The following is a 62,986-nucleotide window of genomic DNA, read 5'->3' on the forward strand; positions in this document are numbered from 1 at the left end:
ATTCTAACACGTATTCACTAACTCTACACTATGTTTTAAACTCATATAGAATGTATACAGCCACATTGGAAAGAGAACTGGAAAAGTGCAACACTTGTTAATGGATGATCTATATTCAGGTCATATTACCCCTACAAAAATGATGCCACATGTTCTCAAGTTTTAGATATGTTTTTTAACAAAGCCTCTCTCAGTGCTATAGTATCTAATAAGGCAACTCCATAAACTACATCTCTTCCTCCCCTCATTTGCTAGAGTAAAAGCTTCTATTCTTCTAGGCACGTTTATATGAGGATGAAATACCATTCAGCCATGAGAATATTAGTGAGCCCAGGTACTCACCACTCCAACTCTTCCCAGAGATACTGAATGAATCACCATCACTCCAAAGAACGCACTTCTAATTCTCAGCTTTTTGGTGCTCTAGCCAACACTTGGTATTAAGCATGGTGACCTGAAGCTCATGTACCTCTACTCCAGCGCGCCCCTTTTCACTTCATGCACACACATAATGGGACCCTGACCGATGATTGGGTGTCATCTGTACCTCACACTCATCTGTTGTGTTCTGAGGTCCTCCAGTGGCCACATGCTGCAGTACAGTCGAGCACTACACAGTGCAAGTGAACAATATAAACACAGCACATATGACAATATATATATTAGAAGCTAAGAATATTTCAATACATTAAATAGATCAATGTTTATAAACCCGTGCTGTTAACTGACAGAACAGTAAATCAGACTGATCAAATAATCAGCCCAATAAGACAAACAGTTAAACACTACTGTATTTTTCACACAGGTCACATAGCTATTTGAATAAACCAAATGAAACACTCTTAGCCTGTACAGACTTCAAAAAGACCACAAGAAAATATATTTTAAATCTAATTTACTCCAATTAAAAACAAATGTACATCACATTATGATTTTACAATAGACACCATTCAATTCCAAACCAGAAATGTGGTTCTAATATTACAGCATTGTACTGAACAGAAACTGTTTTGTCCTTTGTCTTCATACACAGGTGACACGAGTAATAATAATAATAATAATAATAATAATAATAATACAAATTCACATTTCAAATATAAATGTCACCTTTAGCTTCAGTACACTGTGTGAGAATATTATGAACAACAGAATAGTCAACATTTACACACAGTTAGAACAAATACAGTCTATAAGCCACACACACATTACAGCGGAGACCTGGAGAGAAGCCATAGCAATCAATGTCCTTCCATAATGAGTTGTAGCTGGAGTGTACAAACCAACCGTACTGAATTGTACCACTCTGAACGCAGTTATGGCTTTAATGACAGTGTTTTAGTACTGAGTGAGAGTTCAGAGTAAAGGTCATTCTCTCTTCTCCCAGGTTCAAGGTTCTTTACATCTCTTTCTCTGACCCTAAACATTGGGCATGGATTCTACATGTTAAGGCGGTAAGAGCGAGGCAAATAGTACTAGGTTAATATTTATGATGATGAAATGTTGGCAGGGTCCATAATCAGTGTGACTAAATTACACTGAAATAATGAATAGGTTCTATTTCTGGAGCTACAAATACACACATGGAAAAAAATTATGAATATTTGCAATAAATAGGGGGTACATACAGATAGATTCAGAGTCAAGAATTTACTCATGAACTTTTATTGCTACTGCAAATCATTGCTCTATTCATCTCCTTTATTTACTGAACAGCTAGATACTGTTGAGAAGTTCTGTATAATTAAGTTACACTGAATGTTGGAATTTCTACCTTAACTCACACTGCTAATAATACACCGTATTAATAATGTTTCTATCTGATACTGGAAAGAGAGTGTGAGCATTAACTGTTATGTAATCTCTCCAAGTTGCCTTTGGAAAATGACAGTAAGTCACAATGTACATTATCACTCCAGTTTTCATGACCTTGAGGGAAAAAAAAAAACCTGTGGCTTCAGACTGGAGCACAATGTGTGGAGTCTTTCTGTAAACATCATAGTCTTAGACAAACCATGGCTGATGGAAAAGAAAGAAAAAAAGACATTTGGCAAAACTAGTGGTCACACAATACATTCTGTGCTTCTTTAGTGCAGCTGCAGGACACTTTCAGAAATTAGCTATATATGGACTAGGAAGAGAGCTTAGAATGATTTCACCAGAACACTGCACATCATTCATTGTATTTGTTAAACACGATGGCAATAGGCTGGACAGATTCAAACTTAAAAAAATAAAACTACATCAAAATGATTTTGAGCATTCTGATCTTTGGAGTATCTATATAGTGGGATCACTTTTTCTTACTGTGCACTTTAAAATAAAGGAATCTTTGATAAACTAAAAGGGTTTACCAGCACTGTCCACGAAAATCAAGACACTGTTAGGAAACTCTTTTAAAGAGTGCATAGCCATCAATTAGTTTCTTATTTTCATTGTTGTTATTTGGATCTACCAAGATCTACCAAGGTTATTTTACAGGCCCCCAGAGGGTTAACAGGAAAACATATGTCCATGGTGAGACCATATCTGAAAAAAACATCTCCATTTTTATGTCTTGAAGTCATATGAAATCACCACCTGTGTGAAAAATTCACATGAATGGACTAATTAAAACAGTCCAAACAGACATGCAAAAAAATATTTCCTACATTAATCTCTATTAAAAAGTCAAAGGTTTTTTCCAATTTATGGTCTAAAAGTTTAACAGCAACATTAACTTTAAATCCAAGCTATTATTTTCAACTGCAACTGACAAAGTTACAAAATATAAAAGAAGGCAGTTGTTTTCTAATAATGTCAATTTAATTGGCTTTGTCTCATTCCAATATAATGTTATTTTCTACCACTATGTTATAGTTCCTTCAGTGATATATATTTTTAATACACAGCGAAATAATCAAATCTAATCAGATTGTGAGGGAATTTCACACAACTATTCAAAATGACTTTAAGGACTAATTAAAGTGGAGAGAATACTATGGTGGAAGTTTACAAGCCCAAATTTTGCACATATCAAGATGGTGCCCACCTATATATATATCGCAGAAATGTCCCCAAAGAGCTTTTAGCACTGTATTACTTTTAATCATTAAAATAAAAAAAGACAAATGTAGATGGACATATCATTTTTAATTTTCTGACACCAAAAGACCAGCTTCCAGTCCCAGAAAAAAAAAAACACTGATGTCCTATTATTCAGCAGAAGAACAGCATTGGAACATTAAATGCTTATACACAACAGAACAAAGATCACTCCTTTACAAGCACGAATGACCACCCTTTAAAAGTAAAGCCAAATACAGCAACACATCTTCATATGTCATGGGACATGTTGCAGTCTGCAGCAATTCATCATGGCAATATGTGTGAAGTTCCTGTTCAAAAGACCAAGAGAATCAGAAGCTCAGATCTAATGATCTTTCTTTTGGTAAAAATCCCTAAAATTTTGCCTAGAAGCTTTGTTATATTTTATCAGAGAAAACTGGCTGATGTTTCACTTAAAATTTCTCATAGTATATAAAACTTTGGAGCAATTTTTAATCTTAGGTCTACTTCCAGCAATATACTTCAATATTATTTGCACTTACACGGTGCATCATACTGCTTACATTAGTTTAAATTTTATTGTACAATATTGTCTCCAAGAATGGACTGCAATGTGAACATACCTTTTAAAAGACGTATTTACCTAGTATAATGGCTGTTCCAAAACATCAAGATCACTCAGTGGAGAACATGGCGTTTAACATAAACAAAGCCTTTCAGAGTGGTTTAATGTGAAAAACTTCATTCTAGAAAAAACAACTAGGAACTATTTGCAGTGGAGGCAACAGGAACCAAATATACGAAGAGTTTAAAACCTGCTTTATTGAATCTATTTATGGTGGAAATGCATGCAGATGTACCACTACATATTGGTTATATGGGTATAAATACATGTGTAGGTTCACTGGCAGTTTTGAGAAGTAAATAAAATGCCAACAGACATTGTTGCAGACACTAATTTCTGGCTCCATTTACCACCACTATAAATAATTCTGACTGAGTATGTTTCCATACAATGAACTCCTTCACATTAAATCACCATTCAATGACACTGTTTACAACTCAATCACTGAGCTGGGTTGTAATTTTGGGGGAAAATTGGTCCTGGATTTCCCCTGTAAAACACTGATGTATGGCAGGATTACTCTAAGCTAACAGGACTAAAACAATTAGGTTTTTGATTTAGATTAAACAGCATGTTTGAGAAGCTGTGAATTAACCCTCTAAATTTTGCTTTAATCTCACAACTAATTCAGATTCAGCAGGTGCAAAAATCCTCAACATTCAATCAACTGATCAGCTGATTGGTCATTCCATCGAATATCAGTCATTCTTCTATTGAAGGTTATAAAAATTGACACAATTGAAAAGAAAGGCATTTAGATTCTCACACTGAAGTTAGAGACTTTCTCCAACTACACAGCTTATGTAGCTGAAGTAATCAAAGAGTGATGCACAAAAAATCCTTTTTGAAACTGTTAGGTTTGAGCTTGAAGAGCAAGTAGGCAGAAGCATGCGCTGATGTGAATACAATTTGAAAACAAAGGCAATGACTGGGGTAGTGACAACAAAGGAAGAGACATTAACAGTGAACACTGCTTGGGCATAAAGAGTGAGACACGACTGGGAACACCTGTGAACTTGGTCACATGAGCAACTCCAGTGCACAGGTGTGTGTGTGGGGGGGGTGGCTAAGGGAAACATAAAGGACCAAAACAACCAAACATGAGGTGAACAAAACCAACAAAACATTTTCCTAACAGAAGCACACTTTGTGTCCCTGTTTGTGTCTCTTCACAATACTACACAAATGTCAGTGACCACAACTAATTAATCTGGTTTCCAGTCAAAATAGCCATGAGGTAAAAGTTTGTAATTTGTCTGAGGAGATCAGATAGATCATCAATCAGCATTAGGAAAGGGAAATGCTGAGTTTGTGGAAAAATGATGAGTTTACAAAACCTAATTTCAAAGAATGACTGGAAGATAGAGTGGGATGGGATTCCTAGCAAAACAGGACCCCTATAAAGTGTGCAAGACCATAATACAAGGACAGCTGTAAGACGACAAGTCCAACCATGGGTCAGAAAGGAGGTGGAACCACCCAGAAGCTATTACTGGGAATAGAAAAAAAGACAGTTAGGCCCAGAGCCCTGATCTGATCGTTTCTGAAGTGTGTTTGGGGTTATTTGTATTGTGGAAAACACAAAAGGCAACCAACTTCTAAGACTGAACTCTGGAGGTGCAAAAGTATTCCTGCAGAATTGTTGGAAAAACTGAAAGCAAATCTTTAATGAATGAAAGCTGTTTAAAATTCTATTAATAGAGTGGTCTCTGACTTTTGCTCAGTACTGTAGTTGTGTTTTTGCGAGTGTGTGTAGGAACATGTTAAACATGTATGCACAGCAGCAATGTAAACAAACACAAAGAAAGGCTTGATTATCTGTTAACACGTATTTGCATGATTGAATTCCCACCTCCCCCAACAGGCAGTGCCCATGATTAACCAGTGCAAGCCCCGACTTGACAGAGGGACGGACAGACCCAGACACACCAGAAAAAGGTAGCAAAAACAGGTTCAGAACCTATGTAGTCTATATGCAGCTCTACACACTACTCTTCAGTAGGCAGGCAGCCCAGGAGGTCCCGCCTCCAAGACCTTTTTTTTTTTCTTTCTTTTTGTGATGAGCCATCAAGTGTTAAAAATGAGAAGCGGCCTGGCCCTCAGGAATGTGTGCGCACCTCTTCTTCTGCTGTCCTTCGAATTAGATAGCCCAGCCGCATTCAACCGATTTGATTGATAGAGTGCCTTAGGCCATGCCACCTTGCTCCAGGTGATCCAGGAGAGAAAGAGAAGAGAGAAAAAGAGGCAAAATGATAACCTCTGGTAGGGGTCCACTAAGGGTGGGCTAGGTCTCAGTGCAGCCAGTGGTCATCATCTTCATGTACTGCGTGAAAATAGTTTCAAAGGCCTCGTCTCTGTGGATCATGGCACCAAACACCAAGGGCTGAACAAGGAGAAGAAAAGAGGTTGGAAATGAACCACTCCAGTCATTAACCAAATCATTAGAGCGAATCAAAGGAATGGTTCAGTGTCACACATTTTTCAACTTGTAATTTATGTTTATTCAGTCAGTTTTCACAATGGATCGTTAAAAAAGGTAAGAACTGCACTGTGGTGAAAAGAATTAATTTCACAGGACAATTTCCTAGACTTCAGCTGAAGAAAAAAAAAAACAGCTGTGAACGTTGTATTGATGCACAGCTGATGACACTGGTATCATTAAAAATCATCAATATACCACTGATGTGGGGTCATCATTCTGTAGTCAGCTTCATGCTCATTTTATAAATTCTAGGTATAACTGAAAATCCCTGCAAGATCAATAAACCTGTACCACTTCTGTCTGTCTACCTAACTATGCTAGATTTCTCTATTATAGAAATTATTGAGCTTCTAACAATCGGTTCCTTGACGACTTACAGACATTTCCTCCAAACACATCTGGATCAACTGATTTTTAGATCAATAATGAGCTGAAATATAAATTTTGGATGCAAGCTCAGCAAGAACGCTGATCACTGAACTGATCGTAAGACTAGTTTCCACATTGATGCATTCATCACTTATTTAGTGATTAAAATAAAGTTTGTAAAGAGTATATCTGTAGGGATTTTCTCCAACAAAGCATGTATAATTGAGAACTGCATGTAACCGGGCACCAAAAATTGGAAGGAATTGACCAAACTGTAAAAGTTATTAAATATAACCACTTAATCCTGCTCACGGTCAGAAAAAGAAATGAACAAACAAACATTTGAAAAGGGAATACCTTCTGAGTTGAAGGTGTGGCAATTGAGATCCCCATCCCAGAGCCGGGCAAAACAGACAGGACTTTGTACTGTGGGAAACAAACAAACAGTATTATCAACAGTTCAATCTAAGCTAATCAAAACTATTTATAAAAACACATTCAGATACCTTCTGGATGTCTGTGATATCCACCAGCTTAATGACCTTGTTCTTTTTGGATGAGCCTGATCTGGAACTGGAGCTTTCAAAACACAGGTAGCTGAGGGGCACACAAAAAACATGAGGGGCATAGGAAGGGTAATCATTAATAAGTGCTTCAAAATTGAATGCTAATTTAATATCAGCTCCAGAACACTTTAGTGTAGAGTGTGTGGTGTGCAATAAAATATTCATACTTCTCTGTAACATAGAGCATGCCATTGCGAATATAATCTGTGGGCATCTTCCGGTCCCGATTTATCAAGCAGCATCTCCATCCATTCTCACACACTGCATTAACACACCACACATAAATATTCAATACCAACACACACTATATTCATATAACATCATATTTTATTTTTTTTTTACCTGGTAATGGTCTTTCAGTCTCAGGCAGGTTGAACACCTCATGGAACGCTCCTTTTTTGGTGTTGTGTGCTCGTCCACTCTCCTCCTCTCGGCTCACTCCAGCGGGGATGGTTGCTAAGCTACCTCGCGAAACCACCGGCTGAACCTGGGCACAAAGTTGGAAGGGTTTTAACCACTGACAAATCTCCAGACCTCAAACACGCACCGGCCACTGACTGACCAAAACTTCCATTAACCAGAATCATGCTACTCATAACAGTCTTCTTCCAAACAAATCCCTGATATAATTACCACAGACTCAGTGCTGACGTTTTAGTGCTCTGCCGAACAATGTATTATTTCTCAGATACTGTTGTGAAATTGGACAAACTTTACAGAACCAAAGGAGGCAATGTTTGACACAAATACATTTAGAATGCATTATTTTCTGCTAGGATAGATGATGGTATAAACAGCTGATATTGCACACTGAGTCTAACTGATCTCAAACTGGGTTGTGATTCCCCAATTCAACAGTAGCTACTAAACAATACATACATGGGCAGAGCACATGTCCATTAAGATTGATTAATATTCAAGAGCTCACAGTCTGCGATGTTAGTGTGTTAAGTAGTTTGTGTGAATCATGTATGTGAGATGTGTGCTGTAGTCAGTGCTGTACGTTTATCTGGTCGACATACAGTAAGGCAGTTAGTCAGAGTGAGCATTATAACTGAAGAGTACTCTAAGTGTGTAAGAAACCATGCTATTCACTGCAACTGATCCCATGCTCAAGCACAAACAGTAGCAGATCTGAAGAATCTAAAGGGGCACTTCATACATGGCATGACATACACTCTACAACTACATACATCTTAATAGAAGGGCATACAACCACTTAAACATTTCAATAATAAAAGGTAACGGCTACTCTACCAGTGCTGGGACCACTTATCATTTTATCATTCTTCATAAAGGACAAATATGCAACTCATAGATGATCATTTGTGTGTAAATGAATTTGTTCTGCACTCCAGTTTATTCATTGAAACCCCATATATTTAATTTACTCTAAGGAGGAAATAAAACTAATACCTTACTGAAGGGCAGTATTTAGAGCACCACACAGCACCTACATTAGCTGGTCATTTCAAGTGACATAAATTTAATTAGTCATTTATAAAGACTATTCCAAGAAGAATCGGTTGTAATTACCCAGCCTGAGTTGAAAAGACACAGAGCCTTTATGACAACTGAAAATTGCTGGAATTAAACTTATTGTTATTATTTTTTAAGACTTAATAACACTGCTCTTCAGTACAGTGCTGCCAAATAACATAAACCCACACATTACTATTCTGTACGGGAGGTTGTTTGTGAAAATGGAGCCAAAACTCATTCAGATATTATCTATTATTACAGCCAAAAATGTATATACACAAGACTTCTCTCTAAAGCTAATAAACACAGGGTAATTTGGATCATTTTGTGCACAGACACTAGTTATGTCACAAAGTATGTCTTTAAATAAAACACACACACACAGGTATCAAAAGGTGAGTTGGTGGCAACACACACACACGCACGCACCCACGCACGCACGCACAACACACTACAATCCCTACCTTCTCACACCCAGACAGCTGAGAGAGAGAGCACAAAACAGCAGTGTGACAGTCACTCCAAACTCAGACTCCAACCTGCAGCATCTAGAGTACTGTGCAAAAGTCAACTGTTTCCTGGACAAGAATTTTGCCAATAATATATTAATCTGTGAAATTGGCTTTTGAACATGTCATTGTCCAAAATAACAAAAACAAACATGCGTCTCTAAAATCGTGATTTAACAAGTTTCTAATATGCAAATAACACTATTACACTGAAACAACACATGTACTACAACAATACCATAAAATATTATTGTCTTAATTACATTGCATAGATATCCTAGTCACAATAAGATTCAAGATAATATTATGCAGCTGTACTATGTAACCTAATGTAACATGACATTTATGTACTAAAATGTGATCATTAAAATTAAATTAAATGGTGGAAAGGTTTGTACACAGCATTGTAAGGCATATTTAAAATGATTAGAATTACAAAAAAAAAAAAATAGAATAGTAATCACTACTGTAAAGTTGATCCAATGAGTCAATAAAACATTTGGTTTTTCTGCTCCTGGATGCAATGCAGGCTGCATGGACTGATTAGATTCAACAAGCAGCTAGTATTTTACTCAATGAAGTAGAGCCAAATTAAGTATTGATTAGTCCAAATAGGTGTTGAATTATAACTAGATATATTGTCCTGCCTGAGAGGGATATGGTTTATTAATATTATTAAACACACTTGCTGCTCAGATAAAGAGGGAATATCATTTTCACTCATGTCCTTAGACTTTTGCACAGTACTAAGGAATGTCTCCTTCAGAAACACAGGTGTTATTCACACAGGACACACACACACCAACATGCATACACAGTCATAAATATACACACAGACACAGGCATATATAGTGTATGTGTTTATATACTTAATTATTGTCAAATCTAAACTGCTTTAGACATTTACAAAAGGAAAATTTGACTGAAAGTTTGCAGAGTTTGTTTTCTTTAATTTAGCACAAAAGCTAAGAGCTAAATGAAGCTAAGAGGTAAATGTAGCTAACAATTACAAGACTGTTAAGACCTCTGCAGCCCTCATCCTAATGCTGATCATGTATGATGATTTAAGCATGGAAGTTATTTATTTTAACAACTAATCTAGACTCTACTAATCATACCTCCGATGAAAAACTGAACTGGTACATTTGTGTTTTTGTTAAATCATTCTTTTAATTCACCCAAATGAAACATGGTATGTGCTTTTTGAAAACAAATAAATAGATTAGTTAACCTTGTGAAAATACATGTATTGATTGGATTAACTGAATGCTTGGTGTCAGTGTATCATACCCGTCTGGACACAGTGGCATTGCTGCGCTCTTTTAGCTGGGGGTCAGTGGGAAGGTCGTTCCAGATGATATGAGGAGTGTCATATTTGTCCCTCAGCTTTGGGCAGCTTTTAAACATGAAGTCAATGATGAAGAATTTTATGCCTGCGTAAAGCCCTATCAGAGAACACACAAATATTAATACACACAAATAGCATCTTGTTTAAACACACTGCTTTTTTTGTGTTTATCATCATCCACGCTACTAAAGAATTTTAATCCACTTCTCTACACTGCCCTATGAGCCCTAATAACTAAGCAACTACGAAAAAAGCTACTGCAAAATTGCAGTAAGGTTTTGAAGGCATTGACCAATGAGATCATTAGTGTAGTCAGGTACTGATGTTGGATGATTAGTTCTGGATCAAAAACCCCACTCCAGCTCCTCCAAAAAGATACTGGATGGAGCTTCATAACTCCAGAGAACATAGTTCTACTGCGCCACAGTCTAATGTCTTGTGACTTTATACCTCAGTGATTAACTCTTGAAATTAAACAAATGAAGCATGATGACTCAGGTGCAGTTACTCAAAATCATCCAATTTAATTTCATCAAGTTTTATGCAAATTATACAAGCAAATGAAGAAAGTGTTTTCTATACTGTAGTATAATATATAAGATTTTTGTTTATTATTACTGTTTATATAAGTATTGTAATATTTTCACATTGTAATATTTTAATAATATATTAATAAATAATAAATATGTCTACAACAAAAGTCATCGCCATCATCTTTTTCACTTAATCCATTTCATAACAAAAGTGTTAAAATCTATGTACATATTTCAGTATATAAAGCGTATATAAATATTTATAGTGTGTGTATAAATCTGTGTTCATGTTCTCACCAATAATGAAGCCCATGAGTTTGTATGGCAGGACACAGGATGAAATAAAGGCCACCCACAGACCAATGTACAGCTTCTGAGTTATCTCCGGCTGCACCCACATGAATAAACTGCATAGCACAAACATACACACACACACGCACACCCACCCACACACACACACAGAGAGAACAGCTCAGATATATTCATTATCCACAGAGTAAAAACAAACTATAACACTCTAGATATGTATATCCTTCACACCTGATCTATGCATCAACAGATAATTTCTCATGGTGTACTCTGTGCTACTTACTTTTTGATTTTCTCCAAAACATCTGCCATCTTTCCAAAAAGATTCTATGGAAATTCAGACCAGTTAAACATGCAGGAATATCATGGAGAAGTGAATATTTTTTAATATATTTAATTCAAGAAGAACTTGAAACCATATTCAAAATTTTGAAAAACTTTATGTACTATACATAAATTGATCAATTTTAATTAAGTATATCATAATGTTTTTTACATGATAAGAATATACACTGTGTATATCATATATATATACTATATATAGTGTCACACTGCTGCCAAAAAATAAACAATTATCTAGTTTTTGTCTATATTTAGTTTACTACATCATATGAACTCATCAAAAGGGAAAGTTTCATAATGAAAGAGCTAATAAAAATGCTTCAAAATTACTCTGAATAAAATCCTTTTACACTGACTTCCACTGAAACATAAGGTTTTTTTCTTCTCCAGTAAAGTCACTACACTACACGTACACTAGAAATATTGTAAACAAACAAACAAACAAACATTTGAACAATTTACCCACCTCACAATTTGACCCAAACGACTGGAACTTTATATTCATATTAATTTTAGTCTCGCTATAATACAGCTGTCCTTTAGAAACATCTCAAATTCTGTTCAAACTTCTGGACACATCTGAAATCTCTTGGCTTTGTTTCCAGCTGCCTATAATTTTATTTGAAATACATCAAATTGCACAATGTCTAGCCTAAAGTTCACTGGTTTCATCTTGGTGATTCCTAACGTTTGAACACTAATGTGGCTTTGATTATAGTTTCTAAGTAAGCAAGTGTACCATTAGTTAATTATTTAAGTCTATTAATTATGATACCTGTGCTTTTTGTGCAACATCAAGAACTAGCTGAAACTTTTCAGACACAGTCAAATCTTCCTTTGGAGGTTCCTAAAGGCAAAAACACAGAAGAGGGGAAATAAATGACCTTCAGAATGCATACACTGACTGGCAATCTTCACACACACACACACACACACACACACACACAGACACACAGACACACAGACACACAGACACACAGACACACAGACACACAGACACACACACACACACACACACACACACACACACACACACACACACACACAATAAATGAGAGTGAAATAAAAAAAGAAAACTTGCCAAAGGTTCAGAAACTTCAGGCACAATACTCCACTGAATCCTCCACCCTCTGCAGAAGAAACATCAAAAATAATGTGTTAAAAGCAGTTATGTATTCAAATGGATTTTAAACCTTAATTTAACACAGACTTAACATAAAAAGTACAGTCACTGCTTCCCCTTGCTCAAGCTCTTATCTATCTTTGGACTAACGTTTGTCACAGTTCTGGTTACCATGGTTACCAACATGCCTCCTCCTCCTCCTCAAGCAACATCACTATAATCGAAAAACTGCCCATTGACACAAACACATTTTTGCTTTCATTAAGCTCTATTCTATACATAAAACATACTCATGTTAGATGTTCATATTCACATTATATCACATGCACTATATGGCCATATATAATAATGGTCTTTTAAAATTTCAGCTTGTAGTTTCCCAGAGGCTTTTATATTTGCTGTTGGAACAGTCATGAGCGATGGTATTCAGTCATGGGAACTTCAGAAAATCAGATAATGTTATTATATGTTAATACTGAATCCTTAAATTATAAATGGTTTCTATAAACCTGAGCTCGATTTAAAAAAAATGACATTAGTGGTCCTATAATGTGTTAAATATTGATAAATGAACTAATAGAAAAGCTCCCAAATAAAGATCTTGTTCCAATAAATCCTACTCAAAGCCAATACAGCAACTCACAAGGTAAAGTGACAGAGATAATGTGGGAGAAGCTAACACTTTACCTTGCAATGAGGTAATTCAAGGATAACCTCAGAATGGCTAAAAATAAAAACATTGGGATGGCCCAGCCATGCCATGCAGCATTCATGTAGACCTATGAAGGAGAAAACACCAACAGAGTGTTAAATACATTAAAAATACCCTCCCTCTAAGCCCTAAAACCCACACTGAAGTGCTCACTTGTGAACAACAAAAGTGTTCAAGGTGCCAGAAGCATGAAAGGAGTGCTGAGGACACCTGAGTGTTGCAGTAATGTGAGAGTGGGGCCCTAACACAAGAAAATAACCTGGTTGTTCCCATGTGAGGTCTCAGTCATCTGAGATCAAGAGTTCAGAAGAGCAAAACTGGCCTCACTCTTTCTGGGTGGGGAGAACACAACCCCTCCCTTACAATTATCAGAATGATAAACTGTTAAACTGTCTAGAGACCATGTTTTACACCAGTTTTTAAAAAAAAGTGATAACTGACTTTATTCACATGTCTTGGAGTAAGCATGTGCTGGCTTCAAACCTCCCAGTTTATCAGCATGGTGTTTATGAGGGAGTTTTAGCTAATGGGTGGAACTGGGGAAAACTACAGTTGGAAGAAGATATCGGTAAAATATAAACTGAATGGATTAAAACAAATTGGGAGGTTCTACGCTCATTTCCCTTGAACTATAAAATCCCCAGTAAACAATTAGCCGTTGATTCAACATTGAAATAACGTAATGACTGCCGTCTAATCAATGTTCTCTTAAGGTTGAAAATTAAAGTTGAAAAGACGTCCAAACACAGACATTGAAAAGACGACTATTGGACGTATTTTGGACGTCCATTGACGTTATTAATTGGTCCCCAAATAAATTACTTGTATGAAACACGTTTTGGACGTCCACTGACGTTATCAATTGGTCACCACTTAACTAACTTATTAAGATGGATTTTGGACGTCCATTAACGTTTAAAATATGTCCTTGATGGACAGACTACTTTTAGACTTATTTTGAAAGTCCAGGGACGTTCCTTGTTTACTGGGTCAACATCACTAAAATGAGATTAATAGAACAGTACTCACAATAAAGGCAATTGCTGATGTGTAGACTGAGTGCCAGTTTGATAAGGCTGACAGGTTCCTCAAGAAGTTAGTTATGGGTCTGGCTCCACGCTCTGCACACATTGAACACATTTTACAATAAAAGGCTTGATAAGTTTGACAGCTGTTAGAAACTATTGAACTAAACAGTATTGTAGATTCAGAATTCTCTCTTAAAGGAGATAAGAAGCAAAAACGTTTGAAATACATTGAAAAAGACTCACTGAGTCGTCTCATGTTTTCTGTTAACCTGAGAGAGAGAGAGAGAGAGAGAGAGAGTTTTCTTACAGTACATTTGCACTCTGCCTACCCCTAGCAGTGGTCAAGGGTGAGCAAACATTTTATTAATAACAAAAGAATTTTGTGAGTCACCCCCATATTCACACACCCACACCACTCCTCTGCACATTCTTCTCACGGCAAGGTTACCCTCTATCATGCAGAAATAAATTCAGTGAGCAAGTAAACTGCTTTTCTGCTGACTTAGTGGAGGCAGAGCCACACAATAAGCAAGGTCACCCTGCCAGAGCTCTGTGTGCTTTAAGCTCTAAAACCTACCTGAAATGATTAGACATGTAATACTGTCTGTGTTCAATAGGGGGAGTGCTGGAGTATTTTAACCAGTGACCAGATTAAAGTTTAGTGGTTTACATCACTGTCTCTCAGGACACTATCTCGGTTCTTGTTCCAAGCCCTAAGACCCTCTTTGAAGTGATTACTTGTGAAGCATCGTCAAAGAGTGAACAACATGGGTATCAGGGGTTAACATAAGACGTTTGAAAACAGAACTGGAGACTCAGCAGCAGTAAATGCACTTGTCCATCATTGACTGATTGCTGCCCGGTCATGCCTCAGACATCTGAGGTCAGGAGTCCAAGACAGCACATTAGCAAACATGTAGAAAAGGTGACAACTGAATGGGGTACAACATTTAAAACATAAAAAAAACAAGTGAAAAATGTATTGTAATGCATATCTCTTTAATTGTAAAAATGAAGCTCATTAAATGTAGCACTATTTTTCCCCACTTCAGAATTCAGAAAAAAACCCATGAAAGTCAAAACTATGTTTTGAAAAAGAAAATGCTAAAAAAATAGATGGTTTAACAGAATAATGGTAAATGTTTATTTAAAATATAATTTTGAACTCTCCATGTGTGAATGTGTCTCCAGTGTTTAGATGACTTACATAATATAACATAATACACAAGGTATGAAATTCCTCTGGAAGTACATTTAATGTAACCTCCAGTCTTCCCCACCTTTTAGCACTGAGTGGTTCCTCTGGTTCAACTGTATTTTCCTCTGGCTGGAAGCGAAAATCCTCAATATAAACACCAAAACGATCATACAACCACTTCACCAGCCGAGAACACAGAGTCTCCTTCTGCTGCTTTTCTAGACAGACAGAAAGAGACAGACAGAAAGAGAGAGAGAGAGAGAGAGAGAGAGAGAGAGAGAGTGTCAATGAATAAACCCAAGCTCTATTAACCCATTTACTCAATGTATGCATATGACCAGCTTTCTTGTTCCACATACTGCAATCTCTTGGTTTCTCTCTCTCTTTCTCAAATACAAAAGGGCTCCTCTGGCCTAGTTAGACTCATCTACATATTTAGACTTCTGCCTGAAATAACAAGCTTAGGATCCTCCCAAAACGAAGAGCAATCATGGACTTAGGCAGTGTTCGGAAAAGCTTAGAGGCACAAGAGCCCTATTCACACATCCTGACAGCACATCAGAGACAAGACAATGTTTAAGCTAGTGCTAGAAATCTGTGCCACTCTCTCACTCTCACACACACAGAGAAAAATAGAGAGAGAGTGAGAAAAACGTAGTCTTCCTCTGATATCACACAAAAATGACAAAGTATTTTGTACTAGAACAACTCATTAGAGCCCTATATTGTGTGTGTGTGTGTGTGTGTGTGTCTGATACCTGTGCCGTTGGCCGAAGGCGACTGCTGTTTACGAGCAGGCTGCGGAGGCGAGTCTTCTAATCTGATGCAGAGAAAAACAACAGAAAAAAGTGTCATATATCAACACATTTGATATTAACCAACACTCACAGAAAAATGGTACCAGACAGGTGTAGCTACATTCTGTTTCAACACTTTAAAAGCTACCCCCAAGAGTATATGAGTATAGTCTTATGGTACAACTGTTTCACTGTTTAAATGTGTAAATATAAAGTCTCATACAACAGCAACTTGTTATAAAATCATGATGGTTTGGCCAGATAAATATCACATCAGATTATTCATTCATTCATTACCGCTTATCCAATTCAGGGTCGCGGTGGGTCCAGAGCCTACCTGGAATCATTAGGCGCAAGGAGGGAATACACCCTGGAGGGGGCGCCAGGGCAACACAGGGCAACTTCACAGGGCAACACACACACACACACACACACACATTCACACCTACGGACACTTTGGAGTCGCCAATCCACCTACCAACGTGTGTTTTTGGACTGTGGGAGGAAACTGGAGCACCCGGAGGAAACCCACGCGGACACAGGGAGAACACACCAACTCCTCACAGACAGTCACCCGGAGCGGGAATCGAACCCACAACCTCCAGGCCCCTGGAGCTGTGTGACTGCGACACTACCTGCTGCGCCACCATGCCGCCATAAAGTTAATCAGCAGCGAACGCATTTTCAACGGTTATCGTTCCCTGATAAACGTCTCAGCACACAAGGATGAAGCAAGGGCTCGTCCGGGATTTGAATCTGGGACCTCTCGCACCCAAAGCGAGAATCATACGCATAGATCAACGAGCCAAAGCCCCACATCAGATTAAGGAAATGAAAATGGGCCAAAATAGAAGGACTGGCACCCCCTCCAGTGTGTGTTCCTGCCTTACGCCCAATGATTCCAGGTAGGCACTGGACCCACTGCGACCAAGAACTGGATAAGTGGTAACAGGCAATAGATAAATGGATGAATGAAAATGGGCCAAAATATGAACATGATGTTCATGTACAAAAGATCTTTATCACCCTTTAAACTGTCCCTAGTATTGATGAAGATCTTGGTCTCTCTAATGCTGCCAGAGCCAAGGGGACACAGGGGAAAGGGTAGCAGTTATTTTTAAATCCAAACTCAGGGAGCCCAGACTAGGGCAGCCTACAATGGCCAGCCCTTGTCCAGTCTCTGAGGCAGTGATGCAGGACAGGGGTCAGTGAGCACAGCCAACACAGAGCCACAGATCACACAACACAGCAGATTGGAAAAAAACAGCCATTTCCAAAAGGCTGGCTACTTATTCTCCTTTAACATGTTTACTTAAAATCTCCGAGTGATCACTTCGATTATCATAAGGACTGTTGCTTTACAAAAACTGGCCTTAAACCATTTTATATTCAAAATAAAAGACTCGGTTAAAAAGATTGGCAATAACTTTCTGAATGAAATCCACTGTATTCCTGCATTAAAAAGAATATATTTGGTTATGTTTAATTGGATTTAGCCCTGTGAAGGACTGGCGCCCCCTCCAGGGTATATCCCTGCCTTGCGCCCAATGATTCCAGGTAGGCTCTGGACCCCCACGACCCTGAACTGGATAAGGGTTACAGATAATGAATGTATGAATGAATGAATAATTGGATTTACTGTGACAAACCATGTAAAGCCCTGAATAAAATAAATGGCAGTTGCCACTATGAGTGTGGAGCTTTTTCTATACTACACCAGGCTTTTTATTTCTTTTTTAAATTCCTAAATTGTACTGCCCAAGATTTGCAAGCAATAAAGGTTTAGCTGTTTACCACACTTTCAGTACAGTTTTAACCAGCCTTTTTAATAAATTCCACCTTATATACTCCATGTCACTGCTCATTAAGTCTGTTTTTGCATGATTTTCATAGATTCTATTGTTTATTATAACTATTATTTTTAATGTAGCACTTCACGATACTGCTACCTCCACCCCTATAAGGGGCACATTGGAGCTTGTTGCTCACCTGGTCTTGAGCACTTCACTCATCTTCTGCTCCAGGTCCAGCCTCCTACACCTCTCTCTCTCCAGCTCCTGCTTCAGTGTGTCTACATTTGTCTCCTCTCGCAGCTTCCTCAGTTCCTCCTCTGTCCAAAACACAAAAACACCAAAAATGACTTCACTCTTTGACAAATGGCTCCAAGCCACAATGCACTCAGAAGACCTTAAAGATGCTGTTTTTCTGCAAAAAGACATGTGCTGTTTCAAACAGGTGATGGGACATCTTTTCTGATATCCATTATTTTTGCCACTGGGGGGTGGCTGGTGTGTTTATATGATACTTTCAGCACATGCTTTCAGAGGAAAAACCTTGTATCAACACCTCTCCCTCCTGTCACTCCATCCAATATAACTCTCAATATCAGCTATTACACTGTGCACCTCCAGCTTTGGTAAAACATATAAATAATTTAGTTCCAAAGCCAGCTACTTTCACACAAGCCTGAAAAGAAAGTGAAAGCGCAAGTGGAATGTGAACCAAGGCCCAATTACTTCCAGAAAACCACAACAAAGGCCTGTTATATATGACCTGTACACCACAGGGATGGAGTCATTAGTGGAAGTGTGTGAGTGGGAGCTGTCTGAATGAAAGTTGGACCATAGGGGGTACGGGAAGCAGGCCAAGATGACAGCCGTAGCACTATCATTCAGCATTTACATCACTAAACGAATGAAGTAATGTATCTTACATAGCACTAACAGTTAGCACTGCACCACAATGCATTCCCAATTCTACAGTTAAGCAATTCTCAAATTGAAATATATATTTTGACAAAGAATTCTGCTTATACCTGTATCTAACACTGCATGCAAGTTTAACTCATCTGTGCAAAGAGTATTAGCATTTTATTACACTTATTAGCATATCATCACTCTCCAAAGAAAAACATGTATCTCTGTTTTTGTGGATTTTTAGTTTTCTACATCATTTGATCACAGCACTGTCCTTCACATTATGTAAACGTTTCATGATGAATGGACCAATAGAAATGCTCCAAAATGACTTGGAACATAATCTTTATTACATTCACTTCCATTGAAAGTTAAGAGACTTGTGCCCCTTCCAGAGTGCATTCCCGCTTTACTCCCAGTGATCCCAGGTAGGCTCCAGACCCACCGTGAACCTGAACTGGATAAGTGGTTACATTTTCTGAATTAATTATTTAATTAAATTAATTAATGAGAGTTAAGAAGTATTTCCTTCTCCTATGAATTTATTTTTTTGGAGGTACATGGACAGAGAATATATCTGTAAACATATAAGTGAAGTTTTATTCAAACCCAGTGGCTTAACATGCCTCTGTCTTGCTAAAATATTTTTTGAAACTTAGTTGAAACACTGTCACTGCAGTTAAAAGATGTTCATGAATTAGTTTCACAATTTCATTTGGTTCTCTTTGTTATCTAAAAAGATGCCTTATAAATTCGGATAAAGCATGTTTATGGATATTACATTTTTTAATTTAATTTGACATACAGTACCTGCAGCTTTTTTAGCTATACATTGTGAACTTTTGCTGATGTGTTTTCCTCTTTCAAGCACACAAAAGTAATTTATGAACGCTCAAAGACCTGTGAAGCTAAACGAAGAACTATTTTCTCTTCATTTAGCCCATTGCCATCTCTCTCTCTCTCTCTCATTTTCATTTCTTAACCAATCATTGCTATGCAGCAATTGTGATTGTAATAAGGCCAATATCCTGATATCAACTTATAAGTATTAACATTTAGATATCATCTTATTAAACTTTAATTATGGATTTCAATAGTTTTTTGAATGCATCAGAGATAGAGCCCTTCAAACTTTGGAGATGTGGAGAGTCCCTGAAGTCAGCTTGCAATTATCAGTAGAGAGTGGCTGCAAGCATCTGATTTTTATCGCAAACTCCAAACGAGCCAAATGAGCCCCTGGACAACGACTTCTGGAGTAAGAGCGTTAAATCCTAGCCACAAAAAAATCATTGCATCTGACAGCCTGTGACTGCTTCTAATCAATCCAACTGAGCTCCAGAATGAATATTTGGCTCAGATCAGCTGTTATTTGGACAAGCAGTTCTCCATCACAACATACTGGGCACTCACACAGCAGGGTGTTTGCTAATATCCATGTGCTCACTGTGAACAAGAATCAAATATTCTGCCTGTGAAAACCTTATGGACCGTTAGAATACTTCAAGATTTTCAAAATGATGGTTCAGCCAAAAACCTAATTTACATTTTCTCCCAAACACAATCACTTGTCTGTCAGCTGAGATGTTTGCTTCGTTAGTTCTGCACTGGAGCTGAAAGACTAATGTAGCTAATAAGCAAATGAAAGCATCAGTTGAGAAATGTGCAAACTTCATGGCTAAGACTTTAGACCAGTGTTAGTGAACCTGAGGAATGTGGGCCACATACAGCCATCTGCTCAACCATATTTTGCCTGCCTAAAGTTTTCTAGTTCTCAGCTCTGAGAAGTGTTACTGCAGTATCATTCAATAGCTGGGTCTCTTGCACCAGCTAGATCTAGTCTGAATAAAATGAGAAAAAAAAAGGGAAAGTGAAAAGAAATTCAGTATGCTTCATTAGTGTGGAAACCCTTACCATTTGTTAGACATATCAACAAACATGCAAATTAGGCCACATAATAAGGAATGGTATGAGTGTAGTAAATTATTTTGCTCAGGAATAATTTGACAGCACAGCAACATTCTAAAAGCACCTGGTGTGACAGAGGTTATTCATGGTGAGTGACGCAGATTTGTGAAGGAGTATTAGATCCATGTTAGTTGGCCAATTAATCCTGTTCCTGCTCTGATACTCAGCACAAATAATATTTGTCCATTCCTGAAAACCTGTGGCTGCTGAACCAGGCTGAACATGTGGGTTTATTCACCTCAGCCGTCTTGGCCAAAGAAAAATGCAAAAGAGTAGCAGTCTGAGGCTGCGAACCAGACAACCCCTCTGGAAAAACCTTTCCCTGAATGGCATCTTTCAAGTGTCCTGCAATACGGATTGTGATCTGGGTTTATTATAGCACTGTAGGAATACAATACTAATCGTTTTTTCTGAATATTCTCCATTATCTCTACAGAAGCATGTAGCTTAATGACTCCTGTGTGTTGTTTTTTTTTTTTTTTTTTACATACATACATACATACATACATGTGCATGGTCACATAAACACAAAGTAGGGGAACTAGGAACATGCCTGGAGTGTTTCTCATAACAGCTGAGTAAATGCTGAGTGATGAAAAGTAACCCCAGGCAGCCATGCTTAAAATGAAATAAAAAATAAATGAGGCACAGCCACAGAAAGATGCACACACACATATACATCAGAGCAGCATGTCAGCGGATGTCTCAGGTACAGTGCTTCTCAATGGCTTTATTCCACCCACTCAGCCTGGTAGGAGTCAACAACGGCCACAAATAATAAAATAGAAGCAATCTGTAGCACAGTGCTGAAAGCCTAAAAATGCTGTTTATTTCAAACCACTCCAGGCTGGAGTCCTTTCACAAAGGACATCTAGCACACTGCACAGATCTGCACAGTTATGACTCCCAAACAGGTAGTGAAAGTCCAATCGGGAAATGAAATGTGTAAAAATTCCCTCATGACCTGTGGAACATGGTGGTGAGCCACGACCCATTTGGCTGCGATGACTGAGAATTTGGTGGATGCTCCTTTTACAATGATTTTTATAAACCACACACAAACAAATATAGCATAAATCAACAACATAAAGCAGATCACACAAAACATAACATGTATTACTTTAACAATCACCTGTATTAAGGCAAGTGTTTACTGGATATTTTTAAAAATGCACTAACACTCCTCTCTTGTAGCCCAGTCCAATGGAGTAATGCTAGAGACCGTAGCCCGTCTGTTGCAGAAATGGGCTTCATTCAAATCTGATATTTGCTAGTATGGACCACGCCCTATAGTTTGGAACAGGGAAGGCGAACTCAGAGGAATTTGGGATGGAGTTCAGAGCGGTTTTGGGCGTTAGGATGTTTAAATTTAGAAGAGGGAGGAGACGGGGTGAAGGTGGGAGCGAGTTGATCGTCATGGATATTACGTGAGGTTGAAGGGTATAAATAGGCTTAGGGGGAGAAGTGTGGGCATGGCCCAACTCCCAGAATTCAGTTATTCAGTATAACTCCAATTCAAATTTGCAAAACATAAACCCCCCACTAAATAGCACAAAAATGGCCAAAACTATTACTGTGTCTGCATAGAGAGAGTTATGAAACATGGGGGTTGTAGCAGCATGTTATTATTTGGCTGGATGGGTCGTGAGTTTTATATATATTAAAAAAATCTCATTAGTGAAATATGTACTATCTGTGTTAAAGGTCATCTGAACATATGAAACATTTATTACAGTGCAAGCATTCACTCACTCTCTTCTTTTAATAAAATAATTTGTTTTAGTCATTTTTATTCCATTTTAAAAAATTAACAAAACCAATGAAAAACAATTGTCATGACACCACACTCATTATCCATTTCAAGGCCAGTCCTTCACAGGGCGACACACACTTAAACATTCACTCACACGTTCACACCTAGGGATACTTTTGAGCATGACACCACATATTTATTAGAAAATATCAGGGTCACTACACACAGGTGTCCTATCAACTCAAAGTTGTGTTGATTTTATGTCATTGTTGACAGAAACAGCCTTTATGACAAATTATGTCTTGTAACCTAAGCCTTTGTAAACAGTGATATAAATGTTAGGTTTAATGTAGTTGTCATAATAAGCATCTCATGTAGCAGTATGAACACTTAATATACAAACCAATCTGTAATAACAAATATGTCAATTTAAACATATATTCACATATATTACAAATTTGATTTTATAAATGTAGAGCTCTGTTGTATGAGTGAAACATATACATAATTTACAAAGGGCCATATTTCACATCCATCTTCTAATTAGACTGTAATATTGAGACAGAACAGAAGATTAATGCAGCATATTGGTAACACACAAGTCCACACCTATTAGAGTTCATCAAAGATTCAGCAGCTCTTAGAACTCACTTTCTTCTCTCCCTCTGTCTCTCACACACACAAAGACACATACTTGCACCATTTCCACTGAGTTAAATAATTATTTTCACCTCTTACTTTTGCCCTTTTCCTAAGGCTCTTAACACCAACATCATTCACTAACCTCTTGCTCTTTTTCTCATTTTAATGCCTTCTGTTTGCAAAGAACTACACCAGGGCTCGCAATCAAAGTGTTGACCTCCAGTTCCGTTTTATGAATTTTTGGTTGTGTCAAAGTAAGCTGCAAAATAATTGATTAATAATAACAAATTATTTTTTACTTTATTAATGAATGTCCTTTTTGACTGTTGGAACCATTTATAGTTTCACAAAAAAAGTTTTTTTTTTCTTTTTTACTTGACATTTAACGTTTTTTTTACAACAATGTTTGTAATTTTTGTCTTTTTAAACCACAAACACTCCACTTTGGTGACACAAGATAAAAAGGGCACTCAAGGCACAGTTCCAGAATCAGGTGACCTTATACATTATCCATAAATAATATGCAAGTGAATCTTGTTTCAGACCAGTATTGACAGAAGTAGTAGGCCTAACATATTGTTGATGCTGAAGTTAATTTCTTAAAGTTGGCATAGCATAATATAATTTGGACCCTTGCAAAATAACACGCCGGCCCAGGTTTACCATGTCACAGTATGGGTGTACTTGCATGTTTATTGAAAATGAACAGTGGTGGGTCCAAGGTCCCCCACTAGCCTCTACGTTGTACATTTTTAGAAGATACTGAGGAGCATCTCAGTACACAAGAGAACACCTGTAAACCTCTTAAGAGCATAGCAGAGTGGAGCTTTCACCCTCCCTCCATCTCAATACTCCCATTCACCCCTATTTCTCTTTCTATATTGTGTTCTCTTTTCCTCCTACCTCCTGTTCTCTCACACTATTGTTTGCTCTCGCTCTCTTTTTTTTGTCGTGTCACTGTTGAAAAAACAGTGGAGTTATTCTTAATTATTTGGCACTATTTATATTTGACCATCATGAAATGAATACAAAGTACAGAGCAGCTGATATATGCTTATGTCAAAATGGAGAGAGAGGTTTTGTCTCAGTGACAACGATTATACACACTGCACATTAATATGCACATTTTCTGGGTGCAGGAGCCATTATTTTAAGATTACAATATGTAGTACACAATGTAAGTAATACAGAACCTTCTGTGATATTCTCTCTCTCTCGCTCTCTCTCTCTGGGTAATTAGTATTGAATATGGTGGCCTTCTCACATACTGTCACTCTGCATCACATCAGGCAGACTCAGTGCCCATCACAGTCACAATGACATAGTTTTCTACCACTCTGTGTGTGTGTGTGTGTCTCTCGTGGCATGTGCCCAGAAGGGACCTGCAATGGGGGGAAAAAAAATCACATTGTTCTACAGCCACAACAACAATGCTGACAACAAAACATTTTTTACAGTACTGTGCAAAAGTAAGAGACCACCATTTTTATGGCCATTACAAACAAGCATAAGTTTGAGAACCGGACTTTTCCATTTCACAATCCAAATAAACCCAAAAATATTCAGTGATACTGCAATGTGTTTGATATGCAAATTTCCTTTCATTTTTTTTTAAATAATGGCTTCACTACAACATTCCAGACCTGTAGTTCCTACAAACCACAGTGGATTGTTTTCAGAACTAAAACTAGCTTGTTTTTCTTGCTTGATGATAGAGTTTATTTTGGGGATCAAAATCACTTAGGTTTAATCCTTACATGCATATAAGCACACGCAGCCGAGGAGAAATTATACGTTTTTGCCATGGTAACAGAAATGTTTTGTAAGTGAAAAGTGCTTTAGTAAATCAGACTCTTAGTCATGAGGATAATCTCTTTGAGTTTACTCTGGGTCAATGTTCGTTTCACTTCCGTATTTCAATGTTATGGAAACGCTGTATATTCCTGATGTCTGCTTTTCATCATTCCAAAGTTTACTCAAAGGAAACCGACTGCAAACGTAGATTTCCTGAGCTGTGGACATGCACGTCAGGCAGAAACACATGAACCTGTCGTACCAAGCTAAACAGAATCAAACAACATACTCAAAAAGACAGTTTTCTTTCTCATTTTATGAACATTTCATGACTGAAGCACCAATAGGAATTCTCCAGTATTACTTGGAATAGTATTTTGTCATATGACCTTTCCTTTGATATTAAAACTCACATTCATGCTCTTTCAAAGTTACCATTTCTGACATATACTTTTTTTTATATTGTGAATTTGGTAAACACTAAATATTTAACCACTATACATAAACTGAAACATATGAATACAAGTTCATACAAGGCATACAAGTTAAAACTCAGAACTTACTAAGGTTAATGTTGCTCTTATGGATCTTTATCTTGTCAGTAGCAATGTCTCTGAGAAGCTCCATATCCAAGTCAATGTCTGGATCCATCTTGCCCTTAACTCATCTGTACTCCGATCCCTTTGAGCTCAGTCGAATGCTCTTACTGTCTCAGCATCACTGTGTTCTGAAGCTAAATCCACATCCAATGACGCCGAAATCAGCCCACAGTCCATACAAGTACAAATAGTCCACCGTTACAATGCAACGCTGGCCTTAATATGGCCCCTTGACTCTTAATAACGCTGCGTGATTTGAACAGCAACACTAGCAGAGAATGAGTGAAAGAGTGGACCAGGGGAAAGGTGGAGACTTATGCAATAATATGGTCAGCAGTCTTAGTTTCTCACTGGCTTATAAATGTCAAAGTTTATGCCGGCATGTAAGAACCTCCGGCACAAAGCCTGAGAGACTATTACAGGTTTTAAAACCCCACCGGAAAACTACTGCTTAGAACAAAGGCTCTATTAACATGGTTTGTGCTGAAAGTAATTAGTTCATCTTATGTGTGCCTTGTTCCAACCATGCTAGGCAAGATTTTTATAGTATGTTAAAAAGACTGGCAACACAGCCAGAAGGAGATACTGTACAAATGAACATGGCAAAGTTTCGCGGTAAATTAATAACACTGTATGTAGATCGCCTCTCCTATGAAAACACCAGGAAGACGTCTAAAGAATAACAGGGGGTATATTTCAACATGTGGCTGGCTTTGTTTTGGTGGTGATAACAGAATGGACATTTAAAGAGGATCATCTTAAAGATCATATACAGCAGAAAGCTGGATGTTAACGCTGGTTACTTTTGGTCAAACAAGAACATGCTCGGAGCCAGGAATTTTGTTCAATGACATCAGAGTTTAACAAACACACTCATGACACAGTACATCCTCAAACCACTTCCTTTAACTTCTTACAATAACAGTTCAAGCACGAATACATACACACACACGAACATAAACGAAGTAGAGAACTACCAAAAAAAAAGAGAGGAAGACAATCAGAGGAATCAGAACTGGGCCCCCAAGACAGGATATTCTGGAATAATAGGATAAAAAAAAAAAAGAGTTGGAAAAGATAATAATAACAAATAACAAAACTTGTGAGACAAAATGACATGAGACCAGTTAAAAACAACGAAAGTAAAGAAAAATACAAAACAAAAATAATAACAATGTGGAAAATGCATTTGGCCTTCAGTGAGTGACCTAAATGCATTCTGATTGCCTGTAAAAACTTGCTCTATGATGTGCCATATCCTCAGCTGTAACTCTAATGATTCTCTCTTTTCACAGCAATCACGATTCTAATTTCCAGATATGACAGCACTGTCGTCCTTTTGCCCTCATACACAGCAGGGTTCCCAGTATGCCCAATGTAGCGAGACCGAGGCACGCTGATGAACAGCAAAATGGAACAAATTACACCGACACAGCCGTCAAAGCACACACAGTGCTTCAGGAGATTCCAAAAATACAGAGTCATAGGTTTGTGGATACACCTTCTAATTAGTGCATTCAGCCACTTTACCCTTTGTGAATACTAACATTCAATTCTATACATCCAGTCTAAGCTTAAGGTCACCATGCCCAGTGTTTAGAGGCATATAACAGCACCACAGCATTGGGCTGTGGAATTGTGGATCTATGTTCTTGTGAGTGATGGAGCTTTGGGATGAACTGGAGTGGCTTCACTGGTCCAGGACTAGTCATCCAGCCTCAATACATGACTTCGCAAACACAATTAAACATTCACAGCAGTTAGGCTTTAAACTGAAGCCTTTAAAGAATATGATTCTTATTAATAACATTCATTTCAGAAAAAAAGTTGGATAATCAGGCATTTGCAAAAGAAAACAGATGGAAAGATGCTGAAAGTTATTTGCTTTTCAAAATGAACAGATTAGCTTGGAATACTCTGGTTATGAAGTTGACTTACAAGTTGACCTTCAAGTAGTGTTTAATAGCCTTATGTAAGTTATCCCCAATCCAAAGCAGTTTATGAACCGGGGTTTTATCCCAAGAAAATATTAACAAAATAAAATATTAAACCTGTTATTAAAGGAACAATAGGTATGTTTGTTTACCTTAAAATTACAGCTTCAGCATCATTGTGATATTCACTGACCTTTAATAGGGAGAACAGAGCTTCTGTCACTACTACTCCAGGCTTAGCACTGCAGAAACTGCACTGTGTAACTTTTAGAGGAGGGTAGGAAACCACCCTCATCCCTCCCCCATCCCATTTGATTTCAGGACAGTGCTGTAAATAAAAATTACACTCTACAACTGTCAGTTGACATTGGTCAAAAATAATAATAATAATAAAAATACGTACCTAGTGTTCCTTTAAGGCCATTTTAAATACCCCCTCCATTGAAAATCAAGTTGCAGGGCTTTTGAGCTGCAGGCGAGTGGTGGGGTGGGGGATAGGCTGAGATGGAGGTGGGGGCAAATTGCTAATTCATAATTGATTTTTTTTTCTTGGAAATATCATGTAAATATGTCATTTTCATTAGCAGACATGAGTTTTTAGGGCTTTAATCACTGACTGTAGGGGATCTTTAAATGATGTCATTAAGTTTCATTTCTCTAATCAGCTAATAATAAGGTTAGCAAGAAACTGCACTGAAGATGGTGGTGTCAGTGCAGTAACACTCCATCTGTGGATGCATTAAAACAGCACTTTTCTAACCAGCAACACAAGCCTGCAAGGTCAAATATTTGTGGACAAGTGCTAAAGGCAGTAACTTAAAATCTTCTGGGAAAATTTCAGACTAAATATTGACTCATTTCTGCCAAGATTTTAAATCATTCAGCCATGACAGCATTGGTAAGGTCAGGTACTGATGTTAGTTTTAGATCTCCTAAACTCCACTGAAAAGTGTTGGAAGGCCCAGTGCTGGAGGTTTATACCCTAACCAATGTTTGTCATTGAGTATGTTGAGCCTAAGCTTATGTGCAGCTGCTCCAGAATCTCATTTCATGTTTTTGTGCAGAGATTACATCTTTGTCCACGACTGATGCACCTTAAAGAAGCTGAGTCATAAAGAGTATCACACTTTAAAAAGAGTGTCCACGAAGTTTTGGACGTAGGGTGTATCTTAGAAGACGGTTACATGAAGAGACACACAAAATCTCACAGCTTTGTCTCAGACATCCTGTTTCAAAGCCACTTCCTGCTTCAAACCTCTTTCGAATGAAGGCATCCAAGCAATCAAGACTTCCTGCAGCTCAGGGAGCGCAAATCCACTGAGCTACATCTGTAAAACTCCCATCAACAAGCATGTAAATCCTTTACCTAATACTTTAATACTGCTCAAAGCCTGTCACACTACTGGATATCTCCTCAGGCATATACTGACCATTCATGTTCCTGGAGCTTTAAAGATTCTTCATATCTCAGTACAATATTAAATCAGCAGTAGAGCAGTAGATACTGTAGTGATTGGTACTACACTACAGAAATGAACAAAGTAAATGTTAAGTTAAAAGTTAAGAGTAAATAATTGTTTTGACAAAAATATCTCCAATAAATAAAGCCCTCTTAATAGAATGAAATGCTCTGATGCTGCTGCATATGAACCTAAACTTGCTGTGCGCAGTTCCAAATGTTGACTAGAAAGCTGTAAAACATTGAGATGTGGAACTGTGCTCCATGGAATGACAGAGTACTAGAGCTGGACGATACAGCGCCAGAATTAATATCACAATACATTTCTTAATTTCAATATATTAATATTTTTGAACGAACATTAAAATTAAGTGCCCTTAAGACCTGATGGCAGCACCCTGTAATAAATGTCATATATTGATATATTGAAAATGTGTATAAAAAATATATATTGTCCAGCCCTATGGAGTACCAGCCAATACCTATGGAATGATTTGAAATTTTTTGTGCACCAAGATTGGCAGATAAATCCCATATTTGTTTATCTTCCTTGTAAAAGACATGTTCCGTTTTTTTATTCCCCCAAAATATCATTGATTCATTCATTTTCAGTAACCACTTCATTCTGATTCCAGTTACCTGCATTGGGTTCAAATCACCCAGAATCTCTAGGAGCATGGCTGAAACATACACAGGACAGGAAGCCAGTCAATCTCAGGGCATCTCACTCATCCATGTCTCCCAAACACTCACACCTATAGATTGTTTCACAGACTCACCTAGTAACACCTTGTGACTCCATCTCCAAGTGCCTGATAACAGATTCAATCAAAAACAAAGGTAACACCCTCCATAGTCCCAGCTCTGTTAGTAAGTGCTACAGCTCTGTTAGTAACCACGCCAGAGATATGGAGAATGTTTGGGGTATTCTGAGAGCACAGACAGAGGGTGTGATGGAATTCTGTAATGTGACGTTGCCAGAGCTCACAGCGGTGCCCACCTCATCCTTCAATTACAAACACAAAGCCAGAGCACTGTGAGACAGCAGCAGGATTCCAGCACCACAAAGAAGCCTGTGAAACTGAGCTCCTGTGGCCTGCCTCCTGCCTACAGAGCGCGGCTGTTGCGTGGTAACCTGACAGAAAGCACAGAGGAGGAGAAAGCGGGGGAGAAGTAAATAAAAAAAGTCCTTTGCACTTTGCCAAGAACAGAATACACAGGATATTCCAGAGGAAGTAACTTTCAGGGCACAACTATCCACGAATCACCTGCTTAGTTTAGGAGCAAGACAGGCCACCAGGCTGAAGACACACAGTAAATCTTGGGCTATTGTTTATCAAATGTGACACACATTAGCAACAGAGATGGCACCAATCCAATATCAGAAGAGAAAGCTAGAGCTTAGGTTAAACCAGGGGTAAATCTGAGAAGATTTTATAATAAATCTAGTAGTAATATCAGAACCTAATTCAGCATTTCTTAAATGCCTTTTAAGACCTGAACCAAATAAATATGATGTGTACTTACTCAAAGACTTGTCAGATTGGTTGAAAACCAAATAAGTCCAGTATGTTGAGGTTTCTTATCCATTTTGTCCACAATGATTGATTTCTGAACACAGTACCAGTGTTTGCTTAATGATTTTGGTTGGTGGACAGTTATGAAACAGTTGGATAATGTTTCTAAACACCTGCACCATCTCTGAATTTAAATTCAACCCCTTTAAATCCAACAGTATACTTTAAATGATAAAAGAACTGAATCATGTCATAGGGGTACAATTGGTCTGCTTGTGCCAGCACAGAACTAGATCACCTGGACTCTAAGGAACTCAAAACATGGGAACTCCTGGAGTGTTGAAACTCCAACCACTAGTGATGAACCAATCCGACGTTTTCAATTCCGATATCGATACTTGGCATATCATTCACAATACCAATTCCGATCTGATACCATTGTTTAATTAATAAACCACATACCTCACATTTTGGGAGAGACTTGGGGCATAAGGATTGACTTAAACATTACTAACAAAGATATTAACAAAATATAACAAATTAACACATACATGTACTGAAATGCTTTTTATTTGTCACTAAAATGAACAATTGTGCAGGACCTTGGCACAGCATTCAAATTCAAAGTAAAAAAGTAGTCAAATGTCTTAAAATATATTAAAATAAATAAAATGTATCATCCAAAATTAAAAATACTATTTTTTCTTATTTTTAAATACATACAAATTTTCCAGTCAAAAATAGTCTTCAAAAGAACCCAGTTCACGTTTTTCTGACAGTAGAGGCCACTTCTTGATGTGCAACCATATTTTTTCTATTTTTCTGTGTTTCTGTAAGTGTAAGAGGTATATATATATACCTGATATTGATATATCTGCCATCAATACTACTTCAGTATTGATATCATTATTCATCATTCATTGGTATCATTATTGAGGAAAAAAATTATATCATGCCATCCCTAATTAGCAAGTTTTTCCTCTGCTTCTCTGAGGATCGATACTGTGTCTTTTCAGCTCTACTTGTGTCCCAATTTTTATGGAGGCTTTTTTTTTTTATAGCCTTGCCAAAGGCCCACTTTATGTTCTAATTAGAAAGGCAGAGCCATTAGCAGTGATGCAGCTGAAAATCTCACAGCTGTACAGGTTGAAAAAGGACATACCACCAAAACAATGGCAGGTTCTATAGCTATAAATACAACATTATATTGTACACATTAACTGAGTAATGGCTCGAAATAAATGTGTCCCTGGATGGTAAGTGTATACTTGATACTAAGTACTCTTTAAAAGATGCCCTGTGGATTAGGATTAGAGATTTTGACTGAAACTGCTCTCCTCTGCGCCATTATCATTCCCTTCTGCAAACATTAATGCTCAAATTACAACCAACGAAGAACAGAGAGCGAGAACGGAGAGTGAAATCAAGCTGTATATTGTGATAAAGCAGGATATGGTTTAAGAAAAGGTGTAAAAGAAGAAAGCCTCAGCTGTAGAAGCCTGGGTGATGTTACATAAGCAACAAACTGCATTAAGTAATGTTTTATAATGATGCTTGGTGATGCCATCTTTGTAATCCAAACACAGCAGCCCACTCTTTAACTCCTGACAAACTCTCTCCAACAAAAAGGAGTCAGTTCCTTACATGAGAGCACTTCATCTATAAACATCTTGTCACAATGCAATATATACGCATTTACTGGCTATTTATGAGGCTAGTCCCTTTAGTCTTTTGAAATGCTGCTAACATGGTGTCATTGTACAGATAAACTCATATTGATTTTGGATGATAAGTTCATTCATTCATTCATTATCTGTAACCGCTTATCCAGTTCAGGGTCGCAGTGGGTCCAGAGCCTACCTGGAATCATTGGGCACAAGGCGGGAATACACCCTGGAGGATGCGCCAGTCCTTCACAGGGCAACACAGACACTCAGACACTTCTTGAGTCGCCAATCCACCTACCAACGTGTGTTTTTGGACTATGGGAGGAAACTGGAGGAAACCCACACAGACACGGGGAGAACACAGACAGTCACCCGGAGCAGGAATCAAACCCACAACCTCCAGGTCCCTTGAGCTGTGTGACTGCGATACTCCCTGCCACAATGCCGCCCTGGATGATAAGTTTTTGATGGCAATTCCAATCCATCTCACATCAACTCAATGCATACCTCACTTCTTGCATACAATTGTCATTGGCACATGCTCATATGCAGCTGCTCCAGAACGTCCAGAATGTCCCAAACATCATAGACACTGTACTATGTATAGGTGCACAAATGGGAGGTGCATGTGTAACATTAATTTTCCTTGACTGAGTGTCATTTTACCTGAAATGAAGGACTACTGGAGTCTCAGATGATTACATCAGCATTTCTGTGTGTTCGTAAGAGGAGGAGGCCCTGGCCTCAGGGAGTCAAATTACATTACAAGGATTTTACTGACACTGCACTATCACAGAGAACAAGAAAAGAAAAGACAGAGAAAAGAAAGACAGACAGACACGTTTAGATTGTTTTATGAAAGCATAAAATGTGTTTGTTCCTTGTTGTCCGATGTTCCTATCAGCTATTATTTCATTTACTCTTAGCAACACTATCAATATCAATAAGTACTGAAAAATTTACTTTTAATTATTGTCCCCATAAAATCAGAGTTTCTGGCAGATTGCCAATGGTCTATATCGGGCAGGCGTACTAAAAGTAATTGTGGACTGTACTTTGGTACTTTGTGGCCATCACTGAAATGTTCAAGCTGTCCCAATTGTCCATCCCCTAAATAGCACTGGCTGCTCTCCAACTACCTCAAGAGCAACGGCTCCCCAGGTCAAAGCAGATCACTCCTTGGATGTTTATGGCTAGACACACACACACACACACACAAAAACATGCCACCACCACCCCCACACACACCCAGCAACCTGAGAGCACAGAGGAGAGGAGTGTGATGATGAAGCAGAATGTTTTAAAGTGAACTTTAAAGAGGAGATATTTTTGAATCACTGTGGAGGTCAGTCCATAGCCCAGTGTGCACAGCCATGTAAATGCAACAAAGGCATTAAGAGCAGATTAAAATAAGTTTATTTTATTGACTTTATATATACACACACACACACACACACACACACAAGTGTCCATTGCTATGGCAGTATTCGGGAGTCGAGAACTGCACACACAATGTTTAGCCTTACCCTCTAAGACCACTTCTCAGCCCTCAGCCTGTATGTGCTGGAGGGGAGTTATATAATTATGGCTGTTTCTGTACAGAGAACATTATTCTATATACACATATTAAAAATAACCACATACATACATATAATACAGGTTATATTTTTTTTCCCAGATCTTTGAAAGCACATTTTCAAAGATTTAAATAGAGATATTTGAATAATGAAAATGTATATAAATATAAATAAAATATACAGTTTATATTACATATAATTTTTTTGTATACAAAATCAGCTCAATTATGACTTAAACATTATATAAAATTAAGAAACACACACTATTTTCTACTAATGGCTCCTCATGCTTTACAACTCCAACAGCTCCACTAAGAGCAGATGATAAAATCAGGACTATGCATCTGCTTGGGAATGATCAATACACACACACACACACACACACACACACACACACACACACACACAGGTCCAAAAATACAAACAGAATGCCAACAAGTTTGCAGCAACTCATATTAAAACTGATTTAAATCAGATTCATCACATTAATTACATTCACCAGGTTAACTCATTACCCCCCTCCAAAACATACCCTCATTACGTGGAGACGGAGCTAATGGCTAATTCAGTTTCACTACAGGGGAAACAAGCAGCTCAGATACAAGCAGCTCAGGTCTGTGTGTGTGTGTGTGTGTGTGTAAAATGGGAAACCCCAAGGTAAACATGTACACATTTCCTGGCCGTAACTGACCCAAGGTCAGTCTTAATGCAACTGTAAATGGGACAGTGCTATAATTGCCAGGCTCAGAAGAGCCCAACCAGCCTTAAGGGTAAACCCACACTTAATATAGAGCTCTCAGTCACACACATGCTCAAGTTAGTGACAGCAGAGTGTGTGTACAGACTTTCACCTTGGCACAGAGCTCACACACACACACATGCACGCACACACACAGTCACTCTCTCTTCCTCAGACGTACTAAAAAAAGAGACAGAAACAGAGAGACCATGGAGAAAAAAAAAAGAGACAGAGAAAAACCACCACATCCATCAAACACAAACACGTTCAAACTGACACCTCAGATTGTTTCCCCCTGGTATCTAGGTATATAGCACCAAATACTGTCTTCAATTTCTTGAGCCTTCAGAAACCTGGAGGAAGACCTTGCCCATACATTTAACTACAAACATAATTAAGTGAAAGTTCATAATTACATTAAAGGCCTGAACTGAAGTCCTGATAAATTACAAGAAGCATCGTCACTTTGCAATAGAACATCACAGGTTCACCAGTGCCATTGTCTTTCACTCAAATACAGTGTGCAGCAATGTATCAATATCATCTGCTCCATTTCACATATGATGCATGTACATAAGCATAATATGAACTGATGTTCAATCCCAGATTACCCAGTACACTTTATTGGCATGTCTCTTGTAACATACAGGGTTAAACTCTGTCCAAATGTCATCACACACACACACAAACAGATTACAAAGGCCCATAAGCACTGACAGAAAATTAACCTTATAGATTTCCAATCACCATAAACCTGTTCAAATTCTGAGTCAAGGATTAGGGTCAAAACTGAAAAGAATAATAATACTCCAACATACAAATAAATGTGTGGGTTCATGAATGCGCTATATACCTGGACATCTATAATTTCATCTGAAATAATAATACTCCTGTAACACTCACTCCATCATTTATACCCCTCTGACTTAAAACTGACAATGACCTCGAAAACCTTAGTATTATGTGTATTAGCTAAACCCAATCTACACCTGCGGCACATCAGGTTCAAGTCCCTCAGCGGGAGACTGTCTAAGGAGTTTGGCGTGTTACACCTGTGTCCACGTGGGTTTCCTCCGGGTGCTCCGGTTTCCTCCCACAGTCCAAAAACACACGTTGGTAGGTGGATTGGTGACTCAAAAGTGTCCGTAGGTGTGAGTGTGTGATTGAATGTGTGAGTGTGTGTTGCCCTGAGAAGGACTGGCGCCCCCTCCAGGGTGTGTTCCTGCATTGCGCCCAGTGATTCCGGGTAGGCTCCGGACCCACCGCAACCCTGAACTGGATGAGCGGTTACAGATAATGAATGAACGAATGAATTAATAACCTCTTAATTTTAAGCAACCAAAAAGAAAAGCTCTTTGAGTTAAAAAAAACAATAAACTCGATATATTCTAAAAAAGCACTTCACATAGTCATGATCACTTTGATATAATGGTTTTCTTTATGTTTACGACAAATTTATTTCACTTCTCCCTGAACATGTTAAATAAATAAATAAATAAAGCAGCACACTATTCTTGCATTGCTCTGTCCTCAGTGATCCAGTACTGCTGATGTTACTGGACTCAGTTGTGTTGTGTAACAGGGTCTGCTTGGGGCTGCCCCAATTACATCACTATGTCCTTTATATTGCATTTCTAATAGCACACAGACTCAATAACATCAATGAAGTTGTTCATACATGACAGACTCACAGGATTCTTCTCTCTCACACTCACTCACTCTCTGGAAACATAAAAACGGGAGACATGGTCCTGTGACAGCATTAGTGTTCCTCAACAGCACCAATATAAATCCAGCATTGATAAGGACTCAACTAAGCCACTAATGGCAAATGTTTCAAAGTGGAATCATTCAAGAGAGTGAAAGGAGCCTCACAGCTGCTATAAAAAGCAACACTCAGCTTCAGAGTTGGTTAAGAGATAGACCACATGTTTTGCTGCCACAAACTTTCTGTCTGACTTTCTGTTTGACTTTCCAACAGGAGGAAGAGGTGACTGCTAATTAAGCAGCAGTTACCAACAGCTCTATAAAAGAACTGACTGAGAAAAGTCAGCATCTAATAGCAACACAATCCTAATGATTCAGCTTCTGCTTTAGTTTTCTGAGTATTTTACAAAACTATTCACAGATACTGGATGGGGGTGGGGGGGTTCTGGACTTTTGAACTGAGGTAGTCAAGTATTTCACACACCATTAAGAAACATCAGCAAACATTTGTATTTTTTAATTGTATATTATAATGCACACTGAATTAATTTGCCGTTCATACCCTAAAGTTGTTTTATTTCATGGTATTCCTGTTTTTATTTAGAGTTTTTGTTTTCATTTTTTTCATTACATATTTAACCACACTAATCATCTACATATGCTACATAAATAGCTATCTTTATTATTATTAATATTACTATTAGTATTAGTAGTAGTAGTAGTAACAGTAGTAGTAGTGGTAGATAGGGTGACCAGACGTCCTCTTTTACCCGGACATGTCCTCTTTTAGACTTAAAAAAATGTCTGGGCGGAATTTCACAAACGTCCGTGATTTTGTTTTTCTAGAGCTTACATAGAACTTCGAGAAACGTTTCGTTCACAAACTAGTCCCGCCCTCCCCTACTCCGATTGGTTCGCTAGAGTGAGAAGGGGGCGTGGTGAAGTAGCCTAAAATTTTCGGATTGGACGGTTTGACTGTAGAGCTACCGTTATTGGTCGATAACCTTCTCTGTAAACATTCAATTGGTCAGTCTGCACATCAGTAGTCATCCACCCCCCCGTGTGTGTCCTCTTTTTCACCATCTCAGATCTGGTCACCCTAGTAGTAGACGTAGGGCTGGAGTAATTTTAGAGTATTATTACTACTACTGTTACTATTAGCATCCCAATTTTTACAGGTAAATAACATAACTGCTTTTAAAGGTTCAGAAATAGATTATTGAACATTTTTGGGGATTAAGTCATCCTCCTAGCCCCTGATTTGGTTCCTGTCAGTTATCAGCATGTGACTGTGTGTCTTGCCTTTTGTAGATAAGCCACAAACACACCACTGAGAGCCAGTGACTGAAATATGTTTTACCCTACAGCACACTGAGTCTGGTTTCCAGGGCCTTGATTTGAACCTAAGCTTAGACTAAATAGACCTTTTAGCTAAAACCCACTGGCTGAGTTGTTTAGTCAGTGACAATATTTATTCCTCACCCAGAAAAAGGACCCTCACAAAGCTGACTTACAAACACAAAGCTATCTGCAATGTGTATGCCAGTTATTTAAGGTATCATTAGGAGGAGGCTCATGTCTAGAACCCAACTAATGCACGAGCTAAGCAAATTTGTTTTACAGTGTAATTATAATCAGTAGCTGATGTGTTAATGAGTTCATTCAGTATGGGACACTAATGATAAATCCTGGACAACAGGTTGATAAAGTATGTTCTCTGCATTTGCATGCCAATAATGTATAAATAATAAATGACATATAATACAATGAATTTCACACTCTAATGGCTATGAATATTTTTCTACTCATAAACCTTTTATAAATTTCTGTTTCAACATGAATTTTCACATTTCATTTTCAGGTCTGGATTTGGCACAAAGTATATGAATTTTTTAATGGGACTTGAATCACTTTCTGGTACGCTATATTACTGATGAGACCTCAGACCACTTGCTGTTCCCACCACAATTAGAACTGATATCCCAGTGGGGTAACACTGAATTTTGGCAAAGTGTGTCAAGATCATAATATGACAAACATGATTTCCAGTAGAAGCCATGGTACACTGAATAAAATCATGGTTAAAACAGTGGGCTCTCAGCACATGCATGAAAAGGTGGGCTGTGTGTCTGTACTCACGGAGGAAGTGTTTCTCTAGTAAGGCTATTTCGAGATGACCTTTGACCTCGTTGAGTCGTTCAGAGTCACTCCTCAGGTCCGGAATGGCAGCCATGTTTAGAGACCCCGATCCAGCCTTGACAAAACAAAAACACACAAACACGCCCAGTTTAGACATTGACGTGGGTTATATATATTATCAATTTTAATATACAGTATATATCTATACATTAGGGCTGAGTTTTAGGGCCATATCATTGAAATGACCAAAAAGTAACATTCTGAGAATAAAGTCTGAATAATTCCGAGATAAAGTAAAAAATTCTGGGTAATAAGTCTTTATTAAGAATAATTTCAAGAATAAAACCTGAATATTTTGCTGCATGTAGACACAACCCTTTACAGTGTAATTGATGAATGAATTCATAAAGACTGAAATCATAATGTTATATAGATTTCAAGAATAACTAATCAATCCTCTGGCACATCAGAACCAGATTCTTATTAGTTTTTAAATGCTGACTAGATTGGGCAACCTGTTTATTCAGAAGAGGGCATGTAGTTTCACAAGATACAATTAGAATGATCATGAAAATGATCGATCCAGAGGGACTGAAACTTCAGCATGCCCATGAGGCTTCATCACGTTATGGCTTATGGACTTGTACAGTAAACTAAAGCCGTATGTATCGTAGTCAGTGACTGCACTGATGGTGTTAGTTGTCATGTCATGTGGATGGAAGTGTATAATTAATAATGTTCACTTCATTTGACTGCTTCTTTCACTTTATGGTGCACAGACTGTCTGTTATAATTATTATAAAATATAATATTCCAAACTGTTTCTCTTAATATTCTGACATTACCCTCAGAATTATTCTGACTTTTTTTCTTTATTCTGACAATATTCTCTGAATTCTGACTTTATTGTCGGAATATATAAATTTTTTTCAGTTACCATGGTCCTAAAACTCATAATACATTATCTCCTTGTATCTCCTTGTCCATTTTATCAGCTCCACTGACCATACAGGAGCACTTTGTAGTTCTACAAACACAGAATGTAGTTCATCTGTTGCTCTGCATCATTTCTTTTACCCTGTTTTTCAAAGATCAAGACCATAATTAATCCACTCATTCAAAAGTGCATTGCATAGATCACACAGAAGTGAGGCTGTAGGTTTTAAAAAATCCAGTCCAAAAATAAACAGAACCAGCACACAGGTCCTGTGACCACTAAAGAAGAAACAGATTGTGCAGTAATATATGAACAACTTTGCACCTAAAAAAGAGGTGTCTCTAAAACAGTGGATATTGAGTTGGTACAGTGTTTAAAAACCAACTCCAGCAGCACTGCTGTATCTGATCCACTCATAGAAACACACCAATGCACCACCTGCAGAGCTGATAATGACTCACCACAAAAATAATACCTGCCCTGTGGTGGTTCTGTAGGGGTCCTGTGCATTGAGGAACAGTGTGAAAGAAGGTAAATTAACCACAGCAACAGATTAGCTACAGTTTGTTATTGTAAAAGAACACTGTGACGTCAGTGTGCTCCTGTACATTAAGTGGAGCTGATAAAATGGACAATGAGTGTAGGAAGAATTTGAATATTATCATTGAAAGGTGTTTATAGATATGTACTGTATAATAATGTCCTATAGAAAATTACATATAAGAAAGGAAAGACAGAGCATTTTATCCTCAATTTTTCAGGTCAAGATGGGTCCGAAATATTTCTGAAAATAATTACATACACGAGCTGTCTAAAAATCAGCAACATACACACACACACACACACACAATGCACATGCAGATGTGAAAAACAAAGCATGTTCTTACTGAAAGTCTGCTTCTCTCTGCTTCCTGCTCTGAAAACGCAAATTGTTCAGTAAACGCTGTCTAATCTCCCCGAGCCAAGACCACTCGTATTCCACATACATATGCACACACACGCATCAGACACACACGTGAGACTGTGAGAGTGTGAGTGAATGAGTGAGAGAAGTGAAAAAGTGAAAGAAAAGACTGAAAGAGGACCATCTGCAGTGACACAGAGAAACAGAAGCAGAAAGAAAAAAAGAAAAACAAGAGGAGGATGAGGGAGGGGGAGAAAGGTGAAACGGGAAAAGGGGAAAGAAAAAGAGCAAAAGAGAAGCGTGATATGGTGATGCAGAGAAAAAGCTGGAGAATGAAGGAGGATTCTTTGCAATTGACAGTGTAGGCATGCTTCTCTCTCTCTCTCTTTCTCTCTCTCTCTCTCACATATACACACACACTCTCTCTCTCACTGCAGCACACTCTCCCTGCAGTAGATTCCCTCATCCACACACTGCGGCATGTCTTAATCCATTGTGCTGGTGACACACATAAACACATGTATATACAGACAAAACGTACACGTGTCAATGAGAGACAGGAAGAGTGAAAGAGTGAAAAAGAAAGGTGACAGACAGAAAGAGAACTAAGAAAAAAACAAAGTCAGCAGAGATAGAGAGAAGGGGGAAGAAAGAGAGAAAGAATAAAAGAAAGAGTTGGAGGAAGAGAAAGTGAGGGAAGGAAGAAAGCAAGGATGACTGGACATATATACTGGATATATATATATATAGTGAGAGAGAGACAGAGCGAGAGAGAGAGAGAGAGAGAGAGAAGCAGGTCTGTGTGGTGCTCTTCTGGTGGAGCTGTGACTCATGGCTCTTGCTGTGTTGTTTCAGCAGGAAGATGCCGCTGTTCAGTAAATGTGTCGAGCCTGTCGTCCCTCAGACAAAAATATACCAGCCCCCACAGTGCCACAGCACTAAGCTTCAGGAGCCCAGCACAGAGCCCTACATACATCCACAGCTGATACACATGAACAAACCATGAGGAAAAATATTAGGGAAACATGAGGAAAACACTGTCTAGGGCACAACATAGGTTTTACACAATTATACCCATTACATTTTACCTACATACACTCTGTGTGAAAGTAATGTTCTAATAAGTGAACTCAGCTAATTTAACGTGCACTCCTTCCTGACACATGCATTAATTTGCCCACAAACAGCTTGTATAATCTCCACAGTAAAGTACTCTCTGTAGAATTAGACACCCTGAACCTTAAGGTCAGTGTGCCCGGTGCCAAGCACTGGTCACAGGGTATTAATTCCTTGGCATTGAGGTGTGGAGCAGTGTAAAATGATCCAATATTGGGCGAGTGTGTAACTAAAAACCATGTGTATATCACGTCGCTGTCCAAAGACATACACGTGACTCCATTTTGGGGGGATTTTTAGTTGACTACATCATTTGAACACAGCAGATGTCCTTCACAGTGTGTGAAAATATGAATATTTAATGTTAAGCCTTTATTCCTTCTCCTGTAAAGTTACTATTTTGGAGATACATGTTTTACTTTGAACAGCAATAATATTAGTAAAGATGCACATTGATATCAGAGCTGTAACTGTTAAAATATCAGCACTGAAATTATACTTACATTTAACTTGTCAAACTGATATTTCATGATGTTTTCTTTTTTAGGCTTTTTTTTTTTTTAAGTTTATTGACTGGTATGGACATGAAATATTTGAAGGAAACAGAAGTGCCATTGTAGCTGCTACTGCAAATCTTTTATGGGAAATAACTGAACATTTGAGTACTATATGCAAATGCTAGTGAAAATTTTGCATTTATTTACTGAGTTTATCTTATAATGGGGGAAAATATCTTTTGAATATTTTTATACTTTTACATAGAACAAATTTAATTGTTTATTATTTCCACAAATGCACCTTCTATGTGTCTGAAGTTTGTTACTTTTCTTGACTGAGCAAAAGCTTTCTTTGGACACTCTTTGATTAAGATAAAAAGATCATTCAAGCGGTTGAAAGACCATGCCTTGTAATCCAACAAGGGCAGAAACGTCTGGAACACTCCAGAGTGCATCTGCTTACCATTCAAATTAGATGCATATTAGGCTCTGGTCTAGTTTCTTTCATTTGCACTGTTAACCATTCAGGAAAACCTGCAACAGGTTCCTCAGAATGGAAAAAAATAACATCTAACATGGGATTAAAAAAGAAACCAAACGCTAGAGTTGCGATTTATTACTGTAATGGAATGCATACCTGAATATTCAGCTTCACAACATGTTTAAATCAAGATAATACAATTTTACATCTTAGGAGTGTAAAGCATTCCCAAATATGACTGAATATAATGTGTAATGTATAACTTGCTGCTCAGTCAATCATCCCTTTAACCATTCTATAAATAACTAGAAAGTAGCCTCAGGAAGTCCTGAAGACCCTACAGTTATAGTGTGAAGGGGAGTGAAGAGATGAGCTGAGCTGGAAGTGTGTGTGTGGTGTGTCTCTGAACTCCTGGCACTTCACTGGAGGCTTAATCACTGTTGGCACTTGAAATCTTAGCTAGGATTATGGTAGATTCTGTATTTTGAGCTTGTTAGATTTTCAATAAACTTTACTCAGTCTCAGGGTACCTGCTTGTTTGAAATGTTAATGACTTTATTGATCATTTGGAAGTCTACCATGTGCCATCATTTCAACAGTCTACAGCTAATACACTAAAAATTTGAGTCGCCTGGGTGGTTTGGATTTGTTTAACTGCACATTAATGCATGCTTCTTATTCTGGCATCAGAGGGAAAATATACACCGAAGGCTAAAAAATGCCTTTTGGACGTTCTGTAGAGGATGTGATATGTGGTTCATGCACTCAAATAATGAAGGTATGTAATGCAATGGAATGTTAGAGGCCTTGATGCCAACTGGAATTTTTTCTACATTAATAAAGTGTATCCCAAATATTTTATCCACAGTTAGTTATTACCACTGAAACACAACACTGTGTTGATGAATCTATTTTAAATATCGTTGTTGTCCAATGGCTGGTGGCTCATATTAACATAGTTTCTCATATATTCACTTTTTGAATTACCACAGAAACTGATTTGTAACTTGAGTTATTTAGTTTTTAGCATGTTTGGTCTATGTTTACTTTCACGCCATCAGTGAATGCCTGAATTTAGAGTCAGTTCCATCTTAAGTATTTTGAAACAGCAAAAATTAGTCAGTATTATCCACATGGAGCAAAAACAAAGCAATATCTTCATCTTAGTTCCTGCTTTTCAATGTTGGGAGGTCACTTTGCAGCTTAAACATCTCCCCATGTTGTTTCATGTTTTTTTTTTCCTCCATAAAATGTGTTTTTTGCTTAATATTGTAAACATTGCCTTCAATACAAATATGCCAATAATGCAAACCGAATATAATGTAACATATTACACAGAACACTATGTACTAAATTATGTAATAATTTAACTGAAAACATGCACAATTCCTTATATACAAGAACCTAGTTAAACCACTCTGACAGAGAAATTATCTGCAGAAATAAAGCAGCAAGTTCTGAGAAGAGGCAGCCGTTCCCACCACACTGTGTTCCAAACCTCCTCCATACTCATTGTCCACTTTATCAGCTCCTCTTACCATTACTGCACTTTGTAATCCTACAGACTGTAGTCCATCTGTTGATTTGCCTTTTTCCTTAGCCCCATGATTTTCAATGATCAGGACATCCACAGGACCAAAACTGAACAAGTTTTTGTTGTGTGGTGGATTATCCTCAGCGCTACACTGACACTGATGTCATTGCAGTGTGTTGCACTGGTACAAATGGATCAGACAGAGCTGTGCTGCTGAAGTTTTTTACCCACTATTGGCCACTTTATTAGACAGAATTACTGTGTTGTTCCACTTTGTGGGGACAAAACAGTAGCTCATTTGTTGCTGAACAGTTTGTGTAATTTATTCATAGATATTTTTTGTTGGTGGATTTGTCTCAGTCCAACTCCAGCAACGCTGCTTTGTTTAACAACTCCAGCAGCACTGCTGTGTCTGATGCACTTGTACTGATGCACCACACCCTTACACAGCATACACACCACCATCCCCAAAACCACATACGTAACTGTCACTGAAGTGATCAAGAGACCACCGTCCAAATATCATCGGCAGTCTGTAAATATAGAACTAAAGGGTGCACTTAAATGGCAAGAGTTCATAAAATGAACAAGAAAGGAGGTAGCTTTTTTGTTACAGCAAATATAGACACTCACACTTATATAAAAGGGCAGATGAAGTAAAGAGTAAAGAGCAACAAGACAAAAGGAGACACAGAGAATGAAATATAGCATAGCTGCACTGTAACCCAGAGACCTGGCTCAGATGCCTCTTTTAAAAACTAAAAAGCACAAGGTCAGCATGAGGGCAGAGGAAAGAGAAAAAAATGCTTCTCTGTTTACTCTTACACAACTTGTGACTAATCTAATCTCTCCATCATCATCATTATCATTATCATAATCACCAAAATGAAGAAGTGTTTAGCCTTTTAAAGAGACAAGTGTGTCATATCACACAGAAACCAAGATAAAGACATAAAGATAAAGAAAAATGTCAGAAAAGTCTCTCATCTATTATACATGAAGGAGAGACAAGTTAATTAAGAGAGAGAAGTGTCTGAATAATTACAGCTAGAGACTTAGAAAGCATTAGCTATTCTCTGTGATCTGATGGAATTGGTGCCAGACCTCGTTCAGTCTTTTTATTATCCAGTGGACCTTTCAAAGTCAACAAAGTCAACAGGAACTGCCCTGAATAAACAGGAAGGCAGAGGCATCAAACGAGCTCTTGGATAAATGTTCATCAACACCAGCCTCTCCATCTCTCTCTGGGTTTTCAGTTAGTAACTCAGTTAAACCAGTCACAAGAGCCAGAGACAGTTTCAGAATGTTGAGTGAAACGAAAAAGGGTTTAATAAAAGTCACTCACGGGGTCTCTGAGTTCCTCAGGGTCTCGTATTGAAGGTCGATTTTTCTGCAGAGAGTCTTCACTCCCTTCATTATCTGAGCCAGTTGGAGACTCTGCAAGATCCAAGAATTCATCACGCTTCGGACCTCGAAACCTTATTTTGTCCAGCTTCTTTAGCATGTTCAATACACCGAGCTTAGGCTTTACCTTAACATGATGTATGGTAACCCTGCAGGGACAAAAGATAAAAGAGAACTTAAAATACAAAATTAACAAAATTGAAAATTAGAAAAGGATAGGGGTTTGAAAAGACTTACTGCATCTGACTTTGGAAAAGTCTCAATGAACTTAAGTTTGGTAAACCTGACTCTATTTGAGTTATCTGTGTTTAGGAAAGGCTGACTATATTTATGTTCAGGAAAGGTTTGAGTTCAGGAGAGATTACATTGAAGCTGAAAAAAAGGCTGTATTTGAGTTCAGGAAAGGCTAACTGTATGAATTGTGTTTGGGAAACTGAAAGGCTTACTGTTTGAGTTCATGAAAGACTTATTTGATTGAGTTCAGAAAAGGCTGAGAAGGCTGTATTTTAGTTCTCAAAGGCTATACTTGAGTTTGAGAAGGTTAACTACATCAATTTTGGAAAGGCTAACTAAGTTTGAAAAAGGCTATACAAATTTGAGTCTGGAAAAGGCTAACATAACATAAATTTACTAGGGCTATCTGAGTTGGACTTTTGCTGAGTTTTAATTGTTTATGCTAAAGCTAAATGACCTTGGTAATGCTAACGTGTAAGAGGCTAAAATACACTGCATTTAAATTTGAATACATTTATTTAGGCCATTCATTTCAGTGTTGCTCAAATTTTGTGATGTGGAAGTCCACTAAATGCAATACTATTACTCTAACACCACAAGCTATCTTAGGACAGGGGAGAGTCCATAAGAGCTGACCTAATTTCATCTTCATGACTAAGCTCAGTGTTTGTGTGTGTCGTAGAGTAAGGAGAGTGAATGCAAGAGCAAGTGCGTGACTCAGACGGGGTCAGTCAGAGCTATGTGGGAAACAGTAAACCACACATTCACATAAAGACAAAACACTGCTGCTCTCCACACAGACAGCACACTTCACTGAGGAGATACGACAACACTCTCTACCCAGATAGCAATTAGGTTTGACCCAAGTGTGGCATATCTGTAGTTCTCTTATGTCCCACATTTGGCCTTGAATAAGGGCCTCAACCCAGCAACAAGTCCACCTTATATGAGCCAGATGTCAGGTGAGTTGTGAACCAAATATGGGTCAAATCACCACATGCCCCATGTCTGGCCCACACAACACATGCCATAACCCATGTCAACCCAGCTCATGATATTTGGCCTACGTGTGGCCCACACAATACATGCCGTACCCTAAGCACAGCTCATGACAGTTGGTACATTTGCGAACCAACACTTGTCATTGTAGTGACTGAGCCATACGTGCTGAAAGTTACACAGGTTAAGCCCTTGACATTTTAATATAGCTTTTCAAGTGAAGAATGTATAATGTGTGACCATTATACAAAGACCTTACATCTAAGGATACATGACACAAAACAATACACTACTGACATTTTGACAACAACACTATTCACAATGAGAAATGAGGGCTAGTCTGCATACCTAATATTTTCTTTCAATACTAATACAACTCTGATGACATTACGCATTCATAACAATCACATGAAGTTGTCAACAATATTGGGTTCAGTAACCAATAGAGCTATAAATACAATCAAAATGAAGGACAACACAATCCTTTAGCATAAAGACACAGTTACCTCCCAGCAGCCAAAGAGCAACTTCCCCATAGTGCTGTTTTGATGTGAGTGTAATGATATGTAACTCTGGGTGGGATTATCTGTTAATCTCCACCCTTTAATCCCAGGGATTACAATTTACTGTCCAGTCTTCAGGGTTAGACACAGGACACTAGGAGCAACACTGGCTCTGCATCACTACAGGCCTTAGACCCACACACGGACACATTCAACAATAAATCAACAAAAAATATAATACTAAAGGAAATATTGTGACAAAAGATAATTGTCACCATCTTGTATTGAAACTCCAGCCTGCTCCACATGCATAAGGACATTAGTGAGTACTACAAATGTTGGAACATTTGCTATGAGGGATATAAGGCATTCAATAACACACAAAATGAGATCTGATTTTGATATATGACTATTAGTTTTCAATCACAAATGCCACTCCAACTCAACACTTTATAACCTTGTAGACCAAGGGTGTAGAATTAGTATAGATGGAGATGACATGTCCCCACTAATATCCAGCGATTATTGAATTGTCTGCACCAATATTCTGATCCCCTCCAAAAAGAAAATAAAAAAATAAATCCCGATCTGTCAACATCTCATTAAACTAGAGGTGCAGAAAGGGTTCAATCATGTTATCCACTCAAGTCCTACCTCCCCATAACACATATGGACAGTGTGATTGCCTGTGCCCTTCCCTGCTGTCACATGAGTCTCTGTAGTTTGGTTGTTAGCAGCGCCAAAACTGGAAGGAAACCTTACCAGTCATAAGCGAGTATTACTGTGCAAGACTCAGGTGCATCGAGGGTGACACACGGGTGTCAAAAGCAATAAAAAAAAAAGGTGGACATAGGCAGCTATTTTTCAAAGAAACGTGTAAGTCACTTAAAGTCAAGTTCGCTAAAGAAATGCGTCAACAGGCTAAAATAATCTGTAGCTATGATAGCATAGTTTGGAAATTAACTGCACAACAAACTGCTAAATGTCAGCTCCCTTACATTGTTGTTTTATCACAGAGCAAAGAAAATTAAAATAATTTTAAAAAAAACAAAAAGGGGGTCCCCACAACGTCAAGAGCAAATCTACGCCATTGCCTGTAGCCGACACCCGACTCTCCACACAATGAATGAGTGCACATCAGTGGAAAATACAGTTGCTCATGGAACTGGCAGGAGAAACAGTTTCTCATCACTACGTTTGTACAGAGATACTCTCCAGGTGCTCAACTGCTTTCCAGAAAAACTCTCACCACTCAGTGAGTTTACAGACAGAGATGAAAGCAAGAGCACTCAAATCCTTAAGAGTCCATTAGTCTGTAAAGGAATAATTGTATTTGCTTTCAGTATAACTTCCATTGAAAGGGCTGTGGAATATAATCAGCAGAGAACAGGGAAGTCTCAGGGTAACTACAGTGATATGTTTTTATTAGAATGATAAATTATGTTGTGTTTTATATATTTATATCTGAGCATATATTGTCCTTGACAGCACAAAAATGTGTTGTGATGTCCTAATGTGACAGACTTGTTCATCTCAGTGTAGTCCAAACCTGTCCTTTCATGCTAAAATTATAAGGAGTGTATCAGCCTGCATGGCTTATAGAATGTAATAAAAGACAGCCAGTCAAAAGAGAGATCTGAATGAAGAAAGTCTGGAAAAGAGTTATGTAAAATGATTCGTATGTCATTCATTTTCACAGTTTTGGGTATGCACAACTGTCATAAGAGGCCTTTGTGGAGAACAGGAAAGAAAAATGTAGAGTACATGCCAATGCATGACAGGTAGTGTCACTGCCACACTGCTCCAGGCTCTCTGGATCTATGCTTATAGGTCAATTGCCTATTCAATGGTATCTACAGGTGTGAGTGTGTGATGTCCTGTGAAACTGATCAGCCGTCCAGAGTGTGTCCCTGCCTGGCACCCAGTGTAGTATCTCCATGTCTACAGTTGTACTGCATCAAAAAAAAAAAAAAAGTGATATAGTTTAGAACAGAATGTTCCAACCTGTGCTAACCACATATCTTCAGTTGAATATGCCCACAAAGCTCTCTATTTACCAGCAAGGTCTTCTGATTCACTCTCCATTGAAAGCAGTGGATCCAAAGGGCTTAAAGCAGCTTAAAATGCACTCTATACGCAGCTGCAAGGCCACAAGTCTGGGTGTCTTAGGATCTATAAAGTAAAACTCAATGGGCAGGAAGTTTTTTATCACTGAAGATTTAATCAAGAAGTCCAGAACTGTGACTGATAACAAGTTCCATTCTGTGTCTTCATCTTCACCTACAGTCATCAATAAATCAATCATTTGTGTACATTAGAACTGCCCTATCAATTAGAGTAGAAATAAGCAATTTTCTGATTACAAAATGTCAGTAATATATATGTACATATAACTGTAATAAAATGTCAGTAATATAACTTTTCATATAATGTACAGAACCACTGCTGTGTTCAAATTATGTAGAAAAATAACAGATAAATAAGATACAAGATCTATTAGCAGAGAGCAGGGGGGCAAGTCCAACTTGATTAACTAAATTAAAACAAATGTCGTTTGTGCAGGCCGAATACAGGAGGTCCTCGGGTTACGTCAGTGGCGAGTTACGATGTTTCGTGGTTACGACACATCTCCCATTTACTGTATAAAGCATTGTTTTGACTTAAGTGGTTTTGCGTCGTAAACGTCGTAACGTGAACTTCGTGTTTGGTGTGCGCGGCGGAAGAATACACGGTTACGTGGCTCAGGACCGAGGAGGATAGGTGCTAGGATAAGTGCTTACAGTATGTTATTTACGTACAGTATGTACATATGTTCCGATTTACACCGAAAATCGGTTTACGACGCGACGTAGGAACGGATCAATGTCGTAAGTCGAGGACCCCCTGTATAGATAACCTATGTAAAACAAACAAAACATGAAATATGTATTACAAAATTCAACTGGAAAAAACACAGTGGAGGCAGTGTACAGTTCTACAACAATGGCCTGTTTCTTTTGGCCTTCCCTTCTTCATTTTCATACACACTTTCCATACACATATTACCCTAGTGCAACATTTCACATATTTACATAAACTTCTATAAATGCACTGTTTTATTACCACAGCTAGCAAACACATTCCAGGAGAACCTAAAACATACTAATACATATTCAAATGAAACAGGTGGGTTTAACAATGTGGTTTATCTGTGATAAAGCGCCATAAACCGAAAGAAAGGCTAATTGCATCACACTTCTCTGGTGGTGTGTTATCACTTCCTTCAGCAGAACCCATGAATGGCATTATTCTTTGGGATTGAGACAACATTCTCTGCGTTTTTCAACAAAAGAAGTGCCGAAAAACACAGTGAAACTTGGGTTAAACCTTAAAAACATCACTCGGCTAATAATAAAACACATGAGATCAGGGCTTATGGAATTAAAAAGGGAAAAGCCATTCATTTTCAAAAATGTCTGCATAATTAATTATTAAGATGTAAACAAAGTCATTCTGATTTTTGTAAGATGGAACGTGCCTCTCTAGACAAAATGTCATAACAGTGATGATAATAATCAGCCGTCTGAATTTAAGAACACCGAATATTTACAAACAACTTTTGAATATTCAGTTTTGCTTTTAGTTTTAGCATTTTAAACCATTTCATGACAAAGAGATACGTGTAGGGTTCTATAAAGCCAACGTCACCCAAATATAATGTTCTCCCTGGTCTCTTTTACCATTATTACAGTATTACAATGAAAGGCTCGCCTATATATTTGTGAATGTTAACATATAAAAAGGCATTTGAGTGTTGGTGGTTCAATAGAGAACCATCACTGTTACTTAAAGGGCTATTTTTATAGGTGTAAAAAAAACTTTGGTTCTTCTTTCACAAAAGATAAACTGAAATGTTAGTCCTTTGGAGTGAGTAGATGAAACCAAATGATAATTCAATAGCAACACTAACTAGGGTTAGTTTGGGTCTTTGAGCTGCCATTACTCTCCGCTGACTCAACTATACAGTCTTGGGATCAAAAGTTTGAGCACACCTGGTCAAACCACACATTTTGTTGATTTTCAATGTGAAAAGTAGTGCATTTAAATGTAGCAATCTTCTGCAAATGTACTGTAAGTGTAATGAGGGGTGTGTGTGTTTGTAAGGCATTGAAACTTCACACTGTTTCACAATACAAGATCCAGTAAGTAATTCGTGCAGATCATTTTAGTGCAACATGGCTGAAGGATATTCTTGCAGCTGAGCATTTCTCAACTTTTGATTTGGGTTATCAGACAAAAGGAATTTAGCTTCATCAAATATCCCCAGGAGTGCCTGAACTCATAGCACTAACAGCACTAAACCTAATTATGTCTGGATTTATACTGAGAGTAACTGAAGTCAAAGGCAAAGACTCCAATGTAAGGACAGCATGTGGTCAAAAGTATGTAGACATCTGCTTATCCATAATGTCTTTTGAGATGAAGGATCTTACCGAGCAGTTTACTGCAGTAACTGACAAACTCTTTGGAAAAGCAACAATTCTGTAAGGCTTTGAAGGCATTCAGCCACACACGAGCACTAGAGAGGTGAGGTACTGGTATTAGGAGGTATGTTCTGAATCACCAGCACCAGCCTAACTCCTCCGAAAAGCACTGGATGGATGGATAATTCACAGCCAGTGACTGCTGACACACATCTCTTGCCGACGCTTGTCTTTCAGCATCCCATTTCACTAATTATAAGTGTCTACGAACATTTGGACATACAGTGAATCATGGCGACTTGTTGACAAACTAAACCGCCTGTTGCTGCGGAGAAACCAGAGACAGCGGGAGAGGACGGGGGGGACTCACCCAGCTCGGGAATCGGAGCAAAGTTTCATTAATTTACACGGACACTGGCTCGGATGGACTCTTCTTGTGCACCTGCCGAACTGCCGATATAAAAAATAAAATATAAAAATGATGAAATATCCACAGCTCTCTCACTCCGCGGTGTGCTGACGGGGTTCCACCATCTCGGTTTAAAGCCTGGAACAGCGTTGCGGACTGGGTGGACGAAGGATGGAGGCGTGAGCGCAGTCTCGGAGCTTCACTCGTGTTTAATGTAACGCAGCGTACAAAGCCACAGCAGGAAATACCGTCAACAGCGCCGCGGCTTTCTTAAAGGCGCCGCCAATGCGTCCAGGCCGCATCCCAAACCGAGTACATGCGTCCTGCTGACCGCTACACTAGTTAGTGCGCTTTAGCGAGGATACTAGCTAACCGTCAACGCACCAACTTTCTCTTAGGGAAGGAATATCTGTCTCAAAGTGAAAATGAAATTAAAACACGTAAAAGGTCAAAATAATCCATTTTACCTCCACCAGATGTCACTATAGAGCAGTGTATGATTTCCATATTGTAAATGTATATTTTATAGATGTTTTTTTCTTCGTATCTAACAGTGTATTATGTACGTATCTAACAGAAACGTACATAAGAAACCTGTTTGAAAAACTGAGCTCCAGTTTGTTGTTTTGTTTCACCTGCTTGAAATCTGGAAATCATCTTCATTAACGCCCCTTGTCTGGATTCAGGATGTGTGACAGAAATGCGGTTACAGAAAGTGACACAGTTACACAGAGAACCATGAGGCTCCAAAACTGTTCACTAGAGTATCCAACAAGATTAAACCAAGACAATGTGTCTGTTTTCTACAAATTTTCTCTTTTAATCACCTATTGAGTGCTACAGGGTTAAGGATTAAACTGGAGCTTTTACACTTGTCTTTATTACACTGGAACATATCAATGTGAAATGAGGAGAGAGGAATACATGCCACATTTTAAGAATTCTACGTTTTATCACCATGTGTTACCTGACCTTTTGAACCCATCATTATGGGCCTTCAGTTTGGAAAGGCCACAGGAACATGGCACTGAAGCTGTGTTTACACTAAATAACATGGAAACAGAGTGACAGTTCTACTTATGATGCTCAGGAGAATGTTAAATGGATCATATCAGGTTGAGCATTGATAATAAACACAGATTGGGGCTGATAATTTAAGCACACTGGTGACAAGTTTGATTCATTTTACTGAAAACGCACAGTTGAAATGTACTGGAATGTTTCATGATAAAATACAGAGAATTCGACTCAGATAATCTGTTAATCCGGTTCCCTCAATTCACTGATAGTCAGTGTAAAAGTGGCTTGACCATGAATCGGCGATTATTAGTTCAGAGCTGTGCGTTCACTAGAGAAGAGTAACAAAGCATTAAACGCACTGGTAGTTTGCACCATGTTCATTAATGACATTTTGACTTTTTACCAGATTTAATTAAATACGTGTTTTCATACTATAGCCATATTCTTTACCCACCCGTTTTTCGCACACAACCCAATTTCTCATGCGTTTTTGCACACTGCCATTTTCATATTGCATCCATTTTGCACCAGTTTTTGTACACAATTAATTTTTTCCAAAACCCACCTTTTTTAATTTTACACCTGTTTTTATTTCCCTGCTGCCAGTTTATGATCAGCCCCCAATTTTGTAAAACAAATAAATTGTTGAATGTCACTGTCATGTATGGACACGGGCAGTGGAAATTCATTCATTGTCTGTAACCACTTATCCAGTTCAGAGTCATGGTGGGTCCGGAGCCCATCCGGAATCATTGGCTGCAAGGTGGGAACACACTCTGAAGGAGGTGCCAGTCCTTCACAGGGCGACACACACTCACACATTCACTCACACCTATGGACACTATTGAGTTGCCAATCCACCTTCCAATATGTGTTTTTGGACTATGGGAGGAAACCGGAGCACCCAGAAAGAAGTGGCAGCCAAACGTGCACCGTGTACTCTCGATCAGGAACGACCACCCACCTGGAGGACTGCATCAGGCACTAGGGTTTCACCCAGGATAGATAGGCACATACACATTCACTCATATATACATTCATTCACACACCCGGACAGTTATGAGAAAAGCCAGTTTTCCTAAGCTCCATGTTTTTGTGGGAGGAACCCGGAGTCCCCGGAGGAAACCCACGCAGACACAGGGAGAACATGGAAACTCCCTGCTGGGACTTGAACCCAAGATTTCAGCACTGAGAGGTGAATGTGCTAACCACTAAGCCACCATGTAGCCCAAAGTACTACAGGAAATGGTGTTGCTGAGCTCTTCTAACATAGAAAACAACCCATCACAGAGATGTTTACTAGGTCAAATGCTTTAGTTTCATCTGAGGTGTTCTTAAAGACTAAAACAACTGCTGAGTTTGCCATTTGTTTGATTTTGAAGGCAATCCAGGATTTTGTATCATGCATCAAACACTGAATTTAACTGGCTGCTTGATCCTGAATGTATCATTTACTAAAGGGACAAAAACAACACAGGTACAAGAACAAAGGATCATAGTCTAAAGACTGTCTTGAGTAGGTCTAGTTTGATCAAATTTAGTATTTTTGTTCATTTTATTTGATTATTCTTTTTGTTCTGTCTTGCTGGAGGGTACATTCTGATTCTAATAACAATCTTAAAAACTCCAGTTTGATAGATACTAGCAATGTAAACCCTGCTAAAAGAGCAAAACTATCATAAGTGTTGTGGTTTCAAACCCCCTCTTTGGGTCACTGTCTGTTTACACTGAAAATATAAAGGCCATATTTCAAATAAGAAATCTCTACAGGCAAAAAAAATAGGATAGGAGTTAATGTAAGGCAAAAAATGTAAAGAGGAGTTAAGACTATGCTCAAAATCTCATTACTATTTCTAGAAAACCCTAGACCCACTTGAAACTTGCACAGTACACACACACACACACACACACACACACACACACACACACACACACTCACACACACACACACACACACACACACTCATACAAACACTCCAGAGTCAATCAAAGAAAGCTTGAGGACAGGGACAGAGTGTGTATTTTATGATGTAATCACTGGTATTTAGTTGAGCTGTTTGTGGGATGTAAATCTTCTGTTTTTCCTCTTGTCAGATTGGTAAGAGTCAGACAGCCATCTGCAGTGAGCTTAGTCCTTTGGAACGAGCCTCTGGCAGATCAAGGATAAAACAAACTTGCAGAGATGACAGCAAAGCTAATATCTACTGCTAAATGCATGGGACATGTGGAGTCTACAATAGAAGAATCTGACAACATTTAAATTCATAAAGTCAAGCAACCCCAGAAAGCATATATAAAATGGCATGCTCTTTTTTCATCTTTCATTCCAGCAGTTCTGCTCAAATCTGTTTGCAGGAGCAACACTCCATATCACATTCATATTATTGTGAAGCACTGTTATCAAACCAGGATGAATTCAAACCACAATTCATTTTTGCAGCTTTGTATATCATTGCTGTCCAATGAAAAACATGAATCTGCCAAAATAATAATTTTACAAAAGGAGGAAACAAACCTTAATGTTCAGTAGAAATCAATTTAAAACATTTAATTCAAGGTAATTTAATAGGATTTCTATTGGCACATTTGTCATAAAATTTTCACAGAATGTGAAAGACAACAGCACTGTTCAAATTATGTATTAAACCAAAATCCACAAAAATGGAGATACATATTTATATTTGTGCAGTGATGATGTGGACTGCATGAATGAGGGAGCAACTAGGTTTAGATCAATATTTACATGCTACATGTGGGTTAAACCTAAGCCATGGGCCAGACAAAGAGTGATCCATAAAGACATGGATGAAAAAGATAACGTGGACACAGCCTCCCTTGCCCGGAGCAGGGTTACCGGGTCCTCACCCTGGAGCCAGGCCTGGGGGAGGGGCTCCTTGGCGAGCGCCTGGTGGCCGGACTTTCACCTATGGGGTCCGGCCGGGCTTAGCCCGAAGGAGATACATGGGTCCACTCTCCCATGGGCCCACCACCTGTGGGAGAGGTAGTAATCCGGGTCTGGTGCATTGTGGATCGGGTAGCGGTCGGGGGCCCTGGCGTTCTGATCCTCGGTTACTGAAACTGGCTTTTGGAACATGGAACGTAACCTCTCTGGTGGGAAAAGAGCCTGAGCTGGTGCGCGAGGTTGAGAGGTACGGGCTAGATATAGTTGGGCTCACCTTGACACACAGTATGGGCTCTGGAACCAATCTTCTTGAGAGTGGCTGGATGCTCTTTCACTCTGGAGTTGCCCATGGTGAGAGGCGTAAGGCAGGTGTGGGCTTAGCGCCTGTACGTTGGGGTTTACCCCAGTGGACGAGAGGGTAATTTCCCTGCGCCTTCGGGTTGGGGAAAGGGCTCTGACTGTTGTTTGTGCTTATGCACCGAACAGCAGTTCAGAGTACCATGCCTTCTTGGGGACCCTAGAGAGAGTGCTGGAGAACATTCATTCTGGGGACATTATTCTGCTGGGGGACTTCAACTCTCACGTGGGTAATGACAGTGAGACCTGGAGGGGCGTGATTGAGAGGAACGGCCCTGCTGATCTGAACCCGAGTGGTGTTCAGTTATTGGATTTCTGTGCTCGTCACAGTTTGTCCATTACGAACACCATGTTCGAACATAAGGGTGTCCACAAGTACACCTGGCATCAGGACACCTAGGCCGCATTTCGATGATCGACTTTATAATCGTATCATCTGACCTGCGGCCATATGTTCTGGACACTTGGGTGATGAGAGGCGCTGAGCTGTCAACTGATCACCACTTGTGGTGAGTTGGATCAGATGGCGGGGGTGGATGCCGGACAGAATGCCTTGATGCTATATGTCTCGACTGGCCTGAAAACGCCTCGGTATACCCCCGGAGGAGCTGGAGGCGGTGGCTGGGGAGAGGGAGGTCTGGGTTTCTTTGCTCCGACTGCGTCCCCCGCGACCCGGACCCGGATAAGCAGTGGATAATGGATGGATGGATGGATGTGGGTTAAACTCTATAATGTGATAGGAATGTTCTCTAGTGTGCTTAGCTGAAAACTTAGCTTAAAGTTTATGGTGTGTTTTTTGTTCATTTGTCATGGGCTGGATTAGTAGAGCAACATTTGAAATTGTTACTGAAAAATATTTTTAGAAATTCACAACAAGCATAAAGAACACATACATTAAACTTGCTTATTTGGCTTTTTGATGCTATCTGAGGGTTTACAATATCTAAACTATTTGAATTTGTGGATTTCTGACCAATATTGCAATTTAATCTGTCATTATTTACCAAAAATTCAGGTCCAGGACTTTTTGTTTGTTTATGTGGTTGTCATGGAGCAGTGTTTTGTGTTTTGTTGCCTCTGATTTGCCTCTGGTAATAGAAGCTAACGTTAGAAGCTAAGTTAGAAGCTAACTTCTGTGGTTTATCTGATTTATGAAAGTTATACTAGGGCCAAATTTGAAATAGAGCACAGTTTTAAATCACAGAACTGCTATTTTAATTCTAGTCTTGAATAGCATTTAGGAACACTAAAACTGTGCTCTATTTCAAATTTGGCCCTAGTCTAAATTTCATGTTCGAGCATAAGGGTGTCCACAAGTACACCTGGCATCAGGACACCCTAGGCCGCATTTCGATGATCGACTTTATAGTCGTATCATCTGACCTGTGCCATATGTTCTGGACACTTGGGTGAAGAGAGGCGCTGAGCTGTCAACTGATCACCACCTTGTGGTGAGTTGGATCAGATGGCGGGGGAGGATGCCGGACAGACCTGGCAGGCCCAAACGTGTGCTGAGGGTTTGCTGGGAACTTTTGGCAGAGGAACCCGTCAGAAAGATCTTCAACTCCCACATCCGGCAGAGCTTCGACTGCATCCCGGGGGAGGCTGGTGACATTGAGTCCGAGTGGGCCATGTTCCGGACCTCCATTATTGAGGCGGCTGAACGGGGCTGTGGCTGCAAGGTTGTCGGTGCCTGTCGGGGTGGCAATCCCCGAACTCTGTGGTGGACACCCCGGGTGAGGGGGGCTGTCAAGCTGAAGAAAGAGTCCTATCGAGCCTGGTTGGCTCAGGGGACTCCAGAGGCAGCCGACAGGTACCGAGGAGCCAAGCGGCTCGCGGCCTCGACAGTCGCTGAGGCAAAAACTCGGGTGTGGGAGGAGTTCGGTGAGAACATGGAAAACGACTTTCGGTCGGCTCCGAGAAGTTTCTGGCAAACTGTCAGGCGACTCAGGAGGGGAAAGCAGTTTTCAGGGGGTGGGGAACTGTTGACCTCGACTGGGGACGTCACCAGACGGTGGAAGGAATACTTCGAGGATCTTCTCAATCCCACCAGCACGCCTTCCGCAGAGGAAGCAGAGCTTGGGGACACCGGGGGGGGGGCTCGTCTATCACTGGGGCTGAAGTGGCCAAGGTGGTAGGGAAACTCCTTGGCGGTAGGGCCCCGGGGGTGGATGAGGTGCACCCCGGGTTCCTCAAGGCTCTGGATGTTGTGGGGCTGTCTTGGTTGACACGTCTTTACAACATTGCGTGGACATCGAGGGCAGTGCCTCTGTACTGGCAGACTGGGGTGGTGGTTCCCCTTTTTAAAAAGGGGGATCGGAGGGTGTGTTCCGACTATAGGGGATCACACTCTTCAGCCTCCCCGGTAAGGTCTATGCGGGGGTACTGGAGAAGAGAGTCCGACTGATAGTTAAACCTCGGATCCAGGAGGAACAATGCAGATTCCGCCCCGGTCGTGGAACACAGGACCAGCTCTTTACCCTCGCTAGGATCCTGGAGGGTGCATGGGAGTTTGCTCAACCAGTCTACATGTGTTTTGTGGATCTGGAGAAGGCATTCAATCTACGTCCCAACCCTCACCTATGGTCACGAGCTTTGGGTAGTGACCGAAAGAACGAGATCGCGGGTACAAGCGGCTGAAATGAGTTTTCTCCGCAGGATGTCTGGACTCTCCTTTAGAGACAGGGTTAGGAGCTCGGACATCTGGGAGAGACTCGGAGTGGAGCCACTGCTCCTCCACATCGAAAGGAGCCAGTTGAGGTGGTTCGGGCATCTGGTTCGGATGCCTCCTGGACGCCTTCCTGGAGAGGTGTTCCGGGCATGTCCAATGGGGAGGAGGCCCCGGGGCAGACCAAGAACACGCTGGAGAGACTATATGTCTTGACTGGCCTGAAAACGCCTCGGTATACCCCCGGAGGAGCTGGAGGCGGTGACTGGGGAGAGGGAGGTCTGGGTTTCTTTGCTCCGACTGCGTCCCCCGCGACCCGGACTCGGATAAGCAGTGGATAATGGATGGATGGTTGGATGTGGGTTAAACTCTATAATGTGATAGGAATGTTCTCTAGTGTGCTTAGCTGAAAACTTAGCTTAAAGTTTATGGTGTGTTTTTTGTTCATTTGTCATGGGCTGGAGTAGTAGAGCAACATTTGAAATTGTTACTGAAAAATCCATCCATCCATTATCTGTAACCGCTTATCCAATTCTAGGGTCGCGGGGGGTCCAGAGCCTACCTGGAATCATTGGGCGCAAGGCGGGAATACACCCTGGAGGGGACGCCAGTCCTTCACAGGGCGTTACTGAAAAATATTTTTAGAAATTCACAACAAGCATGAAGAACACATACACTAAACTTGCTTATTTGGCTTCTTGATGCTATCTGAGGGTTTACAATATCTAAACTATTTGAATTTGTGGATTTCTGACCAATATTATCTAATATATTACAATTTAATCTGTCGTTATTTTCCAAAAATTCAGGTCCAGGACTTTTTGTTTGTTTATGTGGTTGTCATGGAGCAGTGTTTTATGTTTTGTTGCCTCTGATTTGCCTCTGGTAATAGAAGCTAACGTTAGAAGCTAACTTCTGTGGTTTATATCTGATTTATGAAAGTTAGACTAGGGCCAAATTTGAAATAGAGCACAGTTTTAAATCACAGAACTGCTATTTTAGTTCTAGTCTTGAATAGCATTTAGGAACACTAAAACTGTGCTCTATTTCAAATTTGGCCCTAGTCTAAATTTCATAAGTCAGATTAATAATATGAAATAAATTATAAACCATAGAAGTATAGCACATGAAATAAAACTTTTCTAATAAAAGTGCTTCATAATTGCACTAAAAACAAGGTTTAACGAATAATTGTTTATAGTCATATACTGTATATTACAGTCATTTAGTTTGCCTCAAAACATAAACTAAATGTTCGTTATGACCAGTAGGTGGCACTATGGTTTTACACATGATTCCAAAGACTGAGGAGCGATTTTTTTTTTTTTTTGGAATGGACCTCTGTTTGGTCACCGCTCAAGTTTCATGCATCCATCCATCATGCGTCTCATGAGATCAGCAGCAGATTTACTGCTCAGCCCAGTGTCTTTCTGCTCTTGAGCTGTGTTCTCTGAAGTGATGGAGAATCATCCTGTACCTTTGTCATGAGTTGGAGTGAGGTTTGTGATCCAGAACTAATCATCTAACATCAGTACCAGATCTCCCTAATGCTGTTGGGTCTAATTTTAGCCATGTCCCCACAGCAATGTTCCAACATCTAGTGTAAAGCCTTCCCAGAATAGTAAAACGTATTTTACTGTTACTGTACCTCAAGGGAAAACAAACACCCTTCTTCACTAGAGCTGCAGATTCCTGCTTGTGGCCCTGTCGATTGAAGAAGAAATTTAGAAACTTGCTTAGAACTATTAGATATGTGTTTTTTAGTATGGGGCCCTGTAGGCGTTTTACAGCTTGCTGGTTCCTGTACTGCTTTCTGTACCATTCCAGCAGCAACAGGTTCCCACTGCTCTTCAGATGAAGAAAAACTATTGTAACCACAGTGACTGACATCTCTTAAGCCAGTGTAACTTTATCCACTCCTCTCCTCTTACACTGCAACAAAATGGAGGCTTTGGCCCTGAATATCTCTCTCTCTCTCTCTCTCTCTCTCTCTCTCTCTCTACTGCTGAGGAATGCACATTTATGGCCATTAGCCATGAGAAGTCATTATGGATTTTATGTGGCTGCTGAAATATGTCATTTTTTCCTTTTTTTTTCCTGAACTGATAGCAGGGGGTTGCCCTGGACACTGGAACCTCAGCGTTTCCCTCAGGCTTTGAAGTGAGGCAGTAAAGAGCAGCCTGGCTAATCTCCTTCAGCTCAAGACAAATTCCTGCTTGTGGCTCAGAGAGAAGGAGACAAAGTCTGGAATTTCAGAGCTGAGGCAGGAACATGAGGCTAAATGTAGAAAATCTGCTCATGAAAAGCTCTTCACCACGTGGCTTTCGTTACTGAGCCTCATTCTTATCTTCACTGCCCATCACGATTACTCACGGCAGGTGCTTATCCCTTCTTTACTCAGCAAGCCAAACCTGGGACGTCTCAATCCACAACTTTTGACTATGGAACATGGAGAACTGTTTTTATTTGAGGACTCATATTATTGTAATCTTGCTTTTTAAATTAAATAAATCACTATTCTTACAGGGGGAAAAGCTACATTCATTCTTTTCTGAATGCATGCACTCAGTTCGAGTAGCTGCCCATTTAAGTAATTCAGTGTGTGTTGGGAGGCACGGTGGCGCAGCACGTAGTGTCGCAGTCACACAGCTCCAGAGACCTGGAGGTTGTGGATTCAAGTCTTGCTCTGGGTGCTCTGGTTTCCTCCCATGGTGCAAAAACACATGTTGGTAGGCAGATCGGTCACTCAAATGTGTCCGTAGATGAGAGTGAATGTGTGTGTGTTCCCTGTGAAGGACCCCCCCAGGGTGTGTTCCTGCCTTACGCCCAATGATTCCAGGTAGGCTCTGGACCCACCATGACCCTGAACTGGATAAGCGCTTACAGATAATGAATGAATGAATGAATTCAGTGTTGTTATTGCAGGAAGTCTGTAGTTTTTTTTTAAGTGAACAGTCAAACATAATTGAAGACTCTAGTAAACATGCTGTTTCTGGCTATTGTTTGCACTTTTAAAAGATGTGAAAACAGCTCCTGCAACCAGCTAATTTAGGCATTTCTAACGCATCCGTTTTTTAAATAATTTTTTTTTACATTACCACCCAGACTGCTTTTTTGAATGTGAACTGACACAGACCATTTGCAGTTGCCAGTCTTGATGTCAGAGTAACAAACAGCTGGAATAATTCTAAGCAATGTAGGGAATTCGGAAAAAGGCCATGACTGTGTTTGGCAGATTAATCTATGTTGGCATGCTTTCAAGCAGGAAAATACAAAAATGACAAAAATGCACAATAGAAGAACATGAGCCCTTTAAGGCAGTACTCTAGCTCTGTTTTCCATGCTGTCAAAAATGCAGTAAATACCTCTTGTGAAAGATTGTGACCATGTGGGTGGATATGTGGGTTTTTGCTGGTACAAGACATCCTGACTGGGCTGGCGTCCGAGTTTGTGGAGGTTAAGTGTCTTGTGTTTCATGTTGACCTCCCTGTGGCGTCCAGACTGGAGTTTTATCCCGGGTGACTCTGGAGCAGGTCGCTATTGTTCCTCACGGGGATTAGCCTGGAGCTGCTGGTCCTCTGTCTGTCTGCAGCTAAATACAATGCACTACCAGGCACTGGACCACAGAGGAACACACACACTCCACTAATACACAAAACACACACAACATTACTGCTCTACATTATACAGCAGTGCTAACAGCAGCTTTGTAACTGATGCTAAAGCTATTAGCATGTCTGCTTTTCCACCTACAGGAAGATGGGTTTACTAAACTCTAACTCTGGTTACTGGTCAATATTGTTAAATCTGCACTAAGACCATTGACGTTTTACTTTATATGTCCATAGATACACAGAGAGACACATGTATATTTGAGAGTTATAGGTTCCACAGGCACTAGT

General features: G+C 39.2%; 1 protein-coding gene across 4 annotated transcripts; it reads right to left on the reverse strand.

Annotated features, from left to right (window-relative positions):
- Nucleotides 1-718: 718 nt before the first annotated feature.
- gramd4a (GRAM domain containing 4a) lies at nucleotides 719-52,427 on the reverse strand. 4 transcript variants are annotated; one of them, XM_066668130.1, is made up of 20 exons: nucleotides 52,099-52,427; nucleotides 45,471-45,678; nucleotides 38,657-38,771; nucleotides 18,458-18,578; nucleotides 16,430-16,491; nucleotides 15,754-15,889; nucleotides 14,717-14,742; nucleotides 14,475-14,566; nucleotides 13,421-13,512; nucleotides 12,692-12,740; nucleotides 12,386-12,457; nucleotides 11,552-11,595; nucleotides 11,257-11,366; nucleotides 10,369-10,523; nucleotides 7,430-7,574; nucleotides 7,255-7,348; nucleotides 7,028-7,118; nucleotides 6,879-6,947; nucleotides 5,928-6,053; nucleotides 719-3,374 (listed from the first exon to the last, which is right to left on the reverse strand). In XM_066668130.1, exons 1-19 carry the CDS (start codon nucleotides 52,125-52,127, stop codon nucleotides 5,955-5,957), a joined length of 1,809 nt encoding a protein of 602 aa, XP_066524227.1. In that variant the 5' UTR covers nucleotides 52,128-52,427; the 3' UTR covers nucleotides 719-3,374; nucleotides 5,928-5,954. The 4 variants fall into 4 exon arrangements, with proteins under 4 accessions (XP_066524227.1, XP_066524226.1, XP_066524228.1 ...); XM_066668129.1 differs by having other exon boundaries at nucleotides 719-6,053; XM_066668131.1 differs by lacking the exons at nucleotides 45,471-45,678; nucleotides 52,099-52,427 and adding an exon at nucleotides 40,481-40,744 and having other exon boundaries at nucleotides 719-6,053.
- Between the last annotated feature and the right edge of the window lie 10,559 nt (nucleotides 52,428-62,986).

This window comes from Hoplias malabaricus, chromosome 4 (genome assembly GCF_029633855.1).
Source record: "Hoplias malabaricus isolate fHopMal1 chromosome 4, fHopMal1.hap1, whole genome shotgun sequence".
Classification (NCBI taxonomy): Eukaryota; Metazoa; Chordata; class Actinopteri; order Characiformes; family Erythrinidae; genus Hoplias; species Hoplias malabaricus.

Bases quoted from the DNA above. Each gene is read 5' to 3' on its own strand.
- gramd4a (XM_066668130.1), bottom strand. From the start codon at position 52,127: ATGAAACTTTGCTCCGATTCCCGAGCTGG. The intron at 45,679-52,098 runs GTGAGTCCCCCC...TTGTCCCTGCAG, and splicing joins TGCTCCGATTCCCGAGCTGG to GGTTACCATACATCATGTTA. The intron at 14,743-15,753 runs GTGGGGAAGACT...TCTCTCTCTCAG, and splicing joins GAACCACTCAGTGCTAAAAG to GTTAACAGAAAACATGAGAC.